At 42.7% G+C, this 72,089-nt stretch overlaps 1 protein-coding gene and 3 pseudogenes across 3 annotated transcripts; 1 reads left to right on the plus strand and 3 right to left on the minus strand.

The window, feature by feature from the left end:
- Nucleotides 1-1,612: 1,612 nt before the first annotated feature.
- Nucleotides 1,613-8,389, plus strand: LOC120111981 (annotated as a pseudogene).
- An 11,061-nt stretch (nucleotides 8,390-19,450) lies between these two features.
- LOC120111982 lies at nucleotides 19,451-24,236 on the minus strand (annotated as a pseudogene).
- A 9,821-nt stretch (nucleotides 24,237-34,057) lies between these two features.
- Nucleotides 34,058-38,866, minus strand: LOC120111983 (annotated as a pseudogene).
- Nucleotides 38,867-69,321: 30,455 nt separating this feature from the next.
- LOC103717038 (transcription factor bHLH137-like) lies at nucleotides 69,322-71,665 on the minus strand. Of its 3 annotated transcripts, none has more exons than XM_039129917.1 (8): nucleotides 71,112-71,665; nucleotides 70,817-70,975; nucleotides 70,661-70,726; nucleotides 70,490-70,558; nucleotides 70,328-70,411; nucleotides 70,051-70,212; nucleotides 69,840-69,956; nucleotides 69,322-69,716 (listed from the first exon to the last, which is right to left on the minus strand). In XM_039129917.1, the coding sequence occupies exons 1-7, from the start codon at nucleotides 71,478-71,480 to the stop codon at nucleotides 69,876-69,878; spliced, it is 990 nt and encodes a 329-aa protein (XP_038985845.1). In that variant the 5' UTR covers nucleotides 71,481-71,665; the 3' UTR covers nucleotides 69,322-69,716; nucleotides 69,840-69,875. The 3 variants fall into 3 exon arrangements, with proteins under 3 accessions (XP_038985845.1, XP_038985844.1, XP_038985843.1); XM_039129916.1 differs by having other exon boundaries at nucleotides 69,322-69,665; nucleotides 70,817-70,984; nucleotides 71,112-71,664; XM_039129915.1 differs by having other exon boundaries at nucleotides 70,817-70,984; nucleotides 71,112-71,663.
- Between the last annotated feature and the right edge of the window lie 424 nt (nucleotides 71,666-72,089).

Genomic DNA, 72,089 nt, shown 5'->3' on the forward strand with positions numbered 1-72,089 from the left:
ATGGTGTAATAGAGAGGAAGAATAGGTATCTATTTGAGACTATCTGTAGATGATTAATGCAAAGAATGTAAAGAACGAATTTTGGACAGAGTGCATGTAGGCAATGATATATGTAATTAATATGACACCTTTGAGAAGTATTGACATCATATCTCTATAACGAAAACCACTTGGGAAGCATCTTGATACTTCTCATCTTCGCATGTTTGGATGTGTTTGCTTTATGCATAATTTCGATGCATTCTCTAGTAAGTTAGATAAGAAGTCTATCAAATACATATTTCTTAGCTATGATGAGGTAAAGAAAAGTTGGAGATGCATTAATCCTATGACAATGAAGATATATATCTCTAGACATGTTGTTTTTGATGAAAAGTTTTCTTGATGGTTTTTTTATGGGTTTTATTTCCCAGTTGGTGATCTTAGATCAGTTGCTGATGAGGACTATGTATTTTTAGATGGATGTTGCTCCAAAAAAAAAAAATAATGAACCTCTTCGCCTTCTACAGCTTCTTATTCTTTAGCTCAACATTTAGAGCTTTCTTCATCTTTGCTTACTTTTACTATTCATAAAAGTCCATTAAAATGGTATGCATGCCTCAAATTCTAAGATAAAGGAATACATTGATAGAGAGAAAGAATGCATGAAATTACTTCTAGAGGATCTATCGTTATTGTAGAGAAGCAAAAGAAAGAAGAAACTAGCTGACAGATATAGAGATTGGGATTATTCTTCTATTACTTATTGTTATGGTTCTACTTTTATTGATTTGCTAGAACCCACTTCATATGATAGGTCAAGGGTATTAGTGTTTAGGAAAATGCTATAAAAGAAGAGATTTCAGCTCTTAAGAAAAAGAGATAAAAATTTAGTCCCTTGCCTTGTGGTATTTCTTCTATTTATTGTAAGTGGGTTCATAGGATGAAATGGAAGAGTGATGGCTCTATTGAATGCTATAAAACTAGGCCTGTAGCTAGGCTATATTGTTGCAAATTTAAATACAATCAAAGTATTTATTTCCTTAGTAGATAGCAAGAGTTGGTCTTTGTGACGGATGGATGCAAACAATACCTTCTTATATGGTGATCCTGACAAGGACATTTATATAATGCAATCACCTGATTTTGTTGACTCCTCTCATCATAAGTTTGTTTGCAAATTTAGAAAAGGTTTGTATGGTCTCAAGCAGATGCGTAGAGTATGGTATGAAAAAATTGCTGAGTATTAATTATTTTGTGGCTATTCTCTATCTTCTACATATCCTAACTTATTTGTGAAACATGCTACTAAAGATATAGTGATTGTTCGCCTTTTTGTTGATGATTTGCTAATTACTAGTGATGATGTTGGTAAGGTCCATAGTGTTTGTGGACAAATATCTGTATGGTTTGAGATGAAAGAACTTAGTGAATTGAGATATTTTCTTAGCATTGAAGAAGTTAAGCTTAAGGATGGAAATTTTATTTATCAGAAAAATATGCTTTTGATTTATTAAATGAGTATGGATTGGCTAATTGCAAGTGTATCAGGATACCAACTGTGGAGTGATTGATTAAAACCCCATTTGATTTTGATGAGCTCAAAGCATTTGAGTATATCTTGTGATTACTAATGAATTCAACTGAGTGTTTCAGTGAAAATCCTGTCCAAGTGTCTCTAGATTTGGTTCATAGTATTTTGGATAAGTTAAGAAGTCTGCTGAACCAAAGTCTGAGACTCGAGTCGACTCCCGAGTATCACGAGTCGACTCCAAGCGTATCAAGTTCACTGGCACGAGCTCGAGTCGACTCCAGACTAGTACGAGTCGACTCCGACTGAGAACAGAAAGAAGAACAGAAAGCCTCATCTCAGAACCTGTCAACGAGTCGACTCCTGAAGTGCGCGAGTCGACTCCAATGTTCAACGAGTCGACTCCAGGGTAGTAAGAGTCGACTCCAAGAGGTACACAAAGAAAAGTCAGAGAGCAGTTTTTCGGGTCTGAGATACGAGTCGACTCCAGTGGAACGCGAGTCGACTCCGATGGTTGGCAGGTCGACTCCAAAGAAAGCATGAGTCGACTCTCAGCGGAACACAAGGAAAAAGTCAGAGAGCATTTTTGGGACTCTGAGATTCGAGTCGACTCCCGCATTGCACGAGTCGACTCCGAGACTCCGCGACCATCGACAGACAGAAAACCATGTTACTGCCTCTGAGATTCGAGTCGACTCCAAGACAAGCTTCACGTCAAAAGGCAGAAGACCAACTTTCAGAAACTGAGAGCCGAGTCGACTCCAAGGAAGTTCGAGTCGACTCCAAGACTGGATGAGCCAAAAGACAGAGGATCGGGAGTTCGGGCTCTGAGATTCGAGTCGACTCCAAGGACAGTCGAGTCGACTCGAGTGGACAAAATTCAAAATTGGATCCACGGACTTCTGTGGATGAACCGACTCCAAAATTGCCAGGTCAGCTCCAGAAGTTGGCGAGTCGACTCCGGGTCAAGACGAGTCGACTCCCAGTCGTGACGGCAACTTTAATTCAAATTTGGAACAGTTGCCGAGTCGACTCCGGAAAAGCTTGAGTCGACTCCCGCTACAGCCGAGTCGACTCCTGATCGCGCGAGTCGACTCCAACCCACCAACGGTCATATTGTCAGGCTGCGCAGAGTGTGCAGAACGGACAGAAAAAGCAGTGTAACGGCTAGTTTCCGTGGGGGTTGGCTTAAATAGCCACAGAAGACTGTAGCAAGGTAGAGAACAACCATTCCACTCCAAGCATTCAAGCTTTCAAGCTCTGCAACGTGCTCTTCAACGAAAAAGGGGAAGATCAGCATTTACTGCAACCAACTACATCTTCCTAGCAATTAAAGCCTCCTCCTCCTGCATTCAAGTCGACTACTCATTCGAGAGGAGATCGAAGTTCAAGAAGCCATTCCTCTACTTCAGCTTAAAAGCGTTTGAGGGCTTCTAAACTCCTCTTTTGATTATATTGTTTTACATCTGCTTTTGAGAAGCTTATTTTCCTTTCTTTCTATAACTTGTATTTACTTGGTTCAATCGGGGGACTGAATCAAGGGGACTAAGGTTGGTTGGTGAGCCAAGTTAAAAACCAACGTGTGTAAGGGTTTGATTGTGAGCCCGGGAAAATAATCGGGGTTGGTTCTAGTCGGTGAGCCTAGGAAAACCGACCGAGTTCGTTGTGAGCTCGTAAAACAACAAGTTTGGTTGTGAGCTTGCAAAACAACCGGCTGTAATCCAAGGGGGTTATAGTGAAATTTCCAAGTGAGACTTGGGGAGTGGACGTAGGAGCAAGGGTTAGCTCCGAACCACTATAAAACCTTGTGTTTGTGATTGATTGGCTCTTTTCTTCTTACTCTCACATCACTCACAGCACTTAGGATTAATTAAATAACTTGCAATAGTTTTTAATTAATCATCCATAACGTTTTAAATATCTAAATTAATTTTAAAACCCAATTCACCCCCCCTCTTGGGTTGTCTATCTGGGCAACAAGTGGTATCAGAGCCAAAAACTCTTCCACTCAAGAGTTAAAAGATCAAAATGACAACCCCATTTGGATCTTCTCACATTGAGGGTCAGTCCACCCAAAGACCCCCTTTCTTCAATGGATCCGACTACTCATACTGGAAGGCTAGGATGAGAATATTCATCCAAGCCCAAGACTATGAGATGTGGACCATTGTAGTGAATGGCCCATACATCCCATCCACATATGTAGAGGGTGTTAAGGTACCCAAATTAGAAAAGGATTGGGATGAACATGACATGAGGAAGGCACAATTAAACTCTAAAGCTATGAATGTGTTTTATTGTGCCTTAGACCGTAATGAATTCAATAGGGTTTCAACTTGTAATTCTGCAAAAGAAATTTGGGACAGACTTGAAGTGACCCATGAGGGCACGAATCAAGTCAAGGAATCCAAAATAAACATCTTGGTTCATAAATATGAACTATTTAAAATGGATTCAAATGAAACAATCACATGCATGTTCACTAGGTTTACTGATATTGTCAATGGCCTAAAAAGCCTTGGCAAGAACTATACTAACAGTGAGCTTGTCAGGAAAATCCTTCGGTGTCTACCAAGGTCGTGGGAAGCTAAAGTGACGGCAATCCAAGAAGCCAAGGACTTGAACAAGCTACCACTTGAGGAGCTTCTTGGATCCCTTATGACGCACGAGCTCACCATGAAACAACACAACGAGGAAGAGTCCTCCCATAAGAAAAAGGTAATAGCTTTAAAATCTACTTCATCTAACAAAGACTTATCTTGCAGTAGCAGTAGTGAAAAAGAAGAAGATGAGGAAGATTGTGGTGAGGCACTTCTTGTGCGCAAGTTCAAGAAATTCATCAACCACAAGAAGTCCTATCGTCAAAGGAGAGGCCCCTCAAATTCCTACCGCAAGGACAAAGGTAAGGAAAGAGAAAATGAGGGGATTGGGTGCTATGAGTGCAAAAAGACGGGACACATCAGAGCTGAGTGTCCCTTACTAAAGAAGGGCAGCAAGTACAAGAAGAAGAAGAAAGCCCTTGTCACCACCCTATCGGACTCCGACGCATCATCTTCATCATCGGATGAAGAACAAGAAGAGAAGGCCAATTTCTGCTTCATGGCCAACGAAAACGAGGTAACTTCCGATACGCATTTTGATTTTACATTTGATGAACTTTATGATGCGTTTAATGAATTAATGATTGAATATAAGAATATAAATGTTAAAAACAGAGAACTAAAAGTAACTAACCAAACTTACATTCATAAGCATGATTCATTAATTAAGGATAAAGATAATCTTACCAAAGAAAATCTAGAACTTAAGACAAGCAACCAACTCTTAATTAAGAAGACTAACAACTTAACGAAAGATAATGAAAAACTAACTAAGGAACTTTCAGAACTTAAAAACCATAAACAAATCTTAAACAAGGATCTCACAAAAGAACTAAATGATTTAAAAGCAGAAAATCAAACATTAACTAAAGAACTTGGAAAATACAAACCTTTAGTTGAAAGATTTACGTATAGTTCTGAAAAGTTAAATATGATACTTAATAATCAACGAGCCGTATTTAATAAAGCGGGTTTAGGATATAAACCAAGAAATAAACAAAAACTTCTCAGTAACTTCTTTGTTAAAGCTAGGGAAACTAAAATTAAGAAAATAACTTGCTTTTGTTGTGGTACAGTAGGTCATAAAGCAAATGTGTGTAATTTTAGGAAAAGTAAAACTAAAAGAAAAATTAAAAAGGTATGGGTTCCAAAAGGAACCAACTTGACTAACCATGAAGGACCCAAGAAAACTTGGGTACCTAAGATGACATGATTTGCTTGTGTAGGAGTGTCTTGCAGCCAAAGTCAACAAAAACTGCTGGTATTTGGATAGTGGCTGCTCAAGGCACATGACGGGTGATAAAGATCAATTTTTCACCCTTGAAGCTAAGAAGGGAGGTGCTGTGACGTTTGGAGACAACAACCAAGGTCACATCATTGGTATTGGTAAAGTTCAAATCACCCCTTCTACTTTTATAGATAATGTTAGATATGTTGATGGTCTTAAGCATAACTTGTTAAGCATTAGTCAATTATGTGATAAAGGATATGATGTTATGTTTAAACCATCACTATGCATTATAACAAATCCTAATGATAATAGTTTAGTTTTTAAAGGAATTAGACGTGGAAATGTATATGTTGTAGACCTAGAAGATCTTGCAAAACATAACCAATGTCTAGTTGTAAATGAAACTAAAGATAATGATGCTAGTTGGTTATGGCACCGTAAGTTAGGTCATGCAAGCATTGACACAATAACTAAACTAGTTAAAAGAGACTCCGTGATAGGTTTGCCAAAATTAAAATTTGAAAAGAACAAAATATGTGAAGCATGTCAATTTGGCAAACAATCTAGGAACTCTTTTAAATCCATAAAATGTGTCTCTACTTCTAGGCCTCTAGAATTACTACACATGGACCTATTTGGTCCAACTAGAACAACAAGCCTAGGTGGAAATAAATATGGTCTAGTTATAGTAGATGATTACTCTAGGTACACATGGGTCATGTTTCTAGCACATAAGGATCAAGCATTTTCTATGTTTAAGAAGTTCCATAAGGAAGTAACAAATGCTAGAGAGTCTTCAGTCATAGCCATTAGAAGTGACCCTGGTACCGAATTCGAAAATCAATTATTTGACGAATTTTGTAGTAAAAAGGGGATAACCCATAATTTTTCTGCACCTAGGACACTACAACAAAATGGAGTTGTGGAAAGGAAGAATAGAACACTAGAGGAAATGGCTAGGACTATGTTATGTGAAAGTAACCTCCCTAAGTACTTTTGGGGAGAAGCCATTAATACCTCTTGTCACATATTAAATAGAGTTTTATTAAGACCCATTATAAAGAAAACACCTTATGAACTTTGGAAAAACAGAAAACCAAAAGTTAATTACTTTCATGCCTTTGGATGTAGGTGTTTTGTACATAATAATGGGAAAGATAATCTAGGGAAATTTGATCCTAAATCTGATGAAGGAATATTCTTAGGTTATTCTACAACTAGTAAGGCCTATAGAGTCTTTAATAAAAGAACCCTAGTTATAGAAGAATCTATACATGTTGTTTTTGATGACTCTAGTGACATCTCATCTAGTAAGAAGGTTAATTTTGATGATGATGTTGAAATACTTGAAGAAAAGATAGATGAGATGGGATTACAAGATGATAATCAAAAATTGATTGAAGAAGCATCATCAAGCCAAGAGCCTATTGTGGATCATGGGCTAACAAAAGCTTGGAGGTATGCTCACGGGCATCCTAAGGAACTCATTCTAGATGATCCATCTCAACCGGTTAGGACTAGAGCTTCACTTAGAAATTTGAATAACCATCTAGCTTTTGTTTCACACTTTGAGCCCAAACATATAGAAGAAGCCGAAAATGATGTAAATTGGATAAATGCAATGCAAGAAGAACTAAACCAATTTACTAGAAACAAAGTGTGGGATCTAGTAGAGAGGCCTTCTGAATATCCAATTATAGGTACAAAATGGATATATAAAAATAAGCTAGATGAAAATGGAATTGTTATAAGGAATAAGGCTAGACTAGTGGCAAAGGGTTATAATCAAGAAGAAGGCATAGATTTTGATGAAACCTTTGCTCCCGTAGCTAGACTTGAGGCTATTAGACTATTATTAGCATATGCATGCTCTAAGGATTTCAAACTATTTCAAATGGATGTAAAAAGTGCATTTTTAAATGGGTATATTAATGAGGAAGTGTATGTAGAACAACCTCCTGGTTTTGAAAATCATCAATACCCTAATCATGTGTATAAACTGAACAAAGCACTTTATGGATTAAAACAAGCACCTAGAGCATGGTATGAGAGACTTAGTAATTCCTATTAGAACATGAATTCTCTAGGGGAAATGTAGACACAACATTATTTCTGAAAAAGCAAAACAAAGATATGTTATTAGTACAGATTTATGTTGATGATATCATTTTCGGTGCTACTAACAATCGCCTCTGCGAAGAGTTTGCTGATTTGATGCAGAGTGAGTTTGAGATGAGCATGATGGGAGAGCTGAACTACTTCCTAGGGCTTCAAATCAAACAATCTGAAGGAGGAATCTTCATCAATCAAGCAAAATATATCAAGGAGATGCTCAAGAAGTTTGATATGGAGGGAAACAAGTCAATCAGCACCCCCATGAGCTCATCATGCAAATTAGATCAAGATGAATCAGGTAAATCTGTAGATCAAAAATTTTATAGAGGTATGATAGGATCTTTACTGTATCTTACTGCAAGTAGACCTGATATTATGTTTAGTGTGTGCATGTGTGCTAGATATCAGGCTCATCCTAAAGAATCACACCTAGCTGCAGTTAAGAGAATTTTTAAATACTTAATAGGAACTAAGAACATAGGGCTATGGTACTCTAAAGAATCTAGCCTAAACTTAATAGGATACACAGATTCAGACTTCGCTGGATGTAAGCTTGATAGAAAAAGTACCAGCGGGTCTTGTCAATTTCTAGGAGAAAACCTTATCTCATAGTTTAGCAAGAAACAAAACTCGATTGCATTATCCACTGTTGAAGCTGAATATGTGGCAGCCGGGAGTTGTTGTGCTCAAATCTTGTGGATTAAACAACAATTAGAAGATTATGGCATTAAACAAGATAAAATTTTCATTAATTGTGATAATACAAGTGCCATAAATCTAACTAAAAATCCAATTCAACATTCAAGAACTAAACACATTGAGATAAGACATCACTTCATAAGAGATCATGTATTGAATGGTGATGTGACACTCCAATTTGTTTGTACTGATAATCAATTAGCAGATATTTTTACAAAACCCCTAAGTGAAGAGAGGTTTAGTGTGCTTAGAAGGGGATTAGGAGTGATTGATCCATCCTAGTGGTGGTTTTCACTAGAATAATTGATTTTGATGATTACAATGTGGTTAAAATAGAGTTTCTTTTCAATGATCATCAAATCAGATCATAATTAGGTGATTTTCCCTCATTTGGCACGATTATAGCATGAGTTTTAGGTGCGTGCCAAAGTTAGAGACGACTCGAGTAAGTTTCAGAGCCGGCTCCTAAGGGGGAGTCGACTCGCGCATTTGCGGGAGTCGACTCGCAAAGATGGCAGCTGAGGGGGAGTCGACTCGCACATTGTCGGGAGTCGACTCGAAGTCTACAGGCGCATAAGGAGAGTCGACTCGCGCATATTCTGGAGTCGACTCGAAATCGAGTCGACTCGCGACTCAGGGGAGTCGACTCGCAGTCGGGATCCGACTTTTTAACCCTAGGTTTGTCGTTTCGCAAACACTTTCTTTCAAGCCGCCACTATTCAAAAAGCCCTAGAGCCGACTCCTAGGTCGTCCCCGATCGTCTCCAACCTCTGTTCGGTCGATTTTTCACCGGTTCTTAGGGTTTTCGTCCGTTCCTAGGTCGTCCCCTGTCCGTCCCGAGTCTCCTCCGTCGACCTTTCTCCGTCCTTTAGGTGTTTCTTCCCGTTTAGGTCAAGATGCCTCGTAAGACCGTGGTTAGGAAGAGGTCCCGTCCCGAGGCCGGTCCCGAGCGGCGCTCCAAGGCGCGGCACGATCCCGCGAGGGAACCACCTCCGGCTCGTTCCCCGCCTAGGGCGGTTCCCGCAAGGCCGTTGGCCGGGAAGGCCGTCACCACCGGGAGGTATGTCGACTTTGACTATCTCTCCCGGGAAGGGTTCACCATAGGTGATAGGCTTAGAGCCCAGGGCCTAGAGTACTTCCTCACTTTGGACCTTCCCACTTACCCTGGCCTTGTTCAAGAGTTTTATAGTACCGTCCATCGGGGAGATGGAGGTATCGAGGGCACAGTAGTAGGTGTCCCTGTGCGTGTCACGGAGGATCTCATTGCCCACATCCTCCACCTTCCATTAGTAGGGGTGGCTCCCGCACACCCTGAGGATAGAGTTGAGGCCCTTACGGTCGTCTTAGGGCATCCACCTCAGTCCCCCCTAGACGAGGTATCTGCTAGCTCACTTCCTATTGAAGTGAGAATCCTTTTGAGTATTCTGTCCAGGTCCATCTTCCCTAAGACAGGAAGATTTGATTTTGTAAATGAGAGGGACCTAGCTATTATGTCTTACATTCTTCAGGACACCCCGGTCAACTTCCCCAAACTCATCTATAGGTATATGTGTGAGCCCCTAGATAGACCTAGGCTCAACCTCCCATACGGCATGATTTTTACTCTTCTCTTTAGGGAGTACGAGATTCCCATTCCTGAGAGGGAACCCTCTCGTGCATTGCGATGGACAGATCGCTTGTGTACGGGGACCATGCACAGGATGGGATTTCGGAAGAGAGAGGGGGTATGGGTTAGGAAGTCTACCCTCACCGCTCAGACCACCAGACCTTCACCCAGTCCTGAGCCCGATTCAGACTACCCAGACCTTCCAGACCATCCAGACCTTCCATCCACTCCTCCTGCTCCTACCACCTCCGCCGGACCTTCCTCCTCAGCACCACCCTCTATGGCGGTCCGGATTGATCCTGAGCAGCTCCGGGAGCTGCGACAGGAGATAGTCAGAGAGGTGAGGGATGAGCTGCTTCGAGAGCTCCGAGGTGCGGTGCTTGCTCCCACTCCTGCACCCGTATCTTCTCAGTTGGTCCCTTCCTTGACAGCCGTGACTGACATGACGGCTCATATACGGGAAGAGATCTACAATGTCCGGAGTTTGGTCCAGGCCCAGTTCCACAGCATGAGTGAGGTCACGAGCTCCACTCGACAGATGCGAGAGGAGATAGGTCGTGACATGCACACCACCACCGAGGGGGCCGAGCGCTTGTCGAATGTACTCATCGACAAGCTGGACGCACTTCAGACATCGGTGACTGGGCTTCCGGCGTCGGTGACAGAGCTCTCCACTACACATAGCAGAGCCACCACGTCTATCATCACACAGCTTGGCCATGTCACAGATGCAGTCACCCTCCTCATGGAGCAGAGCCGATCCAGAGGAGGAGATGCATCCTCGAGAGGGGGAGCTTCATCCTCGAGGAGGACATAGATGTGTTTGAGTTCTGTTTTGCATTGTTTTGCTTTACTTAATGTATGCTCAAATGTATTCACATTCATATCAATACAATGAGTAGACATCTTATCTTCATTTCTGTGCCATTTGATGATTGGTTGTGCCATTTGTGCCATTGATTGTGTGTGATTACCTCCTTTTTGATATGATGACAAAAAGGGGGAGAAATATGTATAAAATGTGTAAAAGGGGAGAAATATGAAAAAATATGTAAAAGAAATCAATGGAAAAATATGAAAAAAATATGTAAAAAAATCAATGGAAATAAATAAAAAGATAAACTCTTAAAAACACACACAAATTTGTTCTAAGTGGATTCGGTACCTCGAGGCTCATTATCTCTCTTTTGGGGCTCCTAATGGAGTAATCTCCAGAATCTATTCAAGGGATATTCGGAGATTAGCTGAATCCTACTCAAGAACAAATTGACAGATTTTCCCTCTAAAAACAAAAAAATTCAGTTCAAAAACTTCAAAGCATTAAAAAAAATTCAGAGAATCAAAACATAGTTGAATGCATATGTTGAGGGGGAGAATCTAAATTTTAATCAAGCTAAATCATTAATGACATATAAGCCAAACAATTGATTGCATAATATGAAGGCTTATATAATTCCAAATGAAAGGGGGAGCTTTAACTCCGAAATTTGTTGTTTCACTCCTTTCAAACTTGGATAAATTAAATTATCAGACATTTGAATTCATTTATGAATTTTATTTCATTATTTATTGAGCAAGTCATTTTACATATACTCAAAGTTTTTGTCATCATCAAAAAGGGGGAGATTGTGGAGTGATTGATTAAAATCCCATTTGATTTTGATGAGCTCAAAGCATTTGAGTATATCTTGTGATTACTAATGAATTCAACTGAGTGTTTCAGTGAAAATCCTGTCCAAGTGTCTCTAGATTTGGTTCATAGTATTTTGGATAAGTTAAGAAGTCTGCTGAACCAAAGTCTGAGACTCGAGTCGACTCCCGAGTATCACGAGTCGACTCCAAGCGTATCAAGTTCACTGGCACGAGCTCGAGTCGACTCCAGACTAGTACGAGTCGACTCCGACTGAGAACAGAAAGAAGAACAGAAAGCCTCATCTCAGAACCTGTCAACGAGTCGACTCCTGAAGTGCGCGAGTCAACTCCAATGTTCAACGAGTCGACTCCAGGGTAGTAAGAGTCGACTCCAAGAGGTACACAAAGAAAAGTCAGAGAGCAGTTTTTCGGGTCTGAGATACGAGTCGACTCCAGTGGAACGCGAGTCGACTCCGATGGTTGGCAGGTCGACTCCAAAGAAAGCATGAGTCGACTCTCAGCGGAACACAAGGAAAAAGTCAGAGAGCATTTTTGGGACTCTGAGATTCGAGTCGACTCCCGCATTGCACGAGTCGACTCCGAGACTCCGCGACCATCGACAGACAGAAAACCATGTCACTGCCTCTGAGATTCGAGTCGACTCCAAGACAAGCTTCACGTCAAAAGGCAGAAGACCAACTTTCGGAAACTGAGAGCCGAGTCGACTCCAAGGAAGTTCGAGTCGACTCCAAGACTGGATGAGCCAAAAGACAGAGGATCGGGAGTTCGGGCTCTGAGATTCGAGTCGACTCCAAGGACAGTCGAGTCGACTCGAGTGGACAAAATTCAAAATTGGATCCACGGACTTCTGTGGATGAACCGACTCCAAAATTGCCAGGTCAGCTCCAGAAGTTGGCGAGTCGACTCCGGGTCAAGACGAGTCGACTCCCAGTCGTGACGGCAACTTTAATTCAAATTTGGAACAGTTGCCGAGTCGACTCCGAAAAAGCTTGAGTCGACTCCCGCTACAGCCGAGTCGACTCCTGATCGCGCGAGTCGACTCCAACCCACCAACGGTCATATTGTCAGGCTGCGCAGAGTGTGCAGAACGGACAGAAAAAGCAGTGTAACGGCTAGTTTCCGTGGGGGTTGGCTTAAATAGCCACAGAAGACTGTAGCAAGGTAGAGAACAACCATTCCACTCCAAGCATTCAAGCTTTCAAGCTCTGCAACGTGCTCTTCAACGAAAAAGGGGAAGATCAGCATTTACTGCAACCAACTACATCTTCCCAGCAATTAAAGCCTCCTCCTCCTGCATTCAAGTCGACTACTCATTCGAGAGGAGATCGGAGTTCAAGAAGCCATTCCTCTACTTCAGCTTAAAAGCGTTTGAGGGCTTCTAAACTCCTCTTTTGATTATATTGTTTTACATCTGCTTTTGAGAAGCTTATTTTTCTTTCTTTCTATAACTTGTATTTACTTGGTTCAATCGGGGGATTAAATCAAGGGGACTAAGGTTGGTTGGTGAGCCAAGTTAAAAACCAACGTGTGTAAGGGTTTGATTGTGAGCCCGGGAAAACAATCGGGGTTGGTTCTAGTCGGTGAGCCTGGGAAAACCGACCGAGTTCGTTGTGAGCTCGTAAAACAACAAGTTTGGTTGTGAGCTTGCAAAACAACCGGCTGTAATCCAAGGGGATTATAGTGAAATTCCCAAGTGAGACTTGGGGAGTGGACGTAGGAGCAAGGGTTAGCTCCGAACCACTATAAAACCTTGTGTTTGTGATTGATTGGCTCTTTTCTTCTTACTCTCACATCACTCACAGCACTTAGGATTAATTAAATAACTTGCAATAGTTTTTAATTAATCATCCATAACGTTTTAAATATCTAAATTAATTTTAAAACCCAATTCACCCCCCCTCTTGGGTTGTCTATCTGGGCAACACCAACTAAATTTAATTTAAAGTTGAGCAAAGTGCAAGGCAAACTTCTTGATGATCCTACCATGTATAGACAAGTTATAGAAAATTTGTTTTATTTGACTATCACAAGACTAGATATTTCTTATGTAGTTGACGTTATCAGTTGATATATGCAGCATCCTCGACGACGACATCTTGATACAATTTTACAAATCCTAAAGTATATTACTAAGATTGTTTATTATCACAACTCAGGACCTCACCTAAAAAAGACTAGCTAGAAGGTATTATTTAAGTTTTTAGGACCTGTATAAGTATCCAAAATCTACCCAGTCATATCCAATGTGGAACTAAATATATGCTTGCATAGGTCCTCACATGCATTTTCCATTTAAGCTCTAACGTCCTCACTAAACTATGGATCCAAATCCATTCAAATCCACTCATGATAACACTACGATAAGCTTGTGGTCAACTCAGATGGGCTCCTGCTGCAATGTCTCCTAATCCACATAGTCTATAACTTGAGTTTGATACCATACGTCATAATCTAGGACCTCAACCAAAAAGAGCCAAATGGTGTTATTTCGTTTTCTTAGTCCTATATAAGGACCCAAGATTTGTCTAGTATATAGTTGATATGGGACTAAACATATGTTCATACGGATTCTAACATGTTTACAGCAATCTAAAATCTTACCTAAAAAGGCTAGTCGAAAGATATTATTTCGATTTCTTGGCTCTTTATAAGTATCCAAGATCCACCCAATGCATAGCTGATGTGGGAACATGCCTACACAAGTCCTCATATACTCCTTCTATTTAAGTCATAGCATCCTTGCTAGGCTAAGAATTCAAATCTATTCAAATCAAATCACAAACACCACGATCATCCCATATTTAGCCTAAATGGTCCTTGCTATAGTGTCCTATAGTTCACATAGCCCATGGGCCGGATCTCCTTTGATATCATTTTATGACAACCTAAGATCTTACCTAAAAGATTAGTCAAAATGTATTATTAGATGCCTTGGCATTGTATAAGTATCTAAGATCTACTTAGTGTATAGTCGATATGGGACTAAATATACCGGCACAAGTCCTCATAATTGATTATGGTATCTTATATACTAATAATTCTTCGGTCAAGTTAGCATGCTTTACAAATGCTGACTATGCTAGTAATGTGGACACATATAGGTCTAACGCTGGTTATTTTCTTAGCTTGAGATTTTGTATGATATCTTGGTGTAATAAAAGCTATCCTACTGTTGCATTGTCTTCACGGAAGCAGAGTATCGTGTGGTTGTAATGGTAGTTCAGGAATTTATTTGGCTTAGGAGATTTCTTGATGATTTAGGTCGGCACACTGCCACATTGTTCCTTTTTATTGTAATTATGAGAGTGCTATCCATTAGCAAGAAATTTGATGTTTGATGCAAGGACAAACTACATCGAGGTTCATTATCACTTCATTAGAGAGGAAATTATGGATGAAGTTAATTTGCTTTTAATTTCCACGAAGGACCATTAGCAGATATCTTCACCAAAAGATTGGTAGTTGAGCAGTTTAAAGATTTACATAGCAAGCTCAGCATTTTTAGCATAGTAGAGTTCATAATGAGGAGGAGTATTGGAGTCACAAACTCTAACACTTAATTGATGTTGCCCAGATAGACAACCCAAGAGGGGGGGGGGGGGGGTGAATTGGGTTTTAAAATAATCTTACAATTTAAAACGATGTGGATGACTAATTAAAGCTATTGCAAGTTGTTCGATTAATTGCTATGTGCTGTGAGTGATATGAGAGTAAGAGAAAGAGAGACAATCAATCACAAACACCAAGTTTTATAGTGGTTCGGAGCTAACCCTTGCTCCTACGTCCACTCCCCAAGTCTCACTTGGGAATTCACTATAACCCCTTGGATTACAGCCGGTTGTTTTCCAAGCTCACAACCAAACTTGTTGTTTTACGAGCTCACAACGAACTTGGTCGGTTTTTCCAGGCTCACCGACTAGAACCAACCCCGATTGTTTTTCCGGGATCACAATCGAACCCTTACACGTTGGTTTTACACTCGGCTCACCAACCAACCTCTATACCCTTGATTCAATCCCCCGATTGAACCAAGCAAAGACAATGTGTAGATGAAAAGAACAAACAGAAAAATACAGCTTCTCAAAAGCAGATAAATGGCAATATGAACAATAACGAAGTTAAGAGCCCTCAAACGCTTTTAAGTTGGAGAAGAGGAAGGGCTTCTTGAACTTCGGGTCTCCTCTTGAATGTGTAGTCGACTTGAATGCAGGAGGAGGCTCTTTCAATGTTGGGAAGAAGTAGGTGGATGCAGTTAATGCTGCTCTTCCCTCTTTTTCGTTGAAGAACAAGTTGCAGAGATTGAAAGCTTGATTACTTGGAGTGGAATGGTTGTTCTCTGCTTTGCTACAGTCCTCTGTGGCTATTTAAACCAACTCCCACGGAAACTAGCCGTTAGAGAGCTTTTTCTGCCTGTTCTGCACACTCTGTACACCCTGACAATGTGTCCGTTGGTGGGTTGGAGTCGACTCGCGCGATCAGGAGTCGACTCGGCTGTAGCGGGAGTCGACTCATGCTTTTCTGGAGTCGACTCGGCAACTGTTTCGGATTTGAATTAAAGTAGCCTCTTAGACTGGGAGTCGACTCGTCTTGACCTGGAGTCGACTCGCCAACTTCTGGAGCTGATTTGGCTTTCTCGGAGTCAGCTCATCCCATGGAGTCCGTGGATCTATTTTTGAATTTGGTCCACTCGAGTCGACTCGACAATCCTGGGAGTCGACTCGGCGCTCAGAGCCCGAACTCCCTATCTTCTGTCTTTTGCCTCGTCCAGTCTTGGAGTCGACTCGAACTTCCCCGGAGTCGACTCAGCTCTCAGTTTCCGAAACACTGTCTTCTGTTTTTTTGATGTAGAGCTGCCTTGGAGTCGACTCTAGCTGTCTGGGAGTCGACTCGAATCTCAGAGACAGTAAATTGGTCTTCTGTCTTCTTTGTGGTTGCGGAGTCTCGGAGTCGACTCGCGTATTGCGGGAGTCGACTCGAATCTCAGAGTTCGAAAAAAACGTTCTCTGACTTTTTCCTTGTGTTCCTCTGAGAGTCGACTCTCACTTTCTTTGAAGTCGACTTGCCAACCATCGGAGTCGACTCGCGTTCCACGGGAGTCGACTCGAATCTCAGACCCGAAAACTGCTCTCTGACTTTTCTGCCTGTGGCTCCTTGGAGTCGACTCTTGCTACCCTGAAGTCGACTCGGTGAACATCGGAGTCGACTCGCGCACTTCAGGAGTCGACTCGCTGACAGGTTTTGAGTTGATGCTTTCTGTTCGTCTGTCTGTTCTAAGTCGGAGTCGACTCGTACTTATCCGGAGTCGACTCGAGCCCGTGCCAGTGAACTTGATACGCTTGGAGTCGACTCGTGATACTCTGGAGTCGACTCGAGTCTCAGACTTTGGTTCAGGCTGACTTCTTAACTTATCCAAAATATTATGAACCAAGTCTAGAGACACTTAGACAAGATTTTTACTGAAACACTTAATTGAATTCATTAGTAAACAAGAGATATACTCAAATGCTTTGAGCTCATCAAAATCAAATAGGATTTTAATCAATCACTCCACAATCTCCCCCTTTTTGATGAAGACAAAAAATTGAGTATATGTAAAGTGAATTGCCTCAATAAACAATGAAATAAAATCCATAATTGAATTCAAATGTCTGGTAATTCAATTTATCCAAGCTTGAAAGGAGTGAAACAATAAATTTCGGAGTTAAAGCTCCCCCTTTCATTTGGAATTATATAAGCCTTCATATTATACAATCAATTGTTTGGCTTATATATCTTTAATGATTTAGCTTGATTAATATTCAGATTCTCCCCCTCAACATATGCATTCTACTATGTTTTGATTCTCTGAATTTCCTTTTAATGCTTTGAAGTTTTTGAACTGAATTTTTTGTTTTTAGAGGGAAAATCTGTCAATTTGTTCTTGAGTAGGATTCAGCTAATCTCCGAATATCCCTTGAATAGATTCTGAAGATTACTCCATTAGGAGCCCCAAAAGAGAGATAATGAGCCTCGAGGTACCAAATCCACTTAGAACAAATTTTGTGTGTTTTAACAGTTTTTTTGATTTTCATTGATTCCTTTTACATATTTTATACATATTTCTCCCCCTTTTTGTCATCGTATCAAAAAGAAGGTAAGCACACACAATCAATGGCACAACCAATCAATCATCAAATGGCATAGAATTGAAGAAAATATGGCTACTCATTGTATTGATTTGCATGTAAATACATTTGAGAGTACAAAAAAAAAATAAGGCAAAACAATACAGTCAAAACAAAACACAAAAAGTAGCTATGGTCTCCTCGAGGATGTAGCTCCTCCTCTCGAAGATGTATCTCCTGCCGCAGCTCCCGGAGCTGCTCAGGAGCGATGCGGACCTCCATGGATGGTGGAGCCGAGGAGGAGGGTCCGGCGGAGGTGGTAGGAGCAGAAGTGGATGGAAAGTCTGGTAAGTCGGGAAGGTCAGAGTCTGGCTCAGGACTGGGGGAAGGTCTGGTGGTCTGTGTGGTGATGGAAGACTTCCTAACCCATGTCCCCTCTCTCTTCCGAAATCCCATCCTGTGTAGGGTCCCTGCACGCGTGCGATCAGTCCATCGCAATGCGCGAAAGGGTTCCCCCTCAGGGATAGGAATCTCGTACTCCCTAAATAACAAGGTGAAGACCATACCGTAGGGCAAAGTGAGCCTAGGTCTGTCTAGTGGCTCACACATGTATCGATATATGAGTTTGGGAAAGTTGATTGGGGTGTCATGAAGCATGTAGAACATGAGAGCTAGGTCTCTCTCAGATACAAAGTCAAATCTCCCGGTCTTAGGGAAGATGGACCTAGACAATATACTTAGGAGGATCCGCATCTCAATCGGAAGTGAGCTAGCGGATACCTCGTCTAAGGGTGACTGGGGTGGATGCCCTAGAACGGCCGTAAGGGCCTCAACCCTGTCCTCGGGATGTGTGGGAGCCACCCCTACTAGTGGAAGGTGGAGGATGTGGGCAATAAGATCCTCCGTAATGAACAGAGGGACACCGGCTACCGTGCCCTCGATACCCCCATCTCTCCGATGGACGGTACCGTAAAACTCTCTAATGAGCCCTGGATATGTGGGGAGATCTAAGGTGAGGAAGTACTCTAAGCCCTGGGGCCCTAAGTCTATCACTTATAGTGAACCCTTCCCGGGAGAGATAGTCGAAGTCGACATATCTCCCGGTGGTGACGGCCTTCCCGGCTAATGGCCTCGCGGGAAACCGCCCTTGGCGGGGAACGAGCCGGAGGTTGTGGCCTCGCGGGATCGTGCCGAGCCTTGGAGCGCCTCTCAGGACCGGCCTCGGGTCGGGACCTCTTCCGGACTACGGTTTTACGCGGCATAATGACCTAGAACGGGATGAAAACCTAAAGGATGGTGAAAGGTCGACGGAGAAGGCTTGGGAACGACCGGAGACGACCTAGGAAGGGAGGAAAACCCTAAGGGACGGTGAAAAATCGACGGGAAAAGGCCTTTGGGACGACCGGGGACGACCTAGGAGTCGGCTCTAGGGCTTGTGAACAGTGGCGGCTGAGAAAGAAGTGTTTTCGAAACGACAAAGTTAGGGTTAAAAAGTCGGATCCCGACTGCGAGTCGACTCCACTGAGTCGCGAGTCGACTCGACCTCGAGTCGACTCCAGAATATGCGCGAGTCGACTCTCCTTATGCGCCTGTAGACCTCGAGTCGACTCCCGACTATATGAGAGTCGACTCCCCCTCTGCTGCCATCTTTGCGAGTCGACTCCCGCAAATGCGCGAGTCGACTCCCCCTTAGGAGCCGACTCTGAAACTTACTCGAGTCGTCTCTAACTTTGGCACGCACCTAAAAATCATGTTATGTTCGTGCCGAATGAGGAAAAATCACTAAATTATGATCTGATTTGATGATCATTGAAAAGAAACTCTATTTTAACCACAATCTAATCATCAAAATCAACGAATCTAGTGGAAACTACCACTAGGATGGATCAATCACTCCTAATCCCCTCCTAAGCACACTAAACCTCTCCTCACTTAGGGGTTTTGTAAAATGTCTGCTAATTGATCATCAGTACAAACAAATTGTAGTGTCACATCACCATTCAGTACATGATCTCTTATGAAGTGATGTCTTATCTCAATGTGTTTAGTTCTTGAATGCTGAATTGGATTTTTAGTTAGATTAATGGCACTTGTATTATCACAGTTAATAGGTATTTTATCTTGTTTAATGCCATAATCTTCTAATTGTTGTTTGATCCACAAGATTTGAGCACAACAACTTCCGGCTGCAACATATTCAGCTTCAGCAGTAGATAATGCAACCGAGTTTTGTTTCTTGCTAAACCATGAGATTAGGTTTTCTCCTAGAAATTGACAAGACCCGCTGGTACTTTTTCTATCAAGCTTACATCCAGCGAAGTCTGAATCTGTGTATCCTATTAAGTTTAGGCTAGATTCTTTAGAGTACCATAACCCTATATTCTTAGTTCCTATTAAGTATTTAAAAATTCTCTTAACTGCAACTAGATGTGATTCCTTAGGATTAGCCTGATATCTAGCACACATGCAGACACTAAACATAATATCAGGTCTACTTGCAGTAAGATACAATAAAGATCCTATCATACCTCTATACAATTTCTGATCTACAGATTTACCTGATTCATCTTGGTCTAATTTGCTGATTGACTTGTTTCCCTCCATATCAAACTTCTTGAGCATCTCCTTGATATATTTGGCTTGATTGATGAAGATGCCTCCTTCAGACTGTTTGATTTGAAGCCCGAGGAAGTAGTTCAGCTCTCCCATCATGCTCATCTCAAATTCACTCTGCATCAAATCAGCAAATTCTTCGCAGAGACGATTGTTAGTAGCACCGAAAATGATATCATCAACATAAATCTGTACTAGTAGCATATCTTGGTTTTTCTTTTTCAGAAATAGTGTTGTATCTACATTACCCCTAGAGAACTCATGTTCTAGTAGGAATTTGCTAAGCCTCTCATACCATGCTCTAGGTGCTTGTTTTAAACCATAAAGTGCTTTGTTCAGTTTATATACATGATTAGGGTATTGATGATTTTCAAAACCAGAAGGTTGTTCTACATATACCTCCTCATTTATATACCCATTTAAAAATGCACTTTTTACATCCATTTGAAATAGTTTGAAGTCCTTAGAGCATGCATATGCTAATAATAATCTAATAGCCTCAAGTCTAGCTACAGGAGCAAAGGTTTCATCAAAATCTATACCTTCTTCTTGATTATAACCCTTTGCTACTAGTCTAGCCTTATTCCTTATAACAATTCCATTTTCATCAAGTTTATTTTTATAAATCCATTTAGTACCTATAATCGGATATTCAGAAGGTCTCTCTACTAGATTCCATACCTTATTTCTAGTAAATTGGTTTAATTCTTCTTGCATTGCATTTATCCAATTTACATCATTTTCAGCTTCTTCTATATGTTTGGGCTCAAAGTGTGAGACGAAAGCTAGATGGTTATTTAAATTCCTAGGAGATGCTCTAGTCCTAACCGGTTGAGATGGATCATCTAGAATTAGTTCCTTAGGATGCCCGTGAGCATACCTCCAAGCTTTAGTTAGCCCATGATTCACAATAGCCTCTTGGCTTGATGATGCTCCTTCAATCAATTTTTGATTATCATCTTGTAATGTCATCTCATCTATCTTTTCTTCAAGAATTTCAGCATCATCATCAAAGTTAACTTTCTTACTAGAGGAGATGTCACTAGAATCATCAAATACAACATGTATAGATTCTTCTATAACTAAGGTTCTTTTATTAAAGACTCTATAGGCTTTACTAGTTGTAGAGTAACCTAAGAATATTCCCTCATCAGATTTAGAGTCAAATTTACCTAGATTATCTTTCCCATTATTATGAACAAAACACCTACATCCAAAAATATGAAAGTAATTAACTTTTGGTTTTCTGTTTTTCCAAAGTTCATAAGGTGTTTTCTTTATGATGGGTCTCAATAGAACTCTATTTAATATATGACAAGAAGTATTAATGGCTTCTCCCCAAAAGTACTTAGGGAGGTTACTTTCACATAACATAGTTCTAGCCATTTCCTCTAGAGTTCTATTTTTCCTCTCCACAACTCCATTTTGTTGTGGTGTCCTAGGTGCAGAAAAATTATGGGTTATCTCCTTTTTACTACAAAACTCATCAAATGACTGATTTTCGAATTCGGTACCATGGTCACTTCTAATGACTATTACTGAAGTATCTCTAGCATTGGTTACTTCCTTATGAAACTTTTTAAATACTGAAAAAGCTTGATCTTTATGTGCTAAGAACATAACCCAAGTGTATCTAGAATAGTCATCTACAATAACTAGACCATATTTATTTCCACCTAGGCTAGTGGTTCTAGTTGGTCCGAATAGGTCCATGTGTAATAATTCTAGAGGTCTAGATGTAGAGACACATTTTATGGATTTAAATGAGTTCCTAGATTGTTTGCCAAATTGACATGCTTCACATATTTTGTTCTTCTCAAATTTTAATTTTGGCAAACCTATCACGGAATCTCTTTTAACTAGTTTTAGTTATTGTGTCCATGCTTGCATGACCTAACTTACGGTGCCATAACCAGCTAGCATCATTATCCTTAGTTTTCATTAACAACTAAACATTGGTTATGTTTGGCAAGATCTTCAAGGTCTACAACATACACATTCCACGTCTAATTCCTTTAAAAACTAAACTATTGTCATTAGGGTTTGTTATAATGCATAGTGATGGTTTAAACATAACATCATACCCTTTATCACATAATTGACTAATGCTTAATAAGTTATGCTTAAGACCATCAACATATCTAACATTATCAATAAAAGTAGAAGGGGTAATTTGAACTTTACCAATACCAATGATGTGACCTTGGTTGTTGTCTCCAAAAGTCACAGCACCTCCCTTCTTAGCTTCAAGGATGAAAAATTGATCCTTGTCACCCGTCATGTGTCTTGAGCAGCCACTATCTAAATACCAGCAGTTTTTATTGACCTTGGCTGCAAGACACTCCTACACAAGCAAATCATATCATCTTAGGTACCCAAGTTTTCTTGGGTCCTTCATGGTTAGTCAAGTTGGTTCCTTTTGGAACCCATACCCTTTTAATTTTTCTTTTTGTTTTACCTTTCCTAAAATTACACACATTTGCTTTATGACCTATAGTTCCACAACAAAAGCAGGTTATTTTCTTAGTTTTACTTTCCCCCAGCTTTAACAAAGAAGTTACTAAGAAGTTTTTGTTTATTTCTTGGTTTATATCCTAAACCCGCTTTATTAAATACTGCTCGTTGACTATTTAGTATCATATTTAACTTTTCAGAACTATATGTAAATTTTTCAACCAAAGGTTTGTATTTGTTAAGTTCTTTAGTTAGTGTTTGATTTTCTGCTTTTAGATCATTTAGTTCTTTTGTGAGATCCTTGTTTAAGATTTGTTTATGGTTTTTAAGTTCTGAAAATTCCTTAGTTAGTTCTTCGTTATCTTTACTTAAGGTGTTAGTTTTCTTAATTAAGAGTTGGTTGCTTGTCTTAAGTTCTAGATTTTCTTTGGTGATACAGTCCTTATCCTTAACTAGTTTATCGCATTTAAGTATGTATGATTGATTAGCTATTTTTAGTTCTTTATTCTTAAGATTTATGGCCTTATTATTCTATCATTAATTCATTAAATGCATCATAAAGTTCATCAAAAGAAAAATCGAGATGTGATTCAGATGTTACCTCATTTTCATTGGCCATGAAGCACAAATTGGCCTTTTCTTCTTGTTCTTCATCCGATGATGAAGATGATGCGTCGGAGTCCGATAAGGTGGTGACGAGGACTTTCTTCTTTTGTACTTGTTGCCCTTCTTTAGTAAGGGACACTCAGCTCTGATGTGTCCCAATTTTTTACACTCATAGCAGCCAATCCCCTCATTTTCTCTTTCCTTACCTTTGTCCTTGCGGTAGGAATTTGAGGGGCCTCTCCTTTGATAATAGGACTTCTTGTGGTTGATGAATTTTCTGAATTTGCGCACAAGAAGAGCCTCACCATCATCTTCCTCATGTTCTTCTTCTTCACTGCTGCTACTTGCAAGACAAGTCCTTGTTAGATGAAGTAGATTTAAGAGCTATTACCTTTTTCTTATGGGAGGACTCTTCCTCGTTGTGTTGCTTCATGGTTAGCTCGTGCATCATTAGGGATCCAAGAAGCTCCTCAAGTGGTAACTTGTTCAAGTCCTTGGCTTCTTGGATTGCCGTCACTTTAGCTTCCCATGACCTTGGTAGACAACGAAGGATTTTCCTGACAAGCTCACTGTTAGTATAGTTCTTGCCAAGGCTTTTTAGGCCATTGACAATGTCAGTAAACCTAGTGAACATGCATGTGATTGTTTCATTAGAATCCATTTTAAATAGTTCATACTTATGAACCAAAATATTTATTTTGGATTCTTTGACTTGATTCGTGCCCTCATGGGTCACTTCAAGTCTGTCCCAAATCTCTTTTGCAGAATTGCAAGTTGAGACCCTATTGAATTCATTTCTATCTAAGGCACAATAAAGCACATTCATAGCTTTAGAGTTTAGTTGTGCCTTTCTCATGTCATGTTCATCCCAATCCTTTTCTAGTTTGGGTACCGTGACACCCTCTACATATATGAATGGGATGTATGGCCCATTTACTACAATGGTCCACATCTCATAGTCTTGGGCTTGGATGAATATTCTCATCCTAGCCTTCCAATATGAGTAGTCGGATCCATTAAAGAATGGGGGACTTTGGGTGGACTGACCCTCAATGTTGGGAAGATCCAAATGGGGTTGTCATTTCGATCTTTTACTCTTGGGTAGAAGAGTTTAGGCTCTGATACCACTTGTTGCCCCAGATAGACAACCCAAGAGGGGGGGGGGGGGGTGAATTGGGTTTTAAAATAATCTTACAATTTAAAACGATGTGGATGACTAATTAAAGCTATTGCAAGTTGTTCGATTAATTGCTATGTGCTGTGAGTGATATGAGAGTAAGAGAAAGAGAGACAATCAATCACAAACACCAAGTTTTATAGTGGTTCGGAGCTAACCCTTGCTCCTACGTCCACTCCCCAAGTCTCACTTGGGAATTCACTATAACCCCTTGGATTACAGCCGGTTGTTTTCCAAGCTCACAACCAAACTTGTTGTTTTACGAGCTCACAACGAACTCGGTCGGTTTTCCCAGGCTCACCGACTAGAACCAACCCCGATTGTTTTTCTCGGGATCACAATCGAACCTTTACACGTTGGTTTTACACTCGGCTCACCAACCAACCTCTATACCCTTGATTCAATCCCCCGATTGAACCAAGCAAAGACAATGTGTAGATGAAAAGAACAAACAGAAAAATACAGCTTCTCAAAAGCAGATAAATGGCAATATGAACAATAACGAAGTTAAGAGCCCTCAAACGCTTTTAAGTTGGAGAAGAGGAAGGGCTTCTTGAACTTCGGGTCTGTGGAGTGATTGATTAAAACCCTATTTGATTTTGATGAGCTCAAAGCATTTGAGTATATTTCTTGTTTACTAATGAATTCAATTAAGTGTTTTCAGTGAAAATCTTCTCTAAGTGTCTCTAGACTTGGTTCATAGTATTTCGGATAAGTTAAGAAGTCAGCTTGAACCAAAGTCTGAGACTCGAGTCGACTCCAGAGTATCACGAGTCGACTCCAAGCGTATCAAGTTCACTGGCACGGGCTCGAGCCGACTCCGGATCGGTACGAGTCGACTCCGACTGAGAACAGACAGACGAACAGAAAGCTTCAATTCAAAACCTGTCAGCGAGTCCGACTCCCGAAGTGCGCGAGTCGACTCCAATGTTTACCGAGTCGACTCCGGAGAAGTATGAGTCGACTCCAAGGAGTCACAGGCAGAAAAGTCAGAGAGCAGTTTTCGGGTCTGAGATTCGAGTCGACTCCAGTGGAACGCGAGTCGACTCCGATGGTTGGCAAGTCGACTCCAAAGAAAGTGAGAGTCGACTCTCAGAGGAACACAAGGAAAAAGACAGAAAGCATTTTTCGGACTCTGAGATTCGAGTCGACTCCCGCAATACGCGAGTCGACTCCGAGACTCCGTGACCACAAAGAAGACAGAAGACCAAGTTACTGCCTCTGAGATTCGAGTCGACTCCCAGACAGCTAGAGTCGACTCCAAGGCAGCTTCACATCAAAAAGGCAGAAGACCAAGTTTCAGAAACTGAGAGCCGAGTCGACTCTGAGGAAGTTCGAGTCGACTCCAAGACTGGACGAGCCAAAAAGACAGAAGATAGGGAGTTCGGGCTCTGAGCGCCGAGTCGACTCCCAGGATTGACGAGTCGACTCGAGTGGACCAAATTCAAAAATAAATCCACGGACTCCATGGGATGAGCCGACTCCGAGAAAGCCAAGCCAGCTCCAGAAGTTGGCGAGACGACTCTGGGTCAAGACGAGTCGACTCCCAGTCGCGAAGGCAACTTTAATTCAAATCTGGAACAGTTGCCGAGTCGACTCCGGAAAAGTATGAGTCGACTCCCGCTACAGACGAGTCAACTCCTGATCGCGCGAGTCGACTCCAACCCACCAACAGACACATTGTCAGGCTGTGCAGAGTGTGCAGAACGGGCAGAAAAAGGTGTCTAACGGCTAGTTTTCCGTGGGGGTTGGTTTAAATAGCCACAGAAGACTGTAGCAAGTAGAGAACAACCATTCCACTCCAAGTATTCAAGCATTCAATCTCTGCAACATGTTCTTCAATGAAAAAAGAGGGAAGAGCTGCATTAACTGCATCCACCTACATCTTCCCAGCAATTAAAGAATCCTCCTCCTGCATTCAGTCGACTACACATTCAAGAGGAGACCCGAAGTTTAAGAAGCCATTCCTCTTCTCCAACTTAAAAGCGTTTGAGGGCTTCTAAACTCTTTTCAGATTATATTGTTTTCCATCTGCTTTTGAGAAGCTTAGTTTTCTGTTTGTCTATATTATTTACAACTTGTATCTGCTTGGTTCAATCGGGGGATTGAATCAAGGGTATTGAGGTTGGTTGGTGAGCCGAGTGTAAAACCAGACGTGTGTAAGGGTTCGATTGTGATCCCGGAAAAACAATCGGGGTGGTTCTAGTCGGTGAGCCTGGGAAAACCGACCGAGTTCGTTGTGAGCTCGTAAAACAACAAGTTTGGTTGTGAGCTTGGAAAACAACCGGCTGTAATCCAAGGGGGTTATAGTGAATTCCCAAGTGAGACTTGGGGAGTGGACGTAGGAGCAAGGGTTAGCTCCGAACCACTATAAAACTTGGTGTTTGTGATTGATTGTCTCTCTTCTTCTTCCTCTCATATCACTCACAGCACATAGCAATTAATTAAACAACTTGCAATAGTTTTAATTAGTCATTCACAACGTTTTAAATAGCTAAATTATTTTAAAACCCAATTCACCCCCCTCTTGGGTTGTCTATCTGGGCAACAAGTGGTATCAGAGCCTAAACTCTTCTATCCTAAGAGTCAAAGATCAAAATGACAACCCCATTTGGATCTTCCCACATTGAGGGTCAGTCCACCCAAAGACGCCCCATTCTTTAATGGATCCGACTACTCATATTGGAAGGCTAGGATGAGAATATTCATCCAAGCCCAAGATTATGAGATGTGGACCATTGTAGTAAATGGGCCATACATCCCATCCATATATGTAGAGGGTGTCACTGTACCCAAACTAGAAAAGGATTGGGATGAGCATGACATGAGAAAGGCACAACTAAATTCCAAAGCTATGAATGTGCTTTACTGTGCCTTAGATAGAAATGAATTCAATAGGGTCTCAACTTGCAATTCTGCAAAAGAGATTTGGGACAGACTTGAAGTGACCCATGAGGGCACGAACCAAGTCAAAGAATCCAAAATAAATATTTTGGTTCATAAGTATGAACTATTTAAAATGGATTCTAATGAAACAATCACATGCATGTTCACTAGGTTTACTGACATTGTCAATGGCCTAAAAAGCCTTGGCAAAAATTATACTAACAGTGATCTTGTCAGAAAAATTCTTCGCTGTCTACCAAGGTCATGGGAAGCCAAGGTGACGGCAATCCAAGAAGCTAAGGACTTGAACAAGCTTCCACTTGAAGAGCTCCTTGGATCCCTAATGAACCCACGAGCTAACAATGAAGCAGCACAGCGAAGAAGAGTCCTCCCATAAGAAAAAGGTAATAGCTCTTAAATCTACTTCATCTAACAAAGATTTGTCTTGCAGCAGCAGCAGTCAAGAAGAAGAGCTTGAGGGAGATGATGGTGAGGCTCTTCTTGTGCGCAAGTTCAGAAAATTCATCAACCACAAGAAGTCCTATCATCAAAGGAGAGGCCCCTCAAATTCCTACCGCAAGGATAAAGGTAAGGAAAGGGAAAGTGAGGGGATTGGGTGTTATGAGTGCAAGAAACCGGGGCACATTCGAGCTGAGTGTCCCTTACTAAAGAAAGGGAGCAAATACAAGAAGAAGAAAGCTCTCGTCACCACCCTATCGGACTCGGACTCATCATCATCATCATCCGGATGATGAACAAGAAGAAAAGGCCAATCTCTGCTTCATGGCCAATGAAAATGAGGTAACGTCCGAATCGCATCTAGATTTTACATTTGATGAACTTTATGATGCATTTAATAAATTAATGATAGAATATAAGGCCATAAATCTTAAGAATAAAGAACTAAAAATAGCTAATCAATCATACCTACATAAATACGATAAATTAGTTAAGGATAAGGAATTAATCACCAAAGAAAATATAGAACTTAAGACAAGCAACCAACTCTTAACTCAAAAGACTAATACCTTAACTAAAGAAAATGAAAGGCTGAATAAAGAAACATTAGAACCTAAAAAAACAAACAAATCTTAAACAAGGATCTCACAAAAGAACTAAATGATCTAAAAGCAGAAAATCAAAACACTAACTAAAGAACTTGAAAAATACAAGCCTTTGGTTGAAAAAATTTACATATAGTTCAGAAAATTGATATGATACTTAATAGTCAACGAGCGGTATTCAATAGAGCGGGTTTAGGATATAAACCTAAAAATAAGCAAAAACTTCTTAGTAACTTCTTTGTTAAAGCTGGAGAAAGCAAAACTAAGAAAGTAATCTGCCTTTGTTGTGGAACTATAGGACATAAGGCAAATGTATGTAACTATAGGAAAGGGAAAACTAAAAGAAAAATTAAAAGGGTATGGGTTCCAAAAGGAACCAATATGACTAACCATGAAGGACCCAAGAAAACTTGGGTACCTAAGATTATATGATCCGCTTGTGTAGGAGTGTCTTGCAGCCAAGGTCAACAAAAATTGCTGGTACTTGGATAGTGGCTGCTCAAGACACATGATGGGTGACAAGGATCAATTTTTCACCCTTGAAGCTAAGAAGGGAGGTGCTGTGACTTTTGGAGACAACAACCCAAGGTCACATCATTGGTATTGGTAAAGTTCAAATTATCCCTTCTACTTTTATGTTTAAACCATCACTATGCATTATAACAAACCCTAATGACAATAGTTTAGTTTTTAAAGGAATTAGACGTGGGAATGTGTATGTTGTAGACCTTGAAGATCTTGCCAAACATAACCAATGTCTATGTTGCCCAGATAGACAACCCAAGAGGGGGGGTGAATTGGGTTTTAAAATTAATTTAGATATTTAAAACGTTATGGATGATTAATTAAAAACTATTGGCAAGTTATTTAATTAATCCTAAGTGCTGTGAGTGATGTGAGAGTAAGAAGAAAAGAGCCAATCAATCACAAACACAAGATTTTATAGTGGTTCGGAGCTAACCCTTGCTCCTACGTCCACTCCCCAAGTCTCACTTGGGAATTTCACTATAACCCCCTTGGATTACAGCCGGTTGTTTGCAAGCTCACAACCAAACTTGTTGTTTTACGAGCTCACAACGAACTCGGTCGGTTTTCCCAGGCTCACCGACTAGAACCAACCTCGATTGTTTTCCCGGGCTCACAATCAAACCCTTACACACGTTGGTTTTTAACTTGGCTCACCAACCAACCTTAGTCCCCTTGATTCAATCCCCCGATTGAACCAAGTAAATACAAGTTATAGAAAGAAAGGAAAATAAGCTTCTCAAAAGCAGATGTAAAACAATATAATCAAAAGAGGAGTTAGAAGCCCTCAAACGCTTTTAAGCTGAAGTAGAGGAATGGCTTCTTGAACTCCGGTCTCCTCTCGAATGAGTAGTCGACTTGAATGCAGGAGGAGGAGGCTTTAATTGCTGGGAAGATGTAGTTGGTTGCAGTAAATGCTGATCTTCCCCTTTTTCGTTGAAGAGCACGTTGCAGCGCTTGAAAGCTTGAATGCTTGGAGTGGAATAGTTGTTCTCTGCCTTGCTACAGTCTTCTGTGGCTATTTAAGCCAACCCCCACGGAAACTAGCCGTTACACTGCTTTTTCTGTCCGTTCTGCACACTCTGCGCAGCCTGACAATATGACCGTTGGTGGGTTGGAGTCGACTCGCGCGATCAGGAGTCGACTCGGCTGTAGCGGGAGTCGACTCAAGCTTTTCCGGAGTCGACTCGGCAACTGTTCCAAATTTGAATTAAAGTTGCCGTCACGACTGGGAGTCGACTCGTCTTGACCCGGAGTCGACTCGCCAACTTCTGGAGCTGACCTGGCAATTTTGGAGTCGGCTCATCCACAGAAGTCCGTGGATCCAATTTTGAATTTTGTCCACTCGAGTCGACTCGACTGTCCTTGGAGTCGACTCGAATCTCAGAGCCCGAACTCCCGATCCTCTGTCTTTTGGCTCATCCAGTCTTGGAGTCGACTCGAACTTCCTTGGAGTCGACTCGGCTCTCAGTTTCCGAAAGTTTGGTCTTCTGCCTTTAGACGTGAAGCTTGTCTTGGAGTCGACTCGAGCTGTCTGGGAGTCGACTCGAATCTCAGAGGCAGTAACATGGTTTTCTGTCTGTCGATGGTCGCGGAGTCTCGGAGTCGACTCGTGCAATGCGGGAGTCGACTCGAATCTCAGAGTCCCCAAAAATGCTCTCTGACTTTTTCCTTGTGTTCCGCTGAGAGTCGACTCATGCTTTCTTTGGAGTCGACCTGCCAACCATCGGAGTCGACTCGCGTTCCACTGGAGTCGACTCGAATCTCAGACCCGAAAAAACTGCTCTCTGACTTTTCTTTGTGTACCTCTTGGAGTCGACTCTTACTACCCTGGAGTCGACTCGTTGAACATTGGAGTCGACTCGCGCACTTCAGGAGTCGACTCGTTGACAGGTTCTGAGATGAGGCTTTCTGTTCTCAGTCGGAGTCGACTCGTACTAGTCTGGAGTCGACTCGAGCTCGTGCCAGTGAACTTGATACGCTTGGAGTCGACTCGTGATACTCGGGAGTCGACTCGAGTCTCAGACTTTGGTTCATGCAGCCTTCTTAACTTATCCAAAATACTATGAACCAAGTCTAGAGACACTTGGACAGGATTTTCACTGAAACACTCAATTGAATTCATTAGTAATCACAAGATATACTCAAATGCTTTGAGCTCATCAAAATCAAATGGGGTTTTAATCAATCACTCCACAATCTCCCCCTTTTTGATGATGACAAAACTTTGAGTATCTGTAAAATGACTTGCTCAATAAATAATGAAATAAAATCCATAAATGAATTCAAATGTCTGATAATTTAATTTATCCAAGTTTGAAAGGAGTGAAACAACAAATTTCGGAGTTAAAGCTCCCCCTTTCATTTGGAATATATAAGCCTTCATATTATGCAATCAATTATTTGGCTTATATGTCATTAATGATTTAGCTTGATTAAAATTCAGATTCTCCCCCTCAACATATGCATTCAACTATGTTTTGATTCTCTGAATTTCCTTTTAATGCTTTGAAGTTTTTGAACTGAATTTTTTGTTTTTAGAGGCAAATCTGTCAATTTGTTCTTGAGTAGGATTCAGCTAATCTCCGAATATCCCTTGAATAGATTCTGGAGATTACTCCATTAGGAGCCCCAAAAGAGAGATAATGAGCCTCGAGGTACCGAATCCACTTAGAACAAATTTGTGTGTATTTTTAAGAGTTTATCTTTTTATTTATTTCCATTGATTTCTTTTACATATTTTTTATATTTCTCCCCTTTTACACATTTTATACATATTTCTCCCCCTTTTTGTCATCATACCAAAAAGGAGGTAATCAACCACAATCAATGGCACAACCAATCATCAAATGGCACATAATTGAAGATAAGATGTCTACTCATTGTATTGATATGAATTGAAGTAGATTTGAGCATACAATAAGTAAAGTAAAACAATACAAAACAAAACTCAAACACATCTATGTCCTCCTCGAGGATGAAGCTCCCCCTCTCGAGGATGCATCTCCTCCTCTGGAGGATGGTGCTCCTCCTCTCGAGGATGTGGCTCCTCCTCTCGAGGATGGTGCTCCTCCTCTCAATCGGCTCTGCTCCATGAGGAGGGTGACTGCATCTGTGACATGGCCAAGCTGTGTGATGATAGACGTGGTGGCTCTGCTATGTGTAGTGGAGAGCTCTGTCACCGACGCCTGAAGCCCAGTCACCGATGTCTGAAGTGCGTCCAGCTTGTCGATGAGTACATTCGACAAGCGCTCGGCCCCCTCGGTGGTGGTGTGCATGTCACGACCTATCTCCTCTCGCATCTGTCGAGTGGAGCTCGTGACCTCACTCATGCTGTGGAACTGGGCCTGGACCAAACTCCGGATATTGTAGATCTCTTCCCGTACATGAGCCGTCATGTCAGTCACGGCTGTCAAGGAAGGGACCAACTGAGAAGATACGGGTGCAGGAGTGGGAGCAGGCACCGCACCTCGGAGCTCCCGAAGCAGCTCATCCCTCACCTCTCTGACTATCTCCTGTCGCAGCTCCCGGAGCTGCTCAGGATCAATCCGGACCGCCATAGAGGGTGGTGCCGAGGAGGAAGGTCCGGCGGAGGTGGTAGGAGCAGGAGGAGTGGATGAAGGTCTGGATGGTCTGGAAGGTCTGGGTAGTCTGAATCGGGCTCAGGACTGGGTGAAGGTCTGGTGGTCTGAGCGGTGAGGGTAGACTTCCTAACCCATACCCCCTCTCTCTTCCGAAACCCCATCCTGTGCATGGTCCCCGTATACAAGAGATCTGTCCATCGCAATGCACGAGAGGGTTCCCTCTCAGGAATGGGAATCTCGTACTCCCTAAAGAGAAGAGTAAAAATCATGCCGTATGGGAGGTTGAGCCTAGGTCTATCTAGGGGCTCACACATATACCTATAGATGAGTTTGGGGAAGTTGACCGGGGTGTCCTGAAGAATGTAAGACATAATAGCTAGGTCCCTCTCATTTACAAAATCAAATCTTCCTATCTTAGGGAAGATGGACCTGGACAGAATACTCAAAAGGATTCTCACTTGAATAGGAAGTGAGCTAGCAGATACCTCGTCTAGGGGGGACTGAGGTGGATGCCCTAAGACGACCGTAAGGGCCTCAACTCTATCCTCAGGGTGTGCGGGAGCCACCCCTACTAATGGAAGGTGGAGGATGTGGGCAATGAGATCCTCCGTGACACGCACAGGGACACCTACTACTGTGCCCTCGATACCTCCATCTCCCCGATGGACGGTACTATAAAACTCTTGAACAAGGCCAGGGTAAGTGGGAAGGTCCAAAGTGAGGAAGTACTCTAGGCCCTGGGCTCTAAGCCTATCACCTATGGTGAACCCTTTCCGGGAGAGATAGTCAAAGTCGACATACCTCCCGGTGGTGACGGCCTTCCCGGCCAACGGCCTTGCGGGAACCGCCCTAGGCGGGGAACGAGCCGGAGGTGGTTCCCTCGCGGGATCGTGCCGCGCCTTGGAGCGCCGCTCGGGACCGGCCTCGGGACGGGACCTCTTCCCTAACCACGGTCTTACGAGGCATCTTGACCTAAACGGGAAGAAACACCTAAAGGACGGAGAAAGGTCGACGGAGGAGACTCGGGACGGACAGGAAGACGACCTAGGAACGGACGAAAACCCTAAGAACCGGTGAAAAATCGACCGAACAGAGGTTGGAGACGATCGGGGACGACCTAGGAGTCGGCTCTAGGGCTTTTTGAACAGTGGCGGCTTGAAAGAAAAGTGTTTGCGAAACGACAAACCTAGGGTTAAAAAGTCGGATCCCGACTGCGAGTCGACTCCCCTGAGTCGCGAGTCGACTCGACCTCGAGTCGACTCCAGAATATGCACGAGTCGACTCTCCTTATGCGCCTGTAGACTTCGAGTCGACTCCCGACAATGTGCGAGTCGACTCTCCCTCAGCTGCCATCTTTGCGAGTCGACTCCCGCAAATGCGCGAGTCGACTCCCCCTTAGGAGCCGGCTCTGAAACTTACTCGAGTCGTCTCTAACTTTGGCACGCACCTAAAACTCATGCTATAATCATGCCAAATGAGGGAAAATCACCTAATTATGATCTGATTTGATGATCTTTGAAAAGAAACTCTATTTTAACCACATTGTAATCATCAAAATCTATTATTCTAGTGAAAACCACCACTAGGATGGATCAATCACTCCTAATCCCCTCCTAAGCACACTAAACCTCTCTTCACTTAGGGGTTTTGTAAAAATATCTGCTAATTGATTATCAGTACAAACAAATTGGGAGTGTCACATCACATTCAATACATGATCTCTTATGAAGTGATGTCTTATCTCAATGTGTTTAGTTCTTGAATGTTGAATTGGATTTTTAGTTAGATTTATGGCACTTGTATTATCACAATTAATGAAAATTTTATCTTGTTTAATGCCATAATCTTCTAATTGTTGTTTAATCCACAAGATTTGAGCACAACAACTCCCGGCTGCCACATATTCAGCTTCAGCAGTGGATAATGCAACCGAGTTTTATTTCTTGCTAAACCATGAGATAAGGTTTTCTCCTAGAAATTGACAAGACCCGCTGGTACTTTTTCTATCAAGCTTACATCCAGCGAAGTCTGAATCTGTGTATCCTATTAAGTTTAGGCTAGATTCTTTAGAGTACCATAGCCCTATGTTCTTAGTTCCTATTAAGTATTTAAAAATTCTCTTAACTGCAGCTAGGTGTGATTCTTTAGGATTAGCCTGATATCTAGCACACATGCACACACTAAACATAATATCAGGTCTACTTGCAGTAAGATACAGTAAAGATCCTATCATACCTCTATAAAATTTTTGATCTACAGATTTACCTGATTCATCTTGATCTAATTTGCATGATGAGCTCATGGGGGTGCTGATTGACTTGTTTCCCTCCATATCAAACTTCTTGAGCATCTCCTTGATATATTTTGCTTGATTGATGAAGATTCCTCCTTCAGATTGTTTGATTTGTAGCCCTAGGAAGTAGTTCAGCTCTCCCATCATGCTCATCTCAAACTCACTCTGCATCAAATCAGCAAACTCTTCGCAGAGGCGATTGTTAGTAGCACCGAAAATGATATCATCAACATAAATCTGTACTAATAACATATCTTTGTTTTGCTTTTTCAGAAATAATGTTGTGTCTACATTTTCCCTAGAGAATTCATGTTCTAATAGGAATTTACTAAGTCTCTCATACCATGCTCTAGGTGCTTGTTTTAATCCATAAAGTGCTTTGTTCAGTTTATACACATGATTAGGGTATTGATGATTTTCAAAACCAGGAGGTTGTTCTACATACACTTCCTCATTAATATACCCATTTAAAAATGCACTTTTTACATCCATTTGAAATAGTTTGAAATCCTTAGAGCATGCATATGCTAATAATAGTCTAATAGCCTCAAGTCTAGCTACGGGAGCAAAGGTTTCATCAAAATCTATGCCTTCTTCTTGATTATAACCCTTTGGCCACTAGTCTAGCCTTATTCCTTATAACAATTCCATTTTCATCTAGCTTATTTTTATATATCCATTTTGTACCTATAATTGGATATTCAGAAGGCCTCTCTACTAGATCCCACACTTTGTTTCTAGTAAATTGGTTTAGTTCTTCTTGCATTGCATTTATCCAATTTACATCATTTTCGGCTTCTTCTATATGTTTGGGCTCAAAGTGTGAAACAAAAGCTAGATGGTTATTCAAATTTCTAAGTGAAGCTCTAGTCCTAACCGGTTGAGATGGATCATCTAGAATGAGTTCCTTAGGATGCCCGTGAGCATACCTCCAAGCTTTTGTTAGCCCATGATCCACAATAGGCTCTTGGCTTGATGATGCTTCTTCAAATCAATTTTTGATTATCATCTTGTAATCCCATCTCATCTATCTTTTCTTCAAGTATTTCAACATCATCATCAAAATTAACCTTCTTACTAGATGAGATGTCACTAGAGTCATCAAAAACAACATGTATAGATTCTTCTATAACTAGGGTTCTTTTATTAAAGACTCTATAGGCTTTACTAGTTGTAGAATAACCTAAGAATATTCCTTCATCAGATTTAGGATCAAATTTTCCTAGATTATCTTTCCCATTATTATGTACAAAACACCTACATCCAAAGGCATGAAAGTAATTAACTTTTGGTTTTCTGTTTTTCCAAAGTTCATAAGGTGTTTTCTTTATAATGGGTCTTAATAAAACTCTATTTAATATGTGACAAGAGGTATTAATGGCTTCTCCCCAAAAGTACTTAGGGAGGTTACTTTCACATAACATAGTCCTAGCCATTTCCTCTAGTGTTCTATTCTTCCTTTCCACAACTCCATTTTGTTGTGGTGTCCTAGGTGCAGAAAAATTATGGGTTATCCCCTTTTTACTACAAAATTCGTCAAATAATTGATTTTCGAATTCGGTACCCATGGTCACTTCTAATGGCTATGACTGAAGACTCTCTAGCATTTGTTACTTCCTTATGGAACTTCTTAAACATAGAAAATGCTTGATCCTTATGCGCTAGAAACATGATCCATGTGTACCTAGAGTAATCATCTACTATAACTAGACCATATTTATTTCCACCTAGGCTTGTTGTTCTAGTTGGACCAAATAGGTCCATGTGTAGTAATTCCTAGAGGCCTAGAAGTAGAGACACATTTTATGGATTTAAAAGAGTTCCTAGATTGTTTGCCAAATTGACATGCTTCACATATTTTGTTCTTTTCAAATTTTAATTTTGGCAAACCTATCACGGAGTCTCTTTTAACTAGTTTAGTTATTGTGTCCATGCTTGCATGACCTAACTTACGGTGCCATAACCAACTAGCATCATTATCTTTAGTTTCATTTACAACTAGACATTGGTTATGTTTTGCAAGATCTTCTAGGTCTACAACATATACATTTCCACGTCTAATTCCTTTAAAAACTAAACTATTATCATTAGGATTTGTTATAATGCATAGTGATGGTTTAAACATAACATCATATCCTTTATCACATAATTGACTAATGCTTAACAAGTTATGCTTAAGACCATCAACATATCTAACATTATCTATAAAAGTAGAAGGGGTAATTTGAACTTTACCAATACCAATGATGTGACCTTGGTTGTTGTCTCCAAAAGTCACAGCACCTCCCTTCTTAGCTTCAAGGGTGAAAAATTGATCTTTATCACCCGTCATGTGCCTTGAGCAGCCACTATCCAAATACCAGCAGTTTTTGTTGACCTTGGCTGCAAGACACTCCTACACAAACAAATCATGTCATCTTAGGTACCCAAGTTTTCTTGGGTCCTTCATGGTTAGTCAAGTTGGTTCCTTTTGGAACCCATACCCTTTTAACTTTTCTTTTAGTTATACTTTTCCTAAAATTACACACATTTGCTTTATGACCTACTGTACCACAGCAAAAGCAAGTTATTTTCTTAGTTTTAGTTTCTCCAGCTTTAACAAAGAAGTTACTAAGAAGTTTTTGTTTATTTCTTGGTTTATACCCTAAACCCGCTTTATTAAATACGGCTCGTTGACTATTTAGTATCATGTTTAATTTTTCAGAGCTATATGTAAATTTTTCAACTAAGGGTTTGTATTTGTTAAGTTCTTTAGTTAGTGTTTGATTTTCAGCTTTTAGATCATTAAGTTCTTTTGTAAGATCCTTATCTAAGGTTTGTTTATATTTTTTAAGTTCTGAAAATTCCTTAGTTAGTTTTTTATTATCTTTAGTTAAGGTGTTAGTCTTTTGAGTTAAAAGTTGGTTGCTTGTTTTAAGTTCTATATTTTCTTTGGTGATTAAATCCTTATCCTTAACTAATTTATCGTATTTATGTAGGTGTGATTGATTAGCTATTTTTAGTTCTTTATTCTTAAGATTTATAGCCTTATATTCTACCATTAATTCATTAAAAGCATCATAAAGTTCATCAAAAGAAAAATCAAGATGCGTATCGGAAGTTACCTCGTTTTCGTTGGCCATGAAGCAGAAATTGGCCTTCTCTTCTTGTTCATCATCTGATGAGGAGGATGATGAGTCGGAGTCGGATAGTGTAGTGACAAGAGCCTTCTTCTTCTTGTACTTACTCCCCTTCTTCAGTAAGGGGCACTCTGCTCTTATGTGACCTGGCTTCTTGCACTCGTAACATCCTATCCCCTCATTTTCCCTTTTCTTACCCTTATCCTTTCGATAGGAATTTGAGGGGCCTCTCCTTTGATGATACGCCTTCTTGTGGTTGATGAATTTCTTGAACTTACGCACAAGAAGCGCCTCACCCATCATCTTCCTCATGTTCTTCTTCTTCACTGCTGCTACTGCAAGATAAGTCTTTGTTAGATGAAGTAGATTTTAAAGCTATTACCTTTTTCTTATGGGAGAACTCTTCCTCGTTGTGTTGTTTCATGGTGAGCTCGTGCGTCATAAGGGATCCAAGAAGCTCCTCAAGTGGTAACTTGTTCAAGTCCTTGGCTTCTTGGATTGCCGTCACTTTAGCTTCCCACGACCTTGGTAGACACCGAAGGATTTTCCTGACAAGCTCACTGTTAGTATAGTTCTTGCCAAGGCTTTTTAGGCCATTGACAATATCAGTAAACCTAGTGAACATGCATGTGATTGTTTCATTTGAATCCATTTTAAATAGTTCATATTTATGAACCAAGATGTTTATTTTGGATTCCTTGACTTGATTCGTGCCCTCATGGGTCACTTCAAGTCTGTCCCAAATTTCTTTTGCAGAATTGCAAGTTGAAACCCTATTGAATTCATTTCTATCTAAGGCACAATAGAGTACATTCATAGCTTTGGAATTAAGTTGTGCCTTCCTCATGTCATGTTCATCCCAATCCGTTTCTAGTTTGGGTACCTTGACACCCTCTACATATATGGATGGGATGTATGGCCCATTTACTACAATAGTCCACATCTCATAGTCTTGGGCTTGGATGAATATTCTCATCCTAGCCTTCCAATATGAGTAGTCAGACCCATTAAAGAATGGGGGTCTTTGGGTGGACTGACCCTCAATGTGGGAAGATCCAAATGGGGTTGTCATTTCGATCTTTTATTCTTGGGTGGAAGAGTTTAGGCTCTGATACCACTTGTTGCCCAGATAGACAACCCAAGAGGGGGGGTGAATTGGGTTTTAAAATTAATTTAGATATTTAAAACGTTATGGATGATTAATTAAAAACTATTGCAAGTTATTTAATTAATCCTAAGTGCTGTGAGTGATGTGAGAGTAAGAAGAAAAGAGCCAATCAATCACAAAACACAAGGTTTTATAGTGGTTCGGAGCTAACCCTTGCTCCTACGTCCACTCCCCAAGTCTCACTTGGGAATTTCACTATAACCCCCTTGGATTACAGCCGGTTGTTTTGCAAGCTCACAACCAAACTTGTTGTTTTACGAGCTCACAACGAACTCGGTCGGTTTTCCCAGGCTCACCGACTAGAACCAACCCCGATTGTTTTTCCGGGCTCACAATCAAACCCTTACACACGTTGGTTTTTAACTTGGCTCACCAACCAACCTTAGTCCCCTTGATTCAATCCCCCGATTGAACCAAGTAAATACAAGTTATAGAAAGAAAGGAAAATAAGCTTCTCAAAAGCAGATGTAAAACAATATAATCAAAAGAGAAGTTTAGAAGCCCTCAAACGCTTTTAAGCTGAAGTAGAGGAATGGCTTCTTGAACTCCGGTCTCCTCTCGAATGAGTAGTCGACTTGAATGCAGGAGGAGGAGGCTTTAATTGCTGGAAAGATGTAGTTGGTTGCAGTAAATGCTGATCTTCCCCTTTTTCGTTGAAGAGCACGTTGCAGAGCTTGAAAGCTTGAATGCTTGGAGTGGAATAGTTGTTCTCTGCCTTGCTACAGTCTTCTGTGGCTATTTAAGCCAACCCCCACGGAAACTAGCCGTTACACTGCTTTTTTCTGTCCGTTCTGCACACTCTGCGCAGCCTGACAATATGACCGTTGGTGGGTTGGAGTCGACTCGCGCGATCAGGAGTCGACTCGGCTGTAGCAGGAGTCGACTCAAGCTTTTCCGGAGTCGACTCGGCAACTGTTCCAAATTTGAATTAAAGTTGCCGTCACGACTGGGAGTCGACTCGTCTTGACCCGGAGTCGACTCGCCAACTTCTGGAGCTGACCCTGGCAATTTTGGAGTCGGCTCATCCACAGAAGTCCGTGGATCCAATTTTGAATTTTGTCCACTCGAGTCGACTCGACTGTCCTTGGAGTCGACTCGAATCTCAGAGCCCGAACTCCCGATCCTCTGTCTTTTGGCTCATCCAGTCTTGGAGTCGACTCGAACTTCCTTGGAGTCGACTCGGCTCTCAGTTCCGAAAGTTGGTCTTCTGCCTTTAGACGTGAAGCTTGTCTTGGAGTCGACTCGAGCTGTCTGGGAGTCGACTCGAATCTCAGAGGCAGTAACATGGTTTTCTGTCTGTCGATGGTTGCGGAGTCTCGGAGTCGACTCGTGCAATGCGGGAGTCGACTCGAATCTCAGAGTCCCAAAATGCTCTCTGACTTTTTCCTTATGTTCCGCTGAGAGTCGACTCATGCTTTCTTTGGAGTCGACCTGCCAACCATCGGAGTCGACTCGCGTTCCACTGGAGTCGACTCGAATCTCAGACCCGAAAAACTGCTCTCTGACTTTTCTTTGTGTACCTCTTGGAGTCGACTCTTACTACCCTGGAGTCGACTCGTTGAACATTGGAGTCGACTCGCGCACTTCAGGAGTCGACTCGTTGACAGGTTCTGAGATGAGGCTTTCTGTTCTTCTTTCTGTTCTCAGTCGGAGTCGACTCGTACTAGTCTGGGAGTCGACTCGAGCTCGTGCTAGTGAACTTGATACGCTTGGAGTCGACTCGTGATACTCGGGAGTCGACTCGAGTCTCAGACTTTGGTTCATGCAGCCTTCTTAACTTATCCAAAATACTATGAACCAAGTCTAGAGACACTTGGACAGGATTTTTACTGAAACACTCAATTGAATTCATTAGTAATCACAAGATATACTCAAATGCTTTGAGCTCATCAAAATCAAATGGAGTTTTAATCAATCACTCCACAGTCTAGTTGTTAATGAAACTAAGGATAATGATGCTAGCTGGTTATGACACCGTAAGTTAGGTCATGCAAGCAATGGACACAATAACTAAACTAGTTAAAAGAGATTCCGTGATAGGTTTGCCAAAATTAAAATTTGAGAAGAACAAAATATGTGAAGCATGTCAATTTGGCAAACAATCTAGGAACTCATTTAAATCCATAAAATGTGTCTCTACATCTAGACCTCTAGAATTATTACACATGGACCTATTCGGACCAACTAGAAACCACTAGCCTAGGTGGAAATAAATATGGTCTAGTATTGTAGGATGACTATTCTAGATACACTTGGGTTATGTTCTTAGCACATAAAGATCAAGCTTTTTCAGTATTTAAAAAGTTTCATAAGGAAGTAACCCAATGCTAGAGATACTTCAGTAATAGCCATTAGAAGTGACCATGGTACCCGAATTCGGAAAATCAGTCATTTGATGAGTTTTGTAGTAAAAAGGGGATAACCCATAATTTTTCTGCACCTAGGACACCACAACAAATGGAGTTGTGGAGAGGAAAAATAGAACTCTAGAAGAAATGGCTAGAACTATGTTATGTGAAAGTAACCTCCCTAAGTACTTTTGGGGAGAAGCCATTAATACCTCTTGTCATATATTAAATAGAGTTCTATTGAGACCCATCATAAAGAAACACCTTATGAACTTTGGAAAAACAGAAAACCAAAAGTCAATTACTTTTATGTTTTTGGATGTAGGTGTTTTTGTTCATAATAATGGAAAAGATAATCTAGGTAAATTTGACTCTAAATCTGATGAGGGATATTCTTAGGTTACTCTACAACTAGTAAAGCCTATAGAGTCTTTAATAAAAGAACGTTAGTTATAGAAGAATCTATACATGTTGTATTTGATGACTCTAGTGATTTTTCTCTAGTAAGAAAGTTAATTTGATGATGATGTTAAAATTCTTGAAGAAAAGATAGATGAAATGGCATTACAAGATGATAATCAAAAGTTGAGTGAAGGAGCATCATCAAGCCAAGAGGCTATTGTGGATCATGGGTTAACTAAAGCTTGGAGGTATGCTCACGGGCATCCTAAGGAACTAATTCTAGATGATCCATCTCAACCGGTTTAGGACTAGAGCATCCCTTAGAAATTTAAATAACCATCTAGCTTTTGTCTCACACTTTGAGCCCAAACATAGAGAAGAAGCCGAAAATGATGTAAGATTGGATAAATGCAATGCAAGAAGAATTAAACCAATTTACTAGAAATAAGGTATGGAATCTAGTAGAGAGACCTTCTGAATATCCAATTATAGGTACTAAATGGATTTATAAAAATAAACGTTGATGAAATGGAATTGTTATAAGGAATAAGGCTAGACTAGTAGCAAAGGGTTATAATCAAGAAGAAGGTATAGATTTTTGATGAAAACCTTTGCTCCAGTAGCTAGACTTGAGGCCATTAGATTATTATTAGCGTATGCATGCTCTAAGGACTTCAAACTATTTCAAATGGATGTAAAAAGTGCATTTTTAAATGGGTATATTAATGAGGAGGTATATGTAGAACAACCTCCTGGTTTTGAAAATCATCAATACCCTAATCATGTATATAAACTGAACAAAGCACTTTATGGTTTAAAACAAGCACCTAGAGCATGGTATGAGAGGCTTAGCAAATTCCTATTAGAACATAAATTCTCTAGGGGAAATGTAGATACAACACTGTTTCTGAAAAAGCAAAACAAAGATATGTTATTAGTACAGATTTATGTTGATGATATCATTTTCGGTGCTACTAAACAATCGCCTCTGCGAAGAATTTGCTGATTTAATGCAGAGTGAATTTGAGATGAGCATGATGGGAGAGCTGAACTACTTCCTCGGGCTTCAAATCAAACAGTCTGAAGGAGGCATCTTCATCAATCAAGCCAAATATATCAAGGAGATGCTCAAGAAGTTTGATATGGAGGGAAACAAGTCAATCAGCACCCCCATGAGCTCATCATGCAAATTAGACCAAGATGAATCAGGTAAATCTGTAGATCAGAAACTGTATAGAGGTATGATAGGATCCTTATTGTATCTTACTGCAAATAGACCTGATATTATGTTTAGCGTTTGCATGTGTGCTAGATATCAGGCTAATCCTAAAGAATCACATCTAGTTGCAGTTAAGAGAATTTTTAAATACTTAATAGGAACTAAGAATATAGGATTATGGTACTCTAAAGAATCTAGCCTAAACTTAATAGGATACACAGATTCAGACTTTCGCTGGATGTAAGCTTGATAGAAAAAGTACCAGCGGGTCTTGTCAATTTCTAGGAGAAAACCTTATCTCATGGTTTAGCAAGAAACAAAACTCGGTTGCATTGTCTACTGCTGAAGCTGAATATGTTGCAGCCGGGAGTTGTTGTGCTCAAATCTTGTGGATTAAACAACAACTAGAAGATTATGGCATTAAACAAGATAAAATTTTCATTAATTGTGATAATACAAGTGCCATTAATCTAACTAAAAATCCAATTCAGCATTCAAGAACTAAACACATTGAGATAAGACATCACTTCATAAGAGATCATGTATTGAATGGTGATGTGACACTCCAATTTATTTGTACTGATGATTAATTAGCAGATATTTTTACAAAACCCCTAAGTGAAGAGAGGTTTAGTGTGCTTAGGAGGGGATTAGGAGTGATTGATCCATCCTAGTGGTAGTTTCCACTAGATTCACTGATTTTGATGATTAGATTGTGGTTAAAATAGAGTTTCTTTTCACTGATCATCAAATCAGATCATACTTTAGTGTTTTTCCCTCATTTGGCACGAATGTAGCATGATTTTTAGGTGCGTGCCAAAGTTAGAGACGACTCGAGTAAGTTTCAGAGTCGGCTCCTGAGGGAGAGTCGACTCGCGCATTTGCGGGAGTCGACTCGCAGAGATGGCAGCTGAGGGGGAGTCGACTCACATATAGTCGGGAGTCGACTCGAGGTCTACAGGCGCATAAGGAGAGTCGACTCGCGCATATTCTGGAGTCGACTCGAGGTCGAGTCGACTCGCGACTCAGTGGAGTTGACTCGCAGTCGGATCCGACTTTTTAACCCTAACTTTGTCGTTTCGAAAACACTTCTTTCTCAAGCCGCCACTATTCACAAGCCCTAGAGCCGACTCCTAGGTCGTCCCCAAGGCTTTTTCCGTCGACCCTTCACCGTCCCCTAGGGTTTTCCTCCCTTTCTAGGTCGTCCCCCGGTCGTCCCAAGACTTTCCCGTCGGTTCTTCACCGTTCATTAGGTTTTCCTCCCATTTTAGGTCATTATGCCGCGTAAGACCGTAGTCCGGAAGAGGTCCCGACCCGAGGCCGGTCCCGAGCGGCGCTCCAAGGCTCGGCACGATCCCGCGAGGCCACAACCTCCGGCTCGTTCCCCGCCTAGGGCGGTTCCCGCGAGGCCATTAGCCGGGAAGGCCGTCACCACCGGGAGATATGTCGACTTCGACTATCTCTCCCGGGAAGGGTTCACTATAGGTGATAGACTCAGGGCCCAGGGCTTAGAGTACTTCCTCACCTTAGATCTCCCCACATATCCAGGGCTCATTAGAGAGTTCTACGGTACCGTCCATCGGGGAGATGGGGGTATCGAGGGCACAGTAGCCGGTGTCCCTCTGTTCTTTACGGAGGATCTTATTGCCCCACATCCTCCACCTTCCACTAGTAGGGGTGGCTCCCACACAACCCTGAGGACAGGGTTGAGGCCCTTACGGCCGTTCTAAGGGCATCCACCCCAGTCACCCATAGACGAGGTATCCGCTAGCTCACTATCGATTGAGATGCGGATCCTCTTGAGTATATTGTCTAGGTCCATCTTCCCTAAGACCGGGGAGATTTGACTTTGTATCTGAGAGAGACCTAGCTCTCATGTTCTATATGCTTCATGACACCCCAATCAACTTCCCCAAACTCATATATCGATACATGTGTGAGCCACTAGACAGACCTAGGCTCACCCTACCCTACGGCATGGTCTTCACATTATTATTTAGGGAGTACGAGATTCCTATCCCTGAGGGGGAACCCTTTCGCGCATTGCGATGGACTGATCGCACGCGTGCAGGGACCCTACACAGGATGGGGTTTTCGGAAGAGAGAGGGGATTTGGGTTAGGAAGTCATCCATCACCCACACAGACCACCAGACCTTCCCCCAGTCCTGAGCCCGATTCTGACTTTCCTGACGTACCAGACTTTCCACCCACTTCTGCTCCTACCACTTCCGCCGGACCCTCCTCCTCGGCTCCACCACCCATGGAGGTCCGCATTGATCCTGAGCAGCTCCGGGAGCTGCGGCAGGAGATAGTCCGAGATCTGAGGGATGAGTTGCTTCGGGAGCTCCGAGGTTCGATGCCCTACTCCCTCTCCTGCGCCCACATCTTCCGCGTTGGTTCCTTCCCTGACAGCCGTGACTGACATGACGGCTGAGGTGCGGCAAGAGATATACAACATGAGGACCTTGATGCAGGCCCAGTTCCATAGCATGGGTGAGGTCACGAGCACCACTCGACAGATGCGGGATGACATCGGCCGTGACATGTCCACCACTACCGCGGAGGCCGAGCGCTTGTCGAATGTGCTCATCGACAAGCTGGACGGACTGCAGAAGTCAGTGCTCGAGCTGGATACGACACAGAGCAGGGCCATCCAGGCCATCATTCGCCAGCTCGAGAACGTCACCAATGCGGTCCAATCATTCGTGGAGCGCATGCCTCGAGGAGACACATCCTCGAGAGGAGGAGCCACATCCTCGAGAGGAGGAGCCACATCCTCGAGAGGAGGAGATACATCCTCGAGAGGAGGAGCTACATCCTCGAGGAGGACCATAGCTACTTTTTGTGTTTTGTTTTGACATGTATTGTTTTGCTTTACTTATTGTATTCTGAAATGTACTTACATACAAATTAATACAATGAGTAGCCGCATTTTTCTTCAATACTGTGCCTTTTGATCTATGTTTGATTGTGTGTTCTGATTACCTCCTTTTTGATATGATGACAAAAAGGGAGAGAAATATGTATAAAATATGTAAAAGGGGGAGAAATATGCATAAAATATGTAAAAGGAATCAATGAAAATCAATAAAAAGATAAACTCTTAAAACACACAAATTTGTTCTAAGTGGATTCGGTACCTCGAGGCTCATTATCTCTCTTTTGGGGCTCCTAATGGAGTAATCTCCAGAATCTATTCAAGGGATATTCGGAGATTAGCTGAATTCTACTCAAGAACAAATTGACAGATTTTCCCTCTAAAAACCAAAAATTTCAGTTCAAAAACTTCAAAGCATTAAAAGGAAATTCAAAGAATCAAAACAAAGTAGAATGCATATGTTGAGGGGGAGAATCTGAAATTTTAACAAAGCTAAATCATTAAAGATATATAAGCCAAACAATTGATTGCATAATATGAAGGCTTATATAATTCCAAATGAAAGGGGGAGCTTTAACTCCGAAATTTACTGTTTCACTCCTTTCAAGCTTGGATAAATTGCATTACCAGACATTTGAATTCATTTATGGATTTTATTTCATTGTTTATTGTGCAATTCACTTTACATATACTCAATGTTTTGTCATCATCAAAAAGGGGAGATTGTGGAGTGATTGATTAAAACCCTATTTGATTTTGATGAGCTCAAAGCATTTGAGTATATTTCTTGTTTACTAATGAATTCAATTAAGTGTTTTCAGTGAAAATCTTCTCTAAGTGTCTCTAGACTTGGTTCATAGTATTTTGGATAAGTTAAGAAGTCAGCTTGAACCAAAGTCTGAGACTCGAGTCGACTCCAGAGTATCACGAGTCGACTCCAAGCGTATCAAGTTCACTGGCACGGGCTCGAGTCGACTCCGGATCGGTACGAGTCGACTCCGACTGAGAACAGACAGACGAACAGAAAGCTTCAATTCAAAACCTGTCAAGCGAGTCGACTTCCGAAGTGCGCGAGTCGACTCCAATGTTTACCGAGTCGACTCCGGAGAAGTATGAGTCGACTCCAAGGAGTCACAGGCAGAAAAGTCAGAGAGCAGTTTTCGGGTCTGAGATTCGAGTCGACTCCAGTGGAACGCGAGTCGACTCCGATGGTTGGCAAGTCGACTCCAAAGAAAGTGAGAGTCGACTCTCAGAGGAACACAAGAAAAAAGACAGAAAGCATTTTTCGGACTCTGAGATTCGAGTCGACTCCCGCAATACGCGAGTCGACTCCGAGACTCCGCGACCACAAAGAAGACAGAAGACCAAGTTACTGCCTCTGAGATTCGAGTCGACTCCCAGACAGCTAGAGTCGACTCCAAGGCAGCTTCACATCAAAAAGGCAGAAGACCAAGTTTCGGAAACTGAGAGCCGAGTCGACTCCGAGGAAGTTCGAGTCAACTCCAAGACTGGACGAGCCAAAAAGACAGAAGATAGGGAGTTCGGGCTCTGAGCGCCGAGTCGACTCCCAGGATTGACGAGTCGACTCGAGTGGACCAAATTCAAAAATAAATCCACGGACTCCATGGGATGAGCCGACTCCGAGAAAGCCAAGCCAGCTCCAGAAGTTGGCGAGACGACTCTGGGTCAAGACAAGTTGACTCCCAGTCGCGAAGGCAACTTTAATTCAAATCTGGAACAGTTGCCGAGTCGACTCCGGAAAAGTATGAGTCGACTCCCGCTACAGACGAGTCGACTCCTGATCGCGCGAGTCGACTCCAACCCACCAACGGACACATTGTCAGGCTGTGCAGAGTGTGCAGAACGGGCAGAAAAAGGTGTCTAACGGCTAGTTTCCGTGGGGGTTGGTTTAAATAGCCACAGAAGACTGTAGCAAAGTAGAGAACAACCATTCCACTCCAAGTATTCAAGCATTCAATCTCTGCAACCTGTTCTTCAACGAAAAAAGAGGGAAGAGCTGCATTAACTGCATCCACCTACATCTTTCCAGCAATTAAAGAATCCTCCTCCTGCATTCAAGTCGACTACACATTCAAGAGGAGACCCGAAGTTTAAGAAGGCATTCCTCTTCTCCAACTTAAAAGCGTTTGAGGGCTTCTAAACTCTTTTCAGATTATATTGTTTTCCATCTGCTTTTGAGAAGCTTAGTTTTCTGTTTGTCTATATTATTTACAACTTGTATCTGCTTGGTTCAATCGGGGGATTGAATCAAGGGTATTGAGGTTGGTTGGTGAGCCGAGTGTAAAACCAACGTGTGTAAGGGTTCGATTGTGATCCCGGAAAAACAATCGGGGTGGTTCTAGTCGGTGAGCCTGGGAAAACCGACCGAGTTCGTTGTGAGCTCGTAAAACAACAAGTTTGGTTGTGAGCTTGGAAAACAACAGGCTGTAATCCAAGGGGGTTATAGTGAATTCCCAAGTGAGACTTGGGGAGTGGACGTAGGAGCAAGGGTTAGCTCCGAACCACTATAAAACTTGGTGTTTGTGATTGATTGTCTCTCTTCTTCTTCCTCTCATATCACTCACAGCACATAGCAATTAATTAAACAACTTGCAATAGTTTTAATTAGTCATTCACAACGTTTTAAATAGCTAACTTATTTAAAACCCAATTCACCCCCCCTCTTAGGTTGTCTATCTGGGCAACAGGGTCTCCTCTTGAATGTGTAGTCGACTTGAATGCAGGAGGAGGCTCTTTCAATGTTGGGAAGAAGTAGGTGGATGCAGTTAATGCTGCTCTTCCCTCTTTTTCGTTGAAGAACAAGTTGCAGAGATTGAAAGCTTGATTACTTGGAGTGGAATGGTTGTTCTCTGCTTTGCTACAGTCCTCTGTGGCTATTTAAACCAACCCCCAAGGAAACTAGCCGTTAGAGAGCTTTTTCTGCCCGTTCTGCACACTCTGTACACCCTGACAATGTGTCCGTTGGTGGGTTGGAGTCGACTCGCGCGATCAGGAGTCGACTCGGCTGTAGCGGGAGTCGACTCATGCTTTTCTGGAGTCGACTCGGCAACTGTTTCGGATTTGAATTAAAGTAGCCTCTTAGACTGGGAGTCGACTCGTCTTGACCTGGAGTCGACTCGCCAACTTCTGGAGCTGACTTGGCTTTCTCGGAGTCGGCTCATCCCATGGAGTCCGTGGATCTATTTTTGAATTTGGTCCACTCGAGTCGACTCGACAATCCTGGGAGTCGACTCAGCGCTCAGAGCCCGAACTCCCTATCTTCTGTCTTTTGCCTCGTCCAGTCTTGGAGTCGACTCGAACTTTCCCGGAGTCGACTCGGCTCTCAGTTTCCGAAACACTGTCTTCTATTTTTTTGATGTAGAGCTGCCTTGGAGTCGACTCTAGCTGTCTGGGAGTCGACTCGAATCTCAGAGACAGTAAATTGGTCTTCTGTCTTCTTTGTGGTTGCGGAGTCTCGGAGTCGACTCGCGTATTGCGGGAGTCGACTCGAATCTCAGAGTTCGAAAAACGTTCTCTGACTTTTTCCTTGTGTTCCTCTGAGAGTCGACTCTCACTTTCTTTGAAGTCGACTTGCCAACCATCGGAGTCGACTCGCGTTCCACGGGAGTCGACTCGAATCTCAGACCCGAAAACTGCTCTCTGACTTTTCTGCCTGTGGCTCCTTGGAGTCGACTCTTGCTACCCTGGAGTCGACTCGGTGAACATCGGAGTCGACTCGCGCACTTCAGGAGTCGACTCGCTGACAGGTTTTGAGTTGATGCTTTCTGTTCGTCTGTCTGTTCTAAGTCGGAGTCGACTCGTACTTATCCGGAGTCGACTCGAGCCCGTGCCAGTGAACTTGATGCGCTTGGAGTCGACTCGTGATACTCTGGAGTCGACTCGAGTCTCAGACTTTGGTTCAGGCTGACTTCTTAACTTATCCAAAATATTATGAACCAAGTCTAGAGACACTTAGACAAGATTTTCACTGAAACACTTAATTGAATTCATTAGTAAACAAGAGATATACTCAAATGCTTTGAGCTCATCAAAATCAAATAGGATTTTAATCAATCACTCCACAATTGATTTTTCTTTTTTTATACCAGGCCAATATAAATTTGGATTGAGCCTTCCTTAGTCTCGATATAAAACTTTTGTCTTTTAGTAGACATTGGTTCTATTATTTTTTGAAGTTGGGTGGGAACTGAATAAGTATGAAAGATTAATTTTTAAGAAACGTGAGGCATCTTTCTTAGTGAGTGTGAGGCATGAGAGAGAGAGAGAGAGAGAGAGAGAGAGAGAGAGAGAGCTTTTGGCTTCTTGTAAGAGAGCCAAGTTTGAATCTCGGCTCACAATTTTTTAATAAAATATTTTCTTCTGTGTCCTAAATTTTTCTTCCAACCTCTCTTCCTTGTTATTATTATTATTTTTTTTATATTTATTCTGGATTCTAAGTTAACACATTTGATCTACTTCAAATAGCATACCATTCTGCACATAGCTTCGAAATACAAGTTTAATTTCTAGACATAACTTTACCGTCTAATCTTCAATTGATGTGATTCAACTTGCATTGGAAAGCTCCCTTGATGTTAGAGGTGCTTGAAGTGGAGTTTCACAAGAAAATTCAATCCTTGACATTTTTGGTAAATTCTTAAATTTGTGGCTATCTGTGACACTCCTAACACTGCAAACGTTTAAGCTCCATGGCAACTTTGGTGGTAACCTCAAAGTTATGAATAATTTGGCTGCATTAGATATATATTAGGATTGATGTTGTCCAGTGCAACAGGATAGCAAAGATTGTGTTGGCATCACACTATGGTGATATGATGCACACATACCCTTGGAATTTTCTCCTTTTTCCTATCTTTCATATTATTGTTTTTCTTTTCTTTAAGGGTGTGTGTGTGTGTGGCTTAAAGTGTTCTTGAGTTGGAATTAGAACAACTTTAGTCTAGTGTGGTTGAAAAAATCTAGGGTGGCACAAGATCCGGGATAGGCCATGATCAATACTTAGATCAAAATTTGACATGGTATTTCTTTTTCTTGGAGATGCCAAGGAGGGTTTCATTGCTTAATCCCTCGAGTAAAATGGATTACAACATCGAATGTCCCCTTTTTGTACGAGTAGGAGATGGAATATGTGCCCAAATAGGGGCTTTTGGTCTCACCATCTAAAGGGTATTTGACACCTATTACTTTGTGGGGGGATAAGAACTAAAATAGATTTTTGTCATCTCACATTGAAATTGAGAAGAGAACAGAACCAGAAGTTCACAATAAGATGTGAAGGGGCTCTTCGAGTTGTTATTTTTAGATTTTAATTGGATCCCGTGGAGGCCTATCTCATAGTTGGTGCACTATATAAATCTATAGGGGTTCCAAGAAGGTCAAATACCCTAATATTCACCACCCTTTCTTTCCGCCCTTCTATGCTGCATGAAGGCTACACATCACCTCAAGCTCAAGATTTAGGTGGCATTTGGTGTCCTAGATGGGATCATAAGGGTAATTTTAGATCACTGGTGATCCTTATGCCAAGATAATCTGATCCCCGATGATCTAAAATCACAACGTTTGTTATGCTATTTTTTAATGATTAAAGATTTCTAGGTATCCATGAGTAATCTGTTTGGTATTCCATACAAATTCAAAATTACTAGCTATATAATACCAAAACTATCCATGATATATTTCAAAAAAATATATTGATTAATCTTATAAAATATTAATATGTTTATTAATATACTTCTTAAAAATAATTTATTAGTTCTATAAATTATTAATCCTATAAAGATATATTAATTGTTATTATAGAATTAATATTTTTATTTATACGCATAATATATTTTTTAATACTAATATTTATTTGGATTAAAAAAATAAGGTAAATAGAAGTAATATATTAAATAATTTCATTATATAAATATAAGTACAATAATATATTTCTACTAAATTTATAATTATCATTGAACAATAATGTAATAATAAGATGATTAATAATATATTATAATATAATCTATCATAAATACAACACACATTATGATATAATAGAATATCATATCATGTATATAATATTGATATAATATATTAATGATACATTGATATACTAATTTTTTTGCTAGACTAAGAGATATTTTTATCCTCAAAATTTGGCCTAAGACCACTATCCTTAGGGTGGCATTTGGTGTCCAAATAGAATCACCAAGGTGATCTTAGATCACCAGTGATCCTTATCCCAAGATAATTTGATCTTCGATGATTTAAGGTCACCATATTTAGTGTACTGCATTCTAGTGATTAAAGATTTCTAAATATCTATGAGTAACCTATTTAGTATTCCATAGAAATCCAAGATCACTCACAATATAATACCAAAACTACCCCTAATATATTTCATAAAAATATATTTACTAATCATATAAAATATATTATAATAAAATATTAAAATATTTATCAATATATTAATTATTAATATATTTCGTAAAGATATATTCACTAGTCCTATAAATTATTAATCTTATACATTAATCTTATATGAATATCTCAATTGTTATTATAGAATTAATATTTTTATTTATACTTATAATATATTATTTTTTAATACTAATAATTATTTTGATTAGGAAAATAAGGCAATTTGAAGTAATATATTAAATACTTTCATTATATAAATATAAAATATAATAATATATTTCTACTATAATTTAAAATTATTATTGAATAATAATATGATTAATAATATATTATAATATAATATATGTCATAAATATAATATATAATATCAATATAATATAATATATTATAATATTGATATAATATATTAACGGTATATTAATATATCAAATTTTTTTCTGGACTGAAGGGCATTTTTGTCCTCAATTTTTAGCCCGATCTCAAGGACGGGTATTCTATCAATAGGTTGGGCGGTGATTTGAGAAGGGTTGATTTAGAATCATTGCCACATAGGATCACCGTAGTGCAACCAAATACAGTGATTTCGATCATCACCTCCACCCACATGATCCTTGATTTTGGGATGATCACCCCTAACAAACATCCGCTGGATGATCACTCTATACCAAATGCCTTTTTAAGGGATGAAAATAGGGTTCAGGTTGTATCTTTTGCGCTAAAAAGATTCACCTTATTTTGCGACGTCAATCATTAGATTATGCAATGGTCACTTCGAGATATATATAGGTGGATGGAAGAAAGATATTGGAGTGCTTTAAATTTGTGCAAGATGTGATCTTATGGTTGACATCGTAAAATAAGATCAATCATTCTTTCATACAAAAGATGTAAACCGAACCCATGGAAATACGGCCCACACCTAAGTGGTTGGAACTTTGCTAGAACTCACGGCTGGCTATGGCACGGATCATGAGGCTTGTAAGGGCGAGTTAAAGATCTGGGAAATCGGAATTAAGTGATGTAAGGTAAAGTTTCTAATCCACTTAATCCTAGATAACAAATATGTACCGCACCTGCCTTCTTATAATTTCTGCATGTGTTTCTGAAGAGTCGGACAAACATAGCTTCATCAATAAGCTGGCTAAAACCAAGATTGCTTAAAGCATCTTGATAGCTTTAGCTTCACAACTAAGCACTTTTTTTATGAATCGTCACTTATCACAGTTCCATGCCAGCCAGTGATCTAGCAACAGCTATTGGCCTTTAATGGCACTGTTCTTAGACACTACTGTCCACAACATGGAAGTCTTAGATGAACTGTCGCCATCTTTATGCACCCTATCGTAAAGGCCAGACTTCTCCTGAAATCAACTCGATCTAGACTTCTGCCGAATTTGAAATCTCGACTCATCTGTTAGGTTTGGAGTCAAAATCAAAACAAGCCTATGCAACTAGTTGCATTGTGGATCTAACAAAACTGGATTTAATATGGTCCAACTTGTCCAAAAGTACATAGATAGCTCAAAAATCTAAGTTCACTTGTGGGCCAACACAGGCCTATTGGGCTGTGTCCAATATGGGCCAAGCTTGGGCCCTATTGGGCCGTGTCTAATGTGAGCCAATGCAGACTTGTTGGGTCGTGTCCAATGTGGGTCAAGTTTCGCCCTACTAGATTGTGCCCATTATGGGCCAAATTCGCACCCTATTGGGCCATATCCAATGTGGGCCAATGCGGGCCTTATTGGGTCGTGTCCAATGTGGGCCAAGTTTGGGCCTTCTTGGGTCGTGTCCAATGTGGACCAATGTGAGCCTGTTAGGTCGTGCCCATTATAGGCCGAGTTTGGGCCTTATTGGGTCGTGTCCATTATGGACCAAGTTCGGGCCCTGTTGGGCCGTGTCTATTATCAGCCAAGTTCGGATTGCGTTCACCTTAGGTCTGTTCATCAATTACGAGGTCGTGTCTATTTACATAGCTCTGAAATTGACAAAGGAGTTAATTATATTTAATGATATTTAAACAGGTGAATCTGATCCGTCTATGTAAAGTAGGATTTAAAGCAAGAAGAGATAAGTAACTTAATACTTCAAAATGTATTTTTCAAATTATTTGACAAAATAATTTATTAGCTGATTAAATTTTGATATATATTTTGTACTTAGTTAAACGGATCACACATCTTAATAATCATTTTAAAATTATGTTATATATTATGAAATCTAAAAAATGTAACTGAGCAAATTATGAAAAAAAATTATTTTGTCTACATGTATGTATTCTCAGCATGGGTATGATCTATTCTGACCCCACCAATGGAATTTATTCATCGGCTCTGTTGACTTATATCTGTGGAAAACTGGTTTCGACACCTCGCCACTGGTGATTAGAATAATGGATTTGGACACCGTTATCATCGGTAGTTAATAATAGTAGATTTAAACACTGTTGCCACCGGTGGTTAAGAATAGTGAATTTGACACTTTATGCAACCCATGCTACTGGGTTACATGGTCATAGCCTATTTATGTTGGGATTCTGATATCGGAGTTTTTATAAAAATGCTTAGTAAATTTCAAAAGAAAAGATATGTTCATTGATGATTTATTTTTCAGTCATTATTTTATACTTTGATTAAATATCTGGCATGCTTTGACCCCATTCTGGAGTATTATGTTGCTTACTGGGCTAATGTAGCTCATTATTATATTTTTTTCTATTTTCAAATCTAGATGTATAAACGTATGGGACCTAGAGAGTGCGCTAGAATCTTAAAGATTTTTTAGTTATTGGCATTTCAGTTAGACTAGTCAGAGTATTTGATTTATGTTCACATATGATATTTTGAAACTTTGGAAGATTTCTTTGAATAAATTATTGATAAAAAAATTCAAAAGTTTATCATTGCTTTGATATGATCTGCAGCCTTGCATGCATATACGGTCCACCGTGCAAGCGGGCGGCGTCTATCACGTTTCAGACTCGGGGCATGATAAATTTAGTGGTATTAGAGCAAATCTGGCCCATAATCTATGTGGATTAGGAGACACTGCAACATGGATCCATTGAAGCTGACTACGGATCGATCGTGGTGTTTGTGATTAGATATAAATGGATTTAAACTCTTAGCCCGACAAGAACGTTAGAGCTTAAATAGAGGGATTATGTAAGGACCCGTGCGGGTGTGTATTTAGTCCTATATTGGTTATTCGCCAAGGAGATCTTAGGTACTTATACAGGACTAAAGCCTGTTTGGGGGAGCTGTTGGCAGTAGAGCTGTTGGAAGTAGAGCTGTTGATAGTAGAGCTGTTATAAAAAGCTGTTTACTGTTTGGTAACTATATTCGTAAAGTGTTGTGGTACTTTATTTTATGTTTGGTAAGCAAACTGAGAAAGCTCCAAAAATACTTTTAGATAAAAAATGATATTTGGTAAAATTTTCGGAAAACTGTTTCAGCTTTTGCGGGAAGCTGAAAACAGCTTTTCGGGAGAAGCTCCAATTTGGAGCTTTCCGAAAATGTTATTTTCAGTTTTGTCGGAAAGCTGTTTTTTGGACCAAAATATCCCCATTTAAATCACACTTTTTCCCCCAAAATCCTTATCCCGCCTCTTTCTTTCTTCCTTTCCCTCTCAATCTTCTCCTTCCTTTCTCTCTATTTGTTAGAGAGATAAATGGTCATTAGAAGGATGAAAAATTAATTTACACTAATAATTATAATATTTTATATATTTATTATTGTATTATACTATAAATATAATATTATATTACATTATATCATAATATATTGATATGTTATTTAAATAATTTATTATTATATTAAATTATTATTCTATAATTTGGCATTATTCATCATTTCATCTTCAAATGAACTCTTATATGATGAAGTACTTAGGACTTATGTTATGATAAAGGAGGATTTATCTTTGAGTCCTTAAACTTGTTCGCGACCAAATGATATGTTGTTACTAGGACGACAACATTATCGAGATTAGGTCGTTGTGTGACATATACGTTGGTTGTCCTCTTAACCAAGGAGTGTGGAGACACTGGTATGCCATACAGGTGAAGTGTAGGAGTACATTTCACTGAACGTGACCAATTCCGGAACGCTCTACTGTCGAGAGATGTTCCGAGTGGATATGGGTATAAGTTTGGCCCTCTGACCTGAGACCGCAACCTGTGACTAGCAAGCAACTCACTGTACTTTGGTACCGGACTACCTGAATTTCTAATTCAGTGACGGAAGGTCACTGGGTGCAGTCAAGTACTTGCGTAGTCAGTTGTGAGTCAAGATGGAATTGACCCCTCCTGCAAACAGGAGATAATGTCTTGTGACTAATTTAGCAAAACCTTGGCCAGGGTAATCTCAGTGAGGAGTCACGGGATATCTAAAGTTAATCACATAATGGATGTACTAATTATAGGGTTGACAGTGAGCTCTAAGTCATCCTGGCATTAAGAGTCAAAGGGATTGAATTATACAGTAACCATAGTTCAGGGTTCCAGAATATTTGCTTCGCATATATTCGGCCTATTCGGACGTCGGGTACCATTGCTAGATGGTCACATCGATTAGTGTAGGAAGTCGTTCCTATACTACCGGCTTAGGTTCGAACCTATGAGGTCACACGCATAGAAGATTCCTGATTGATCAAGAAGGCTGATGAATGATTAAGAATCATTCAGGGGTAATTTGGTCAATTCGATTGGCAAATTATCTTATAAAATAATTAAAGTAATTATCGGAGGATTAATTAGTAATTAGATTGCTAATGAACTCAATTGGATTGAGTAATTAGACTAAGGATGAGCCAAATTGAATTAGATTCAATTCTGGGCTCAATCAGGGTTTTTGACCTGATTGGATTAGGTCTGAATCAAGAGGACTTAGGTTGACCAAATTAAATTAGATTAAATTTGTGCTTAATTAGGGATTGACCTAATTGGATTAGGTTCAACCCATGGTAATTGAATCATTCTAATTGTTAGGATTTAATTAAATTAAATGGGTTTGATCTGAAACTATTCGGATCTTGAAATCCACTTGTCACATATCCATGCATGGCGCCATAAATTGATTTTTAATATGATTAAAAATTAATTTAATTTATTTAATGGTGCCATGGGACACTTGGCAACATCAGGGACCTCTTTCATCATTAGATGGGTCGAAATGGAGAGATAAATTCATGAAAAGAATTGGATAAGATCAAATTCTCTCTCTTCATGACATATGCCATCCTTATCTTTATCTCACTTCTAATTAAGGTTGAATTTCGAATTTAATCACCACAAAATCACCACGTGACCCTCTAATCTGATTAGGGGCATGGGAATTTCGAAATTGAAAGAGGGAAGTGGCAACATGATGAATGGTTTAGATTAGATCAAGCTTCATCATGTAATGGCACATGAACTTGAATTTTGAATTCAAAATTCAAAACCCCACAAAATCCTCCACAAATATGGGATGGTTGGCATGAAGTTAGGTAGGAGAGCAACATTAAAAGGACCTCCATCATCTGGTGGTCGAATTCAAGGAAAAAAGAGAGAAAAAGAAGAAGAAAAAAGGGAAAAGAAAAGAGAGGAACCCTAGTTCATGCATGGAAAAATTCTGCATTCAATCTAGCTGACTTCTTCCTCCTCTAAGTCCATCGCGCCATTAGTGTTAGGGGTCCCTGATAAGAGTCTTTAGATCAGATCTAAGTCCTCTTCAATCCCTTTAAACCTTTCCTCCAAGTTCTTCCAAGAAGGCGGATCAAAAGTTGATAGTGTTTGGAAGATCAAATTTCAGCCTCAAGAAATTCTGCGCAAGCTAGCACTTCCGCAGGATTGGATCTCTTCAGGAACTTCGCGTGGACTTCTCGTAGAGGCCATTCGTGTGCGTGGCTGCGAAGTCGAGGATCAGATCCACAAGTTTCATCCATCATAAAAGGTATTAATCCTACATTAATCTTTTATTATGGTGTCAAGATCTAGGTCTGATTCCCCGAGGTTTTACCCTCTTTTGGGGCTCCTCACGGAGATATCTCCAGAATCCATTCAATGGATATTCGGAGATTAATCGGAATAGAGTTCTTAAGTTTCAGATCTGATAGTTAATCATGCATGAAAGTTTTAGCATAATTGTTTAAACGATTCCGGCATAATCCTATGTGTTCTTAAGGTGCTGATTTCTAGATTTGATCTTGTAAGCATGCATGAATTAAATTATTTGATTCGATTTTTTCGCTGCGTTTTAAAACTTAAAAAGAACTACGTATGGCTTGATCCCCCTTATGAAGGGGTACGTAGGCAACCCGATCAGGTTCAGCCATGGTTTTAAAAAAAAAAAAAAAATCCGCATGCTTAACACCGAAGAACCTAGGATTCACTTTCACATATATCAAAAGGTTTTTTCATATCAAGGTGGGCCCGTATACTCTAGCTTGTTCCCCTCCATGGTTTTCACTGTCGCGGCTTGGTGTTCTAAGTTTTCCATACCAGCTCCAAAGTAAGATGGGAATAAGTTCTTTATATGTGCATAATTTGTAGCTTGTAAAGAAAAAAATTAGCAAAATGGGATCTTGTTACTAAACTGGCGAATGCTCCCTCCAATTTATGACCTTTGTATATGATAAGCTCGATTTTGATCTTGTACTTCTTGGTTTCATTTCTTCTTTTCTTTTCTATTTTTTTTTATTGCTCAATTTTTTATCTTGAGTTTCAGTCTTTCAATAAACGCATTTTGACATATCTACAAAAGAATTGTAGTCCATAAACCCCTTTCCTGTGAGCCCTAGAATCATCATTAGCCAGCCAATCAGCCCCTCTGGTTCATCTTTATCACCTTGATGTGCATGTTTTCTTTTTTGAGATAATTACATGTACATGTTTTCTTACAAAGAAATCTTTGGCGCTTGCTTCTTGGAAGTAAATTTGCAATAACAATAGGGAATGTTTTCTCTTTTATGCTGATTCTTATAAATCAAGGCACACCGACTCTTGCAAAATTTTCTCAAACAAAGTTCATGCTTCAATAACAATGGCTAAAAGAAAGAAGGAAAGATCCGAAACGGCTAGTTAGAGCGAGAAGCTCCGGTTCTTGAGAGAGAGGGATAACGGCTAGTTGGCCGGCGGGAAGTCAGTCTGTGCCCCGGCTGTCCGGCGATGACCACGGCGGGCTGGGCAGTGCGTTTTTGTATTACGGTTTGTTGAGGTTCCTCGGTGTAGCCGGCAATTAGCTTGGGTGCGCGGAGGAAGCAGCTGCCGGGCCACCTGGCTCTGAAGCCGGAGGGCAGGGGTCGGGCCTCTGGTAGCTTGCGTCCCGGGTGGTGTGAGCAGGCGACATCCCGGTGGCCGGCGAGGTTAACTCAGTCTGTTCTGTTTGGCTAACCCCCCCTGTTTTCTTACAGGTGCGATGGATCGGAAGGGTAAGCAACCGATGGGGAAGGCACCGGAAGAAGCGGCGAGAGGACCTGGTAAGGTACACGATCATGGACGAGGGGAGCGCTCCGGCGCTTGGTCGCGGCCGGGGCCGTGGGTTACTCAATGGCCCACGGCCGCGGAGGTGGAACGGCTGAGCTGTCGCTTCCTGGATATCCTCCGGCTCCCGGAGGAACCGATAGCGGCGGCCCGACGTGAATGGCAAGGGCGGGCGTTGCTGCCTCGCACTTTTGGCCGCCGCGTCCCGGCGGAGTGGGTGGCCAAAGACGTGGCGGCCCGGGCAAAACTAAAGGATGTGGTGGCCGTCCCGCTCGCGGACGACCACCTTGCCCTGCGTTTCCGGTCGACGGAGGACCGGGACCGAGCCCTGAGCGAGGGCCCGTGGGTGGTGGCGGGGCAGCTCCTCGCCATGAGCCCATGGGTCCCCGACTTCGAGCCCGACGATGGTACTGTGCAGAGGGCCCTGGTTTGGCTTCGTCTGCCCCGCCTGCCGCCGGAGTACTGGTCGACTTCGACCATTCTCCAGATTGCGGCTCGGGCGGGTCGGCCGATAGCGGTTGACGGGGTCACCGAGCAACAGGAGTCGATGGGGTTTGCCCGGATCAAGATCGAGGTCGCTGTCAACGAACCCTTGTTACCGGGGGTTCTGATTCAAGGGGAGACGAAGGTGCGTTGGCAGCCCTTCGTCTTCGAAAACATAGCCGCACTCTGCCCCCGTTGCGGGCGGATGGGCCATGGGGAGGCGTCTTGTCGTTTCCCGGTGGCCGGCTGTGCTGCGGAGGGTCCGGCGTCGGGGGCAGAGCCCCCGGGGGGCGGGTCGGACCAGCCGCCACCGGCTGGTGGAGTGGAGAACCAAGGGCCAGTTTATGGCCCTTGGATGGTGGCGACGCGGAGGAAAATCCCGCGGGAGAGTCGTCCGCCGCGGCCGGGGGAGACGACCGGCACCGATCCGGGACCCGTGTCGTCCTTCCCTCGGCCGCCACCCCCGGCGGCCCGCCCGACCTCGCCGGCATCCCCTGTGGACACTGACGGCTGGCAAAAGCCGACGAAGGTCGCGCGCCGCCGGTCGCCGTTGGCCGGAGGAGGGGAAGGGCTGCCCCCGGTACCTCCCATGGGCCACCATCGGCTTGCCCTGGTCGATGAACTAGGAGACGGTTCGGCCGAGTCCGGGGATCCGGAGCTGAGCCAGCGAGGCGACTCGCCCCCTCCGCGGGCCGACCCTGGGCCGAGCGGGGTGGGCAAGGCCCGGGGCCTAACCCAAAAAAGGCCCAGGCCCCAAGCGGGCCTTGGCCCACAAGGGGGCCTGGGTCCGGTGACCCAATTGGCCCAGCAGGCCAATCGAGCACAGGCCCAGCGCGGCCGGGCCCAGAGGGCCGGGCGTCGGGGCCGTGGGCCAGCTGGCGTAGCCCACGGCGCTCCTCGAGCTGGTGGCGCGCCGCGAGCTGATGGCGCGCTCCGAGCCGGTGGCGCGCCCCGCGCGGACGGCGCGCCCGAAGCGGGTGACGCGCCCCGCGCCGGGGACGTCCTCCCGGCTTGCGTCGGGGGCGCGCGTGGGGATGAGGCCGCGCTTTGCGACCGGGCTGGGGGGCCGTTGGCTGTGCAGGGCCAGCGGGCCTCTTCTACGATGGGGCCGCCGGGTGACCGGGTCTTGGGCCATGGGGATGGCCCGCGAGTCCAGGTACCTCTGGTCCACGATGTCGGGGGCCTACAGGGCCAGGGTACGCGCAGCCTGGGTTCCCCTGAGCCGGACACTTTGGCCCAGGACGAGCTGACCTTGGTCAGGGGTCCTGAGGCACCCACAGGGCCTTTCCAGTACAGCCCACCCTGTCGGGAGCTGGACTCGCGGCTGGGGATCCCCCCGGCTGCTAGCCAGGACCTTCCTATGTTGGGTGCAGGCCTAGATGGGGTTGTTCGTTTTGGCCTTACACCCCTGACCCCGGGCGTGCTGGAGGATACCACCCCAAGTAGGTGTGTGGTGGGGGACCACCCCACCCCACGCCTAGAGGAGAGCACGGCCGTGGCAGGAGGGGGCATGGACCACTCTACTGCCTTGCAGCAGGTTAGGGCGGCAGTTATGGGGGTTGTATCCACGACCGTCGATGTGGAGGAGCAGCGAGGCATCATAGGCGTTGAGCCTATGGATGGCCCCGCGACTCTAGGAGAGGAGGGGTCTGAGGCCGACTATGTGGACTGTGACCCATGATGATTCTCGCTTGGAATTGTAGGGGGGCGGCCAAGCCGTCCTTCATGACTTCTTTCAAACGGTTAGTGCAGGTCCATTGTCCGGAGATCTGTTTCCTCTGTGAGACCCGATTATCTGGCGAGGGGCTCGGACGTTTGAGGCGGCGCCTTGAGAGGGACTGGCAGACCTATGCGATCGACTCTCGGGGGCTGTCGGGAGGTATTTTGGTTCTGTGGAGGCGTGGAGTGACGACAGTTGATGTCTTTCACAACTGCCCCCAACAGGTAGTCATGGTCGTGTCGAGACCTGATGTTGCCCCGTGGGTGCTGTGCGGTGTTTACGCGAGCACGGACCATAGGGTTAGGAGAGTCCTTTGGCAGGAGATCACCAACCTGGCCGCTCAGGGTATCCCGACGGTTGTGGTTGGTGATTTCAATTGCATCCAGAGTGAGAATGAGAAGCGGGGGGGCGCTGCCTTTACTGACAGAGTGGATAGGAGGGAGTTCCGTGACTTTGTGTCGCGGAATGGCCTGGTAGACTTAGGTTTTTCGGGACCACAGTTTACTTGGTGTAATAATCAGCATGGCAGTGCTAGGGTATGGGAGAGATTAGATAGGGCCTTAGCGTCCCCAGATTGGATCCTTCGATTTCCCACTAGTAGGGTCACTCACCTCCCTCGGATTGCCTCGGATCACTGCCCTCTGCTACTCTCTACCTCATCGAGTCCCACCCACCATAGCCCCTTCCGCTTTGAGAAGGTTTGGCTGTCGTACCCCCAGTCTTGGGACATTGTCCGCGACGCGTGGCGGATCCCGGTACATGGGGATCCCATGCAGCGGGTCTCGCGCAAACTTGAGTTGACCAAGAGGCGCTTGCGCCGTTGGAACCGTGAGGTTGTGGGTAATATTTTCCGGCGCTTGGAGGTGATAGAGACCTCGATCGCTGAGCTACAAAGGAAGGAAGACCTAGGGGGCGTGCTTCCGGAGGACGATATGGTTGACCTTCGGGGCCTACTTGCGACTCATCATTCGCTGCTACGGCAACATGAGGTCTTCTGGAGACAGAAATCTCGTGTGCAGTGGGTAAGCGAGGGTGACCGTAATACTAGCTTCTTTCATCGGACGACAGTCATCCGGCGACGACGGAGTATGATCCATTCCCTGCGCGACAGGTCCGGCCATCGGGTGGATGGTGAGCCTACCATTCGACAGGTCTTGCTTGATTTTTTCCGCGCTAGATGGACAGAGGATGAGGGGGCCTATGATGGTCACTACCCTCTCAGGGTGGACGGGGGTATTGGAGAGGTCGAGTGCGCATCCTTGATCCGACCGGTGATGGCACAGGAGGTGCATGAGGCGGTCTGGGCCTTGGCAGCAGACAAGGCCCCGGGACCCGATGGTTTCCCCCCTTTCTTTTTTCGGCGATATTGGGGTATTATCCGACCAGCAGTGGTGGAGGCCACTCAGTGCTTCTTCACCCAGGCTGCGATGCCTGAGGATTGGAAGGCCACCTTCATCACGCTTATGCCTAAGCGTCAGGATGCAGATGAGCCTTGTCATTTTAGGCCCATTAGCCTATGTACAACCTTATACAAGGTTGTGGCAAGAATTTTGGTGGGCAGGATGAAGCCCCTTTTACCTGGCATTATTAGTCAGGAACAGGGGGCTTTTGTAGCTGGTAGAAATATTTCTCACAATGTTATGTTAGCCCAGGAAATGATGTGGGATCTGCGGCGGGCATCGAAGCGACACAGCTTGATGGCAGTCCAGCTGGACATGGAGCGGGCTTACGACAGGATCAGGTGGAGTTTCCTTCAGCGGGTACTGGAAGAGCACGGCTTCCCCAGGCAGTGGATTGGATGGATTATGGGGTGTGTCCGGGGGCCAAAGTTTTCTATCTTGGTCAACGGCACTCCATCGATTTTCTTCGAGTCCATGATGGGATTACGACAGGGATGTCCCTTATCCCCTTATTTGTTTATCACCTGTGCTGATATTTTATCCCGTGCTTTGCAGGGAGCGTGTGCCAGCCGGGAGCTGGAGGCCTATGTGCCAGCATCGGGGGCCCGCCCTATCTCCCATTTACTCTTTGCTGATGACTGTCTTCTCTTGGCTAGGGCACGGACTCCAGAGGCACGGGTCCTACGCAGGGTGGTGACAGACTATTGCGTGGCATCAGGTCAAAGAGTAAACTTCCTCAAGTATGCTATCTTCTTCAGCCCCAGCACAGAAAGCGGAGTCAAACAGGAGATCAGAGGGATACTGCAGGTACCAGAGCAGGAGGGGACGCTGACCTACCTTGGCGTCCCTATCACGGGTCGGAGGCTACGGGTGGCCGAGTGCTTGGGCTTGGTGCAGCGGGTCCAGAGCAGGCTGGAGGGATGGAGGGCATCCTCCCTATCCATGATGGGGAGAGTGACATTGGTCAGAGCAGTGCTGGGATCTATTCCGGTGTACCTTATGGCCAACACAGTAGTTCCGAAGACGATTCTGTTGAGGATCGAACGCCTTCTTCGGAGCTTTCTGTGGGGGTCATATAGTGGAGGCCATGGAGTGCATTTGGTAGCTTGGGAGCAGGTTTGCCTTCCTACTAGCGAGGGTGGTCTAGGGGTGCAGTCCCTCGTTCAGAGGCGTGAGGCACTCATTGCCCGGCACGCGGCCCAGTTTATGTTAGCGGCACACAGCTTCTGGAGTCAGGTGATGGCAGCTAGATATGGTCGGGGGGCTTCATCAGCAGCACGGACCGGTCGACGAGTCTCCTTCATGTGGCGCGAGATCGGGAGGTATTTGCCATCAGTTGCAGCACACACCAGGTGGTTGATCGGCGATGGCCGGAGTATTGATGTGACCAGTGACTCGTGGGTGGACACCCTTCCCCTGAGTCGCTGGCCGACCATGGTAGATGCAGAGGCAGTGGAGGGGCTACGGGTGTGCGATCTCCTAGCACCAGGAGGGGCAGAGTGGGATGAGGCCAGGTTACGGCTGTTCTTCGGGGTACACCTGGCTGTGAGGATTCGGTCCCTCCCGCTTCCAGGTTGTGGGGGGCCGGATGTCAGAGTATGGGGCACTTCGAGCCGGGCCGGTGTTAGACTGGGAGACCTATCCCGTGCCATTCAGCCAGAGCACGAGCCGGGGTCAGATTGCGCTTGGATCTGGAGGTCCGGCCTCCACCCGAGGGCAGCTCTCTTTTTGTGGAAGGTGTTCTGGGATCGCCTTCCGACGAGAGCAGTGTTGAGCAGGCGTGGCTGGGGGATCCCTGCGGAGTGCGGGACGTGCGGAGCTGAGGAGACAGTGGACCATGTGCTCTTTCAGTGTACTTGGGCGATGTCGACATGGCAGTGGACAGGGATCCCGCAGGGGCTCGATGTGCGCGGATACAGTTCCTTAGTATGACGCGGCAGTGGCTAGCTAGTCCGCAGACTCATGAGGAGGGCATCAGAGCGACTTGCACGGCCCTTCAGATCTGGCTGGCAAGGAATGCTCGTACTCTCGGCCAGCGCAGGGTGTCATCGAGGTTTGCAGCAGAGTTTGCTCGAGCACAGGCCACGGAGATCAGCCATATCCCTTCCTCAGTTAGACCTTTGACAGCTCGGGACACCTGGGGTTCCCCCCTTGCTCCGGCAGCTCCTCAGATGGTGTTTTTCACCTGGGAGCCCCCACCCCCGAGCTTCCTCAAGGTCAACTTTGATGGGTCTGTGTTGGATGGCGGCTCGCGTGGTGGTGCAGGTTTTGTCATACGGGACCCGCAGTCTAGGGTTGTGGCCGCAGGCGGCTGCCACTTGTTCGCTACATCAGTCCCGGGAGCAGAGCTGCGCGCTGCCTGGGCGGGGCTTCGACATGCACAGGCGATGATGCGGACCAGCTCGATTATTCTGGAGGGCGACTCAGCTACCGTTATTGAATGGATTCAGAAGGGTTTGAGGGGTGAGAGCTCAGACCACCCCTTGATCCGCGACATAGTCAGGATGATGAGAGATGGGGGGGCCATCCAGGCCAAGCATGTATTTCGGGAGGCCAATGGGGCGGCTGATTGGGTGGCCGCCTATGCGGCCCACCATTCGGGTTACGCCTTTTGGTCAGGGGAGGGGGAGCTACCATTGGCACTCCGTGAGATATTGTATTTTGATCTTATTGGGTGTATTCACACACGGTCTGTATGAAGCACCCGTTTTAGCAAAAAAAAAAAAAATAAAAAATAACAATGGCTTAAGAAATTGTCAAAATTTTGTTAGATGATATATTAATCAACTAAACTAACATTATATCATAGTAATGGCAATATATGTGAAAAGTTAAGGTGGGTATTTTGTAGGATTAAACAACCAAAAGAAAATGGTTTGCTCCAAGTAAAAGAGGCCAAATTTAATTATTCTACTATAGGATTTCTTGTTGATATCTTACTACGCTATCCTGGAGAGACTCTTAGAACAAGTTATATCTTATAGTACAATAACACTCTTCATATTATATCTTGAAGCAATCCTTCATCAGCATAGTGGTTCTCCAAGCTATCCTTGATGGATTTGGCATCCATGAACTATCTAATACTTCATGAATTTGACAATTTTTTAAAATATTCATGAGCTATGGACATGGAAAATAATATATGTGTAAAAACCCAAAAAAAAAAGGGAAAGGGCGGATGGGCCGGCCCAAAAAGACCGGGCCCATCCTCCTTATTACGATCGTGCCCTAGGAAAAAAAGGGGTGAAGAAAAAGGGGGGGGGCGCTAAGGTTGATTGCCGGAGGGGACACCGGAGAGGAGACGAGCGCCGGAGAGGGGATCCGGCCGGCCGCGCTTCGGTGAAGACTCCTCACAAATCGAGTGAAGAGCTCTCGGATCCTCGGATTTCAACCGAGTTGCTCACGGATTCTTCCATCCATCTCTCGCCGGAAAGATCGCCGGAGCACGCCGTCGGACCGAGGTAAATGGGGTTCCCTTCCTTATGCTTCATGTTCTGAATTTTTGGGAGGTGTTGGATTGGGTTTTGGCCGGAGAATCATCGGAGAAGAGTCCGAAACAGGGTACCCCTGTTTCGGCCTCTTCCTTGTAAATTTTGGCCACCGCCGGCCGCCGGTTGGCCGGGATCCATGGCATTGGGGGTTGAATCGGGACTGTGGGAGGTCGGAGTAGGGTTCTAGGGCTTTGGTTGGAGATGGGAGATGGCGGATCCGAGGCCTTCTTCCTCGTGATCCCGTCCTCTCCTCCTCTTTCCCCCGTCGGTTGGCCACCGGTGACGACGGCGGCGGCGGCGTGGGCCACCGTGGCTGCTGTCGGGGGGGGGGGGGGAAGCCGAGCCACCATCACGGTGGCCTTTCCGTGGAAGAAATGGAGGAAGGGGGAGGGGACAGTGTCGGTGGAAGAAGAAGAAGAAGAAGGAGAAGAAAAAGAAGAAGAAGAGGAGGAGACCTCTTCTTCTCTCTTTCTCTTGGCTAGCCACCATCACCGGCGACTGCAATAGTGGCGGCCAGCGATGGTTCGGCCAGTGGTGTTGTCGGGTTGGGGAAGGAGAGGACATAGCCACCATGGCTGTTGCCCTTGGATCAAGAAGATTTGGGGGAGGAAGATGTACTCCCAACCGTGAAGAGAGATCTTCCTTTCTTTTGGTCTTTTCACCGAGACCGGCCATCGTCATCGGTATGGCAGCGGCCCCGGCTAGCGACGATATAGGCCGGAGGTACAATGGTGGGAGTCGGGCCACCCCGACTGCCCTAGATTTGGAGGGATTGAGATGTTCGAGGACCTGGTGATGGACCCCATAGTAGATGTGAATTATGGTTTAGAATATTTAAATATTAAATAATTTAGTTGTGATTTATAATTGATGTTGTAGGGGAAGAGTCAGTGGAGCCAAGAGGTTTTGATCAGGGGACTCAGCACCCCAGCTCGTAGGTTATGATCCGGATCCGTGTTTGTGTCAGTCTACAATTTCTGTAAGAATCCCTACATCTGAGCACTTTTATTTATGCATATATTGGATTTATCGTTGGATATATTTTATCAGTATGTTGCTATTTGTTTTTGAGCTTGTATGACACTATGAGGTGGGCATTTTGTTTATTATGAAAGTATTGGAATAATTAAATTGGGAAGGAATAACATATTTTTGAGAAACTATGAAAATATGTGACGTAATTGAAATGTGATTAAACATGTAAAACTGGACATGTAAAATAGGTTGGAATAACCTTGTCATGAGATAGCCTCTACGAGCTTATGCGTAGAATAGCTGCCACGAGCTTATGCGTGGGATAGCCTCTACGAGCTTATGCGTAGGATAGCCTCCACGGGCTTACGCGTGGGATAGCCTCTACGAGTTTATATGTAGGATAGCCTCCACGGGCTTACGCGTGGGATAGCTGCCACGAGCTTATGCGTGGGATTTGTGCAGTCTTGGATTGGGTCATGAACTTGGTTAGTCCAAAGCCAAAAGTGAAAAGTCTGAAAACTTGGGAATCAGAGTAATACGGGAATGGATCACATAATGTGAAAAAGGATTTGTGCATATGTACTGATTATATACACTTGTTGTTTGTTGAGCTTTTGAAAAGATGAAATGACATTTATTTAATGTTTGATTATTTTATTATTATTACTGTGTGTGGCTGTTGGGATTCTTACTGGGCTGGAAAAGCTCATACTACTCTTACTTTCTTTTTCAGAGGCACTGGATTTGTAGAGTCCATCGGATGGGACGAGAAATGAGATCAGCATGGAGTCTGACTGCCAGATAGATATAAGTTAATTTATCTTTTGTTTATGGACATTGGAAAATTATGTAATAAATCAGTACATTTTGGTTGGATTTGATTTAATTACATTAATCATTGATTTTAGTATTTATGAAATTATTGAAATTATTTGTTTATCTTAGGCCTTGCATGATCTTAGGGCACTGCTCTAGGGCTCATGCGGCCGGTCACGTACCGGACCCGGGTGATGGGTTCGGGGCGTGACAATATGATTGATTAGTAGTTCTATACATTGTTGTTATTGGCACTTTCATTGCTCTGATTTGTTGGTACATTGATTTTACATGAACCATATACATCAATATTTTATTGTTGTATTATTTTAAATTTTTATTATGTTAAATTTTTTGTTATGATTTTCTACCTATCATTCACGTTTCTCAAGAACGTATCTTAGAGCATAAAGGGAACTGAACAAAAATTTCCTCCAAGATGCTCGACCCACAACTGTTGAAAGATCTAATTATTAAATAGATCGGTCCAGTGGACCAGTCCAATAATCACTCACCATATTATTTTTTTATTTAAATAATTCAAGATCAAATAAGGATGCCCCTTTATCTATCTTATAGGTGCCTCGGTTTTGGATTCATCCATTGGTAATTTCTTTCTTGCAAAGTCCCAACCATAAACATCAATCATAGCAAGAGAAGTGAACAGTACATGGAAGATTCCTCTGAGACCGTGAATAATATAACAATAAAGAAAGAAAACGCATCTTCCTTGGGTTGTCATGTCGGTCTCCCATTGCTACAATACTATGCCACCTCTCTCTCTCTCTCTCTCTCTCTCTCTCTCTCTCTCTCTGTGTGTGTGTGTGTGCGCGCGTGTGTGGCCATGAGGGAAACTGATATCAATAAAGCAATCATTATTTATTGCATTAATTGTCTTTGCAAGCCTAACATCACCATGAGAAGTAGTCTCTCGGGAGTGTCGTGGTCATCTGAGCTCGGCCTTCCTCTTCTCCCTCAAGTTCTCCTTACTTGGAATGCATTAGGGCTCGGAGATGGTCTAGATCCAAATAATTTATGACCTAATATGATCAATGAGATAAGACCCGTATGAGTTTCTTCCGCTGTTGTGCCTGCATTAGGAGAGCTATGATGTGGGCATTTAAGACACAGAGAAAACACCAAATGGGCCACAAGAAAAAGACACGAGAACTTGATAAACCTGAACATTTTATGGCTGCCATATTTGGACATACCTCATGTTTGTGAGGCCATTTTCTCTCCTCCTTTTTCTACTGGAAAGAGCACATGTCGTCAAACATCATTGGGTTGAGAACCCCCTGTCTTTTGTTATCCACTTGCACACCATTATCCTGAGAAGGATATCCATAGATTAAATTCAGGAATTTGACTTGCTCTTGAATTGTTTAAACATATATGTAAATAGGCTATCTAGGAGTAAGGAACCTGAGAAAAGTCTAGGGGCCCTCGGCCATGCAGTAAAAAAGGTGACGGGTCCATCATTATGCAGTCTCCAGTGATGGCCTCTTCAAAAGCTACGGGCTGAATGGGATTTCTTTGGAGCACAGAAGGCACTGGGATCGAGGCTTGTGACATGCCCTCTATTTTCTGGAATTTAATGGCCAACCTCCCCCATCAAAAATATGTACGTATAAAAAACTATACATGCGAGCATGTAGAAGACCGGATAACAGTAGACATGGGAGGTAGATTCAGTACCCACCTGCTGCCGATCCACATGTCCATTAAAATCCACAGCAAAGTCGTGCATTACTGGGCTCACAGAAGCAAGCTTCATAGAAAGGAACTGCACATGGATAAGCACCAAAGTTTTCATTAAAATCTAGTCCTTTTATAAAAATCAAATCTATTAAAATTGCAGTACCTCAACTTGATTCTGTAAGGATTGTACATAGTTGATGATCTCATCTAACATGAGCGCCTTTCCTGTGATCTACTCATCAAACCAAAGAAGCAGCTGTAAGAAAATTAATGACTCACTAGCAAATGTACAATCCATGTGGAGACAAAAGCTGCATCAAATTTAAAGCTACACCTTGTCACAACCAGGAACCAGGCCTTGCAGCAGCTTCATCCTCTCACTTATCTTCTCTCTTCTCACCTGAAAACCAAGTTACAAAGCATGTTCGATGTTTTTCTTTTTCTTTCCCATCTATAATGAACTAGGCAAAAGAGGTATGCTCAAGGGTACCCTTTCAGCAAGGCTGTGACTGTCTGTTGCCTGACCTCTCCTTGCTCTGACATGAATGTAACCTGTCGGAGGCTCCTCAAATGGCTTTGTCTCTTTCACCTCCTCGGCTTTGAGCTTCTCATCTTCTACGGACTTCTTCTGCCTCCTGCTCTTGCTTTCCTTCGTATCCTAACAACAAGCATTAGTACATTGCAACTAAGAGTTACTTATGTTCGAGCAATAACCAATTAACGAGAAAGTTGAGGTCATTAATTTTCTTGGTAACATTAAAGGTGAGGTCTTTAACACTTTTTACCTTTGACTGAATAGATTTCAAGCTAGTGCCATTTCTATTCTTTCTCTTCTTCTCCATGGAGCCTTGTACTTTAGTTGTCCCTTCACTTCCATGAGGTTCAACCAACACTGAAGAAGAGTAATCCATCTTGGTGTCCCCTGAGGGCACTATTATTGCAGTGTCAAAAGAGCTGCTGCTCTCAAAGGTCCTGGCTTCAGTTGCTGAGGCCTCTGCAATGGCTTCAGGTGTGCTGTAATAGAGGAAACCAGGGGATGCATTGGTCATCTCTCCAAGCTGGAGTGGTAGTTGAGGCAATTTGATGGGACTATTTGGAATGTAAGGAGAGTCCAGGAGGAGAGGATGGTGGTGTTGATATGGGAAGGCTGCCATCCTCTTGGAGAGCACAACAAAATTAGGAAAAGGTGAGAGTTCAATGCAATGTGTATCTGAAGGCAGGCCTGGCTTTGGCTTATATAAAGATTGGAGAGATGGAGTAGAGAGGCTATGGGAGAACTCTGCACATTTGACTGGTCTTATCAATGCCTCTCTCTCCCTCCCTCCCTCTCGTGTCTGCTATCGGATGGCTTATCCCGGGACCGGGAAGGTGGGCTATTAAAGAACCAAACAGACTGCCTAGAGTTTCAGCATGCCGCTGTTTTTATCATTTCCCCGAAACTATTACGTTGTAAATTACTTTAAAAGCCTACGAGTAGGCTTCTGACAGCAAAGAGTAGCCAATCAAATGGCATTTCTGAGGGTATTCTTCATAAAATAGTAGGTTTCGTTCTCTACTAAAAGATGCGATATATCGTTATTGTGATAAGAAATAAAAGAAACATACATCCATGTATAAACAATTAATATAAAATGGCACACCATCCAGAATAAATTGAACAAACGCCAAATATAAAAAATATTCACAAAAAATTGCAAAAGAAAATAATTAAAAAATAGAAGAAAATATAAATTTATTAAAAAATAGAGCACAAAATAAGAGTT

Source organism: Phoenix dactylifera, chromosome 9, assembly GCF_009389715.1.
Source record: "Phoenix dactylifera cultivar Barhee BC4 chromosome 9, palm_55x_up_171113_PBpolish2nd_filt_p, whole genome shotgun sequence".
NCBI classification, from domain to species: Eukaryota; Viridiplantae; Streptophyta; class Magnoliopsida; order Arecales; family Arecaceae; genus Phoenix; species Phoenix dactylifera.

Excerpts from the sequence above, each read along its gene's own strand:
- LOC103717038 (XM_039129916.1), bottom strand. The coding sequence starts at position 71,480 with ATGGCAGCCTTCCCATATCAACACCACCATCCTCTCCTCCTGGACTCT. Across the intron at positions 70,985-71,111 it reads TGAAATCTATTCAGTCAAAG|GATACGAAGGAAAGCAAGAG; the intron begins GTAAAAAGTGTT and ends GCTTGTTGTTAG. Across the intron at positions 69,957-70,050 it reads GGCCCCTAGACTTTTCTCAG|GATAATGGTGTGCAAGTGGA; the intron begins GTTCCTTACTCC and ends TATCCTTCTCAG.